This window comes from Sesamum indicum, linkage group LG5 (genome assembly GCF_026168435.1).
Source record: "Sesamum indicum cultivar Baizhima isolate 11 linkage group LG5, ASM2616843v1, whole genome shotgun sequence".
Lineage (NCBI taxonomy): Eukaryota > Viridiplantae > Streptophyta > Magnoliopsida > Lamiales > Pedaliaceae > Sesamum > Sesamum indicum.
In genome coordinates, this window is record NC_142661.1 from 4,212,321 (window position 1) to 4,284,409 (window position 72,089).

At 33.8% G+C, this 72,089-nt stretch overlaps 2 long non-coding RNA genes across 2 annotated transcripts; both read left to right on the plus strand.

The window, feature by feature from the left end:
- The first annotated feature begins 19,547 nt into the window (after positions 1–19,547).
- LOC148788032 (uncharacterized) lies at positions 19,548–25,591 on the plus strand. The gene is made up of 3 exons (XR_016065643.1): positions 19,548–19,692; positions 19,823–19,966; positions 25,387–25,591. It is a non-coding gene; the product is annotated as an uncharacterized LOC148788032 (long non-coding RNA).
- A 36,750-nt stretch (positions 25,592–62,341) lies between these two features.
- LOC148788033 (uncharacterized) lies at positions 62,342–64,608 on the plus strand. The gene is made up of 2 exons (XR_016065574.1): positions 62,342–62,499; positions 62,630–64,608. It is a non-coding gene; the product is annotated as an uncharacterized LOC148788033 (long non-coding RNA).
- Positions 64,609–72,089: the final 7,481 nt, after the last annotated feature.

Here is a 72,089-nt window from a genome sequence, read left to right on the forward strand (position 1 = left end):
TCTACATTTAGGAACGATTTTATTTAATATCATATTAGCAACGGTCAAATATTAAATAACCATTCGTAGGTTTGATTTTTCTTCCAGTTTTCTTTTGGCGCGAAATTGAATTTGTTGGAACTTATTTTGAAACGATCAAAATAAATAGAGCGTTCCTATATTCTAATTTTTCCTATTTTTTATTTGGGACATTGTAATATATTGAACAATTTATTTTATTAATGTCGGTTCAAAGTTGGAACGGGCTTTGGATCGACTTCCTAATTTTTTGACTGTTCCTAAATAGAAAAAATAATGTGTTTTGTTTTTAAAAAAATTTTATTGGTATGAACAAATAGTTTGCAAGTTGTACGTCCAAATTAGCTGGTAAAATATTTTTATAAATTATTATCGTAATTTTTTAATTTATACTAATTTGTATTCGGCAAAAGACACAGACACTTCATATAGAAAACGCTAAATGTCAATCAGAATTATTGTCTTCTTCAGTTTGTAATCCTCATCAAAGCTATCGTCGTCAAATTCATCATAAGATTTACAGTTCCCTGACGGGATGTACCTGCTCCTTGTTGATTAGCAACAGAAAGCTCAACAACTAATTGTATACCATTTAGGTCATGCAGGTTATAATTATGGTTGTCCGTCTCAACCTCTTGAAACGCAATGTCGGCCCAAAATGAGTCAGGGAATATATGGCTTTGGGCATCACGTTCAGCCTTCTTTTGTCCAACTCAAGCTTCAGTCAATTACATATGATCTTCAGGTCCTTCCGTGTATTCAGAGTAACCATCATTATTCCTTTTATATCCATTACAGTATTGAATATATTGTCAAACATGTTCTTCTCAATGTGAATGACATCAATATTGTGTCATATTAGATGCATCAATCAGTACTCAAGCTCCCTAAAGATGCTTTTCTTTGTCCGCTTATGCTCGCTACCATACCCGTCCGCGAGTGACAACAACACTTCAACCATAGGGCTAAACTCTTCAACCCATTTGCGGATCTGTTCTCCCATCAATCTTGGCCGTGCAACATTCTTTCTACTTGGTTGTTAATGAATGCTTTCTTGATCCAACATTTCAGATGGTCCAGCGGGAGGAACTGCCTGTGGCAATCAACATAGCAAGCCTTTCTACCGTTCTGCGCGTAGAATGAACGTGTGTCTTCCATACAAACTGGACACTGCAATAGCTCCAATGGAACTCCATCTAGACGTGCATTATCCTCCAATAGCTCCCTCTCTCTCTCTCTCTCTCTCTCTCTATCTCGTTCATTGTCCAAATCAACACGGCGTGCATTATCTCTTTTCTCAATGTCACACATTAGTACACCAACATGACGCAAATTCTGCAACTCATCGATCAATGGCTCTAGGTAAACATCGATGAGACGTTTTGGATTGGAAGGATCGAGGATCACCATCATCGAACATATACTCATCACTCATGCATATTACTAGTGGGAGATTGTACGGTGTAAGTATAACGAGCCAACACGAGTACGTACGAGCGTACTGCAGTGTGGTGCAAACCCATCCTTGCACAAACCCAGCCTAACATTATAGGGCTCTATTGCAAAATGAGGATACGTCCGGTCAAATGCCTCCATGCATCTGCATCAGATGGATTGAACATGGATGCCTCTTTCGTTTGATTGTTGACATGCCACGTCATTTCTTCGGCAGTCGCTTCTGAAGCATACAACCTTTGCAGGCGAGGGATAATCGGCAGGTACATAAGAATGGCATGCGGTGTCTTTTTTACGACTAAGATTTCGCTTCCTGGTTGACTTGTACCTAGCTTCTCCAAAAAACGTGTAGTAGTCAAAGATCAATGTCGTTCTTCCAGTACAACATGCAACCATTTTTACACACGTCAATCTTCTCAATAGGTAAACCCAAGTTTCTTATCAATTTCTTCGTAGTATACTAATCCTGTGCAGGGTGGTTGTGGGGCACTATATGATCAGCCCATTGAGATATTTGGTCATATATATGTTTGAGAAAATGGTTGCCAACCTTAATATTCACCAACTCAGTAACAACCCTCAATTGAGATGGTTGCTCGACTTCATGCACTACATCATGAAATCGATCTGCCAGCCCAAACACATAATTAGGACCCCCTACCGTAATATGAACTAGGCCCTGCATTAGTAGGACATGACCTCGGTTATCAGGCACAGTATCCTGGTTTTACTTAGAAGACCAGACAGCCGGCCTGGCCGCATAAAAAACTATCCTCTGTGCCGAATCCATCTACACTGCATCACCCCAAGGCATATTGGTAGCCTCCATAACATTAGAAATGGGAGTTTGCTCCTCCTACAATGGGGCCACGGTGACGGCCTCAAAATACTCCTACACCCTTTTCTCACCATGATAAGTCCAATTATAATACTCGAGTATAAAACTTTTTATAAATAAATCAAAATTTACCTCGTCCGTGGTTTTGAAAACTTCATTTTTGTACTTCCGAGAAGGACACTTAATTTTCTCACCATCCATATATGCATGTTGAGACTTGGGTTATTCTATAAATGTAGCAACACCATCCTCAACGGAGTAAAACCCGCCCTATTTCGAAGGTTCATCTCATACATCCATCTCCTCAACTGTTTTAACATGACGATGAGTCCTACACAAACACACACACACACACACATATATATATTAGTATAACATTAAAGTTAATTGACAAAATTACAAAAAACATTCAATAGATAAATAAAGGATTAAAGTTGTTACCTAATCAAAATGACTCCAAATATCAACATAAATTTGAGACATAACGAACAAGAGTAGAAAAATATTTGTGGATAGTGAGAGATCAAAAAAATTCGAGAGGGATTGATGAAATAGAGAGAAAATAAGAAGGAAAGAAGATAGTGACATTAAACGAAGAGAGCACACATATTTAGCTGTTAAGAAATAGCCGTTGATTTAGATTTTGAAACATTTTTTTTACCGTTGAAATACAACCATTGTATTTTATTTGGAACAGTCTCAGTTATAATAAAGAAATAATACAAAAAAATAGTTCCAATTTTATTGAATTTCAGAATGATTTTTGAAACATATTACTCTTAAATAAAACTAATAATTTGGAATGATTTTTCGCGTTATTGATTAAGGGTGTTCCAAAATCATTCCAAATTGTACCTCATTTTGGAATACATTTTCGAACTGTCATCTTTTGGACATCCTTTGTCACACATATAGGAATGGTCAACTCAAGACCCTCCCTAATTCTAATATTATGTTCCAAATAGAGTTTCAACCATTTACCATTACTATTTTGTAACGGTATTTGGATCGAATCTTGTAACTGTTTGTTTGGAACTCATGCTAGATGATTTGCCCATTCCAAAATTATAACAAAGAAATTGTAGATCATAACATCTTCTTTCAATATCCATTCATTATGTGTTACAAAGACCGTTCGAAGATGGAATGGGTTTAGAACGGTTGCCCTGACCGTGCCAAATCCTGTCTTTTTTTATATTGTGGTGATGTGCTGTAGCCAAATCCCATCCATAAAGGTGGTTGGTGGAGCACAAGATCTAGGATCCGATCATAGCACAAGAGATGGGATCCCTAAGATCTCTAGTTTTACAAGCTAGCTTAAGGAACTATGACTATAAAAAAAGGCCGACTTGGAGCGGGTTTAGGAACGATTTTTTTTCGGTTTGTAATGGTTTGTAGGACCCCGAACTTCTTTTGGATCATTTTTGGAACGGTTTGAAATCTGTCCTTAAAAAATGGCATTACAAAATTTTAGGAACGGATAAGGCAAGACCATTCATTTGGGACGTCAACTGTTACAAACTATGAAAATCGTTCCTAATATTAAATTTGTCAAGAAAAATTTATTTTTTAATTGGAATGGTCAGTCTTATTTAGGAACACGTATATAAAATTATTTTAGTAATGGTATTAGCAATCGTTTTCTGAGTTTGGGACACGAACTTAAAACTGAAATAGCAATGGTAATAGGAACGGTCGGCCACTATTTAGGAACACTTATTTGAAATGGTTTTAACAATGGTATTTGTAACAGTTAATGCAATTTAGGAACACGCGTTTAGAACTATTTTAGTAATGGTATTTGGATCGGTCATTAATTTAGATTTATAACATTTCTTTACCATTACTAACGTCGTTCCTAATTTTTTAATTTTATAATTTATTTATATTTTTTAATTTATTCATATATTTAATAAATTGTAATAGATAAATAAAATATATTTAAATTAATTGAATAAATTTTTAATTAATTATAATTATGAATTTAATTAAGTAATTTAATATGAAATAATGGAATGTAATAAACATTATGGAACATGAATAATTAAGAAAATGTATTATATTAATATGAAAAATAATCTAATTACAAAAATGAAAAAAGAAAATTAAAACGTAATATAACCCCTCCTCTTCAATGACATCAATATCATCCTGGTTTGAGGCTTGTCGAAGGTGGTTCGGGTACGTCTCCTGCAAAACAAACAAAATTATTATTACTTTTAATCAATAATTATTTTTTTTAGAAAAAAAATATTAAAAATCTACTTACGCTACCTCAGCCGCCCTCAACCCACTCCAGTTGTCGTCCTCCTTTTTGTTGTAGCACCTTTGAAATAACTTAAATCCGCTTGTGCGGCTGATCGAGCTCTACCTTTTGTAAAAGAAAAAAACAGTTAGCATTGTATTTATCAACATTATCTTTTGTTGAAAATAAAGAAGGATAAACCTAGCCGGTTCTACTGACAAAATTTACTTGATAGGTTAACCAAGCTTATAGCCATGTGTGATCTGTTTGTACGTGGTGAAAGCAATTGTATATTTTCAAATAATTATTAATTGTTAATTGTATTTTAATTTAAAATATTACCTTAATATTGTTATTGTTGATATTATTTTCTAAATAATATTATTATTGGGATTATTGATCTAATTTATAATTATTGACATTATTATGTAAAAATATTTTTATATGGGAATATTTTCTAATTTTGTGATTATTGACATTATTATGTATATAATGTTATTATTGGAAATATTATCCTAATTGTTGGTAATGTTATTATTATGTAAAAATTTATTAATGGGAATATTCATACAATTTTTGTGATTATTTACATTTATCATGTAAAAATGTTAATATTGGGGAAATTGGTCAAAACAATTTTATTAGTGTGATTATTATGTAAATTTTACAAATTGGAGTAAATTTCAATTTTTTTTAATTATTTACATTTATTATGTAAAAATATTACACATAAATTGCATAAATTACACAATGAAATAAACATAAATTGCATAAATTACTCAATAAATTATACATAAATTTGCATAAATTATTCAATTAAATTGAACATAAATTGCATAAATTACACATAAATTGTAGAAATGACCAGAAACCAGAAAAAATTGACAATAAAATTTTTAAAAGTATCAAAACTTTTCTGTCAATTTTTTAAAAATTTAAAAAAAAAAATTTTTTAAAAAAAATTTAAAAAAAATTAAAAATGTTTTTAAAAAATATAAAAAATTTACAGAAAAAGTTTATAAATTACCTAAAATTTACAAAACAAATTAGAAAATTACAAAAAACATTACAGAAAATTAGGAAAATGAAAAAAATTTACAAAAGAACCAGACAATTTTTGAAAAACCGAAATTAGTTTTTTCAAAATAATTTCAGAAAATTATTTCAAAAACTGGCCAAAATATTTCAATAAAATTGTTGTTTATTTATATCAATGTGGGGGAAAATAGAAGAAAAGTGTGGTAAAAAAAAAGAAGAAAAATGGGTGGGGGGGGGGGGGGGAGGGTAAAAAAAAAAAAGAAAACTGAGCCATTTGATTCCACTTACCTCTAGACAGCGGCGGTGGAGCTGAGTACCCAGTGAGGGAGGTAGTCGGTGGAGGAGAGTGAGGGAGGGAGAGTGAAGGCAGAAGAGGGAGGGAGAAATGAAAAAATTTTTGGAGTGGGCTTTGGATTGGGCAATTTTTAAAAAATCGTTCCCTAAGACTATTCCTAGCAAAAAAAAGACGTCGTTTCTGTTGACGAGCATTATTTAAAAAATCGTTCCTATTATTTAACCATTCCAACAAAAACAAAACATTGTTGCTTTTTTCCGAAATGAAATTATTTTGGTATAATATTAATACGACCATTCGCAATGATTGCAAACAGTTCCTAATTGTGTCTCAAAATTATTTTCCTAAAAAATTTAGAAAAGTAAAAAATATAGGAAAAAAATCATCGTAGACATGTTAATGATCAGAATAAAGTAGATCATTAATTTTTTAAGGTCATTGAAAACATATCATGCATTGAATTAAATTGATATATGTTCGAAGATCAAGTGCATTTGTATATATAAGATTGTTACTCTTACCTAAATGTAAGTAGTATCTTATCTGTTGTATTGAATCGCCTAATCAGACAGTTAGAATTTTAATCAGATCGTTTGATATTATTAAATCGACATTCGATTAAATTTTGGACATTTTTGTTATACGAATACTGAGATATCGTATCTGATACACAATTAATGATGTTAAAAACAACACAACTGTCCATCAAACCATTTAATTTTAGATCAGACCGCTAAATATGTTCACGTATAGAAAGTATTGGTATGCGTTTAAATATGTTCACGTATAGAAAGTATTGGTATGCATTTAATTTTTAAAAACCATTTAATTTTAGGCAAACCATTACTATTTTTTAGCAGTCTTTGGAAGGATTTTGTAACGGTTAGTTTGGAACACATATTGGAACGATTTTGCCGTTTGAAAATTATAACCCAAAATAAAGTGGATCATGACGTCATCTAGCAATATCCGTTCCTCATGTGTTCCAAAGCCCGTTCCAATATGGAATGGGTTTTGGAACGGTTCTCTTACCCTTGCCAAATCCCGCATTTTTTTGTATATATAGGGCCTTTTCTAATTTCTTCCCATTTGTTATGATTTTCTCATATTGTATCCCATTAGATGAAAATATTATTTAATTTTTGTCCTCCCATCTATTTTCCATCCAATAATGAATTTAGCCTTTGGCAATCTCACGTGCAATTTTTTTTTTATTTTTTGTCAATTATTAGACAAAAAATGCACTAGAGGACTATAGTTGAGAAACTTATCAACTCGTGAGATGCAATGTGAGAAAATTGAAATAAATGGACCTAAGTCGAAAAGTGCTCTTACGGTACAAAAAGTGCAATTTTTTCGGTAGAGTTACATTACTTTGTGTGCTTGTTAGATGGATACATCCAACCATTTTTTGTTTCAATTCATTTTAATCCAACATAGTGTGCCGCCCAATTCAGTACAATAGAGTCACTAATTGTTAACCTATATTAAAGTACCTTTAGTTTACCATAAAAGATAAATAATAGTTGTAGTTATTAAACGAGTTTATCCAAAGACTGATAAGTTATATTAAACGAATTTTTGGAACAAAAGTATTATTCCAAAAGCTTCTCTATTTCAACTTTGACCCCTTCAGTCTGATTAGATATTATGACAAATAATATAGGACGCACCATTTGGTTAAATCTAACTTCATGATATTTGCTATTGCTAGGACACAATAATCAATTAATATGCATTCTTTTTCTTTTTTTTTTTCTTGGATACGAAAATCATAACATAAATTTGCCACCAATAATAACAATGATCAGCACTATAGTGAGCATTTCTTGCCAATTAATGTGCAAGACTGTTCGCTTGTTGATGAACATGCACAAAAGTGATGGAATGAAAAGCCACTGCTAATGTTTTGATATCTTCATAAATTGGTCTTAGTGGTAAGGAGACCAATTCAACAACCTTAAGTTTATTGATGATGGATAAGCAATCACCTTCAATAAGAACACTCCTTTGCTTCCAGGATGGTCTGGTGTAGTAGAAAAAGAGAAATATATCATCTGCTAAGCAGATGTCTTTAGAGTTTCTTGCAATAACCCCTATACCCATAGATGATTGTTCTTGAGAATTCGCACCATCAAAATAAACTTTTACTGAATCAGTAGGTGGAGGATACCACTAATTTGTTTGAGCTTGATTCTCTATTGTACTAAGACTCTAATAACAATTCATGCAGTCAGGAAGATGGATTGTTGACTGATGTATTATCTCCATAGGGTGAGAACTTGATGACTCCATCAAACACTTGTTGCGGTGATTTAGATATACCAATAGATAGTAACAAATAAATCACCTTTTGAGCGCCGAAGTGACATACAAGAATTTGATACTAGCCGGCACAGTTTAGATAAGGGCCTAAAATAATTCGATTTGGAAGAAGTGACAATAGCCATATTCGCCTGAAAAATGTGTACTTTAAGAGATCATAGTTGAGTGTTTCGTCCTCCGCTTTACACAGGGCAAACGTTACAGACTTCAACCTTATGCTTTACCAGATTACTCAATGTGGGTAATGCATTATCGCAAAATTTACCAGCTAAAAAACATGGTGTTTAAAACCCATACCAAAATATTCGAAATTCTATTAATCAGGTTGCAGGATGATGATGGGATTGCATTCACGAATTTGTACTAAGTGATGTGCACTTGTAATCAAAAACTTGCATTTGGTGTTGAAAAGTCAAATTATACGAACTATGGAGTGTTTAACTAACAAAATGGCCAATTTGCACTTAATTTTGGAAGGAGAAAATAAGGCTTGGAGGTTACGCTCCTTCCACTCGGCAGTATCATGACTGGCCACCTAGTTTTTCGCTAAACAAATTCGTATTTTGGAAATTATTTTGCTTTAAACATGCGCCCAACAAAAGATGTCGTCAAAAGGGCATCATTGAAGCCCTCAAGTGTTTAAAACCTAAACCATAGTCCTTTCTTTCTTTCTATTCACGCTGCTATTCACCTAGTTTCTAGTACCATAGACCATTGCTACACGAGAACTCATAGTAACGAGCTATTTCAGATTATGGGATAATCCAAAATAATTAATTAAATTAGATTTAATTAATTTTCTTGGTCACACACGCCCAAGTCTAGCTGACGGTGAACCTAAAGAGTCACACCCTACCACTATAATTGGATGCAATTAATTTGGAATTAATTACAAAAGACTCGGATTAATTTAATTGAATTAAATTAAATATTGAAGAGAATAAATGATTGCACCATTTATTTAGACCAATCTACTTAACGGATGACTTGAGTTTAATTAATTGGATTAATTAGAATTTCAAGTTAGCTATTAAAATTAATTAGATTAATTTTACTTGGCATCGTCCGATTTATGAATTGGATTTATAAGTTAAAAGAGATATAATAAAAGGCTGGGATCCTTTAATTGGATTAAAGTATATTTTATTATTGGACTTATAAATTAAATTAGATTTTATTTAAAGTCCATTAGACGTGCCTTGATTTAATTTTAATTAATCGAGCTCGATCCATTAAAATGCAAGCCCAAGTTCTTTGTTAGACTATGGCTAGGTTAAGGAGTCAAAACTCCTCCTTGGGTGTGGTGTGGCAGAGAGGTGTTAGATGGTTGAAGGAGTCTTGCTAGGTTAAGGCTCCTTGGTATCTTGTGACTAGGCCACATATAAAGCCTCTAAAAATTACTCACAGCCAACCAACAGCTGTTGCAAAACCATAGCAATGAAATTTCTCTTATATTTTCTCTCCAAAAACCCTCTTAAGATATTAGAGATCAAAAGAGGAACAAAGGATCAAATGTTAAACAATAACGTTGTTGATTCTTTACACATTTGTGGAGTTTTTGCTAGCACAAAATCTCCACATCCTTCAGTGGTGGTGTGGTAGTTTTGGAGGGTCTCTAGACCGAATCTCACTGTGAACGATACAGAATGAGGAATTAACGCTTGTAGTCAAACAAAAAAAAAAGGGTAAAAATCTCATTTTGTATTTTCGTCCGTCTTATTTATTTTTTTCCTACTTCTTGGCCTTCTTTGTTTTATTTTTACACCGAAGGTCTGAGAAAAGATTAAGGGTACACCCATTGATCAAGATTAAATTGTATGTTAAATCGTTATTATCAATTTTTTGAGCTTCCGCCACGCTTCCTGGGCCGATCCATTTCCCGCAAGTGTTATTAGTGCCCAGTTTGGTGTATAGGCCTTCAATCTAACATGTTTAATGTGGATTTACATGATAACATGTTTTAATCGACTTTGAAAGCATGATTTTTATTTTAATTGCATATCTAAATCTAGGGTTTTAGATATTTTAATATTGCATTTAATTTTGGGCTTGAGAATTTTTTTTTGAAGTTTGGAATATCTAAAATATAATTCATTCTTCAAAATGCAAAAAAAAAAACAAAAAGTTTCAAAAAAAAAAATGGCAGTAGACATGCCGACAAGCGCACGGCCTGACGCGCATGCTTGCAAGGGCGAATGCACGTCTGCGCTGGCACACGTGGGCTTGCACAGCGAGCAGATCTATCAGCGGGGTGCACGCATTGTTTGCTGATGTCTGCTTTCTATTTTATCAGAATTTTTATTTTTTCTGAATTTTTTGCATATTTTTCTAAAATAGTAAATTCTGGGGAATTTAATTTTTTGTTGTGATGTGTTATTTTCAAAAATTAAATAACTGAAATTAATTTGAATGGGTTCTCAAACAAGAATTAATGGGTACACGAAAGTGACGAAGTTGCTTTGACTACAGAACCATGCCTGTCTCTTAGAGCGAATTGGATGATCGGGCCGAGGGCTGCCCCCTCTTCCCCTCACTCTCCTTTCCCTAATATGAACCTTGAGTCATCAAAGCCTTTCTGACTCGGCCTGGCCCGGTCGCCCTACGCGACTGGCCCTTCACAAGGCGAAACTCTCGTAAGTTGCGTTGGAATTGATAAAGTTCCGTGGAGTTCACAATTGCATAAAAGAAGTCAAAGTAGTGGCTGCGGCGCGTTGAGGCACTTCTTCGACGGTCCCCGTACGCCCGGCCTTCCGCCCCGCTCTGAAAAATTCATGGGTCGGCAGGCGGGCTAATTCGTGGACTGCTGTGCAGCACTTGGACTGCTTGACGTCCCCACAACGGGTTGCTATTACACATGGTATTCCGATAACGAAAGCAACCCCGTGTGGTGTAAACTTGATCGGGTCCTTCACAACAACGAATGGCTTGAGGCCGGTTTACATTGCGGCGCCCACTTCAACCCATCGGGATGCCTATCCGACCACTCCCCGGGTATTGTCACTATCTTTGATCATACTCCCACAAAACCAAAACCGTTCCGGTTTTTCAATATGTGAGCAGAACACCCGGAATTCTTATCCACTGTGGAGCAACGATGGAACTCGCATGTGGAGGGAACGCCACAATTCATTCTTTGCAAGAGGCTGAAAGAACTTAAAGCTGAACTGAGGGCTTTCAACATGCAGCACTACAGCCACATTTCCACTAGGGCCAAAGAGGCTAACCTCGCACTGCAAGATGCTCAGAACCAGCTTGAAAACAACCCAGGAAATGTAAGGCTTCGGGAATCTTTGGGAGATCTTAGGAGGAAGACCGTTTTCCTTGCTGAGGCTGAACGGAACTTCTTCTACCAAAAAGCCAAGATTCACTACCTCAAAGAGGGGGACCGAAACACGAAATTCTTCCACGATATGGTGAAAAGGAATGCTGCTAGAAACTCCATCACGGCAGTTACTAGAGCTGACGGGACGATCATTACGTCTGCCGATGCAATTGCCCAAGAGTTCGTTGATTACTATACAACACTCTTGGGCACCGAGTCTCACACCATCCCAGTTGATGATGGAGTGTTCGATTATGGCCCCAAACTTTCCTCCGAGCTTACTGATGAACTTTGCAGGGAAGTCACAACAATGGAGGTCAAGGACGCAATATTCAACATAAACGACAACAAGGCACCCGGGCCCGATGGATATTCCTCATGCTTTTTCAAGAAAGCATGGAATGTGGTGGGTGACCAAGTATGCAGGGCCGTTATGGATTTCTTTAGGAATGGACGGATGCTACGGCAACTGAACCACACCGTCATTGCTCTCGTGCCCAAATCAGAGCATTCCTCTTCCGTTGCTGACTACCGACTGATTTCGTGCTGCAATGTCATATACAAAGCCATCACGAAAATTATATCGGACAGACTTGCACCTGCATTGGAGCACCTAATCGACCATTGCCAATCTGCGTTTATTGGAGGTCGCAACATCACCGACAATATCTTCTTGGCGCAAGAAATGGTGCAGCAGTACTCGAGGAAACGGATTTCACCTCGATGTACTATCAACATCGATCTTCGCAAGGCATATGACTCGGTCTCGTGGACATTTCTCTCCCGAGTACTTCACGGGTATGGTTTTCCCCCTATGTTTATCGCCTGGATAATGGAGTGCGTCTGCACCTCATCATTTTCTGTATCTTTAAATGGTTCCCTACACGGATTCTTCCCGGGGAAGAAAGGCCTACAGCAAGGGGACCCGATGTCGCCGGCCCTCTTCCTACTTAGCATGGAATACCTGTCCCGCATGATCAAGAGTAAGACTTCCAACTCAGACTTCAACTATCACCCGAAATGTGAAAAGTTGAAAATCACTCACCTCCTCTTTGCTGACGACTTGATGCTTTTCTCTCGAGGAGACCTTCCATCTATCCACATCCTGATGGAATGCCTGAAAGTTTTTAGGGACGTATCCGGCCTTTCCGTTAACACCTCCAATCGTGCATTTTTACGGCAGGCATTCGGAATGAAGAACTTGATGAAATCCTTGCTAGGACAGCGTTTGTGAGAGGTGAGATGCCAATCCGATACCTTGGCATTCCATTTGCGGCACAACGACTTTCAGTCAACAACTACTCACCGCTTGTGGACCAAATTGCCAAATGCATTTCGAAGTGGAAGTCGAAATCATTATCTTACGCAGGCCGACTGGAACTCGTCCGTTCGGTTATTCAGGGCGTGGAGTGTTTCTGGCTCCAAGTTTTTCCTCTTCCAGCGGTGGTCATCGAGAAAATTCACCGTCTTTGTAGGAATTTCCTATGGAATTCTAGGAGGGCGCCGGTCGCTTGGGAGGAAATCTGCCATCCCAAGGAAGAAGGGGGACTCGGTATTCGGCACATACAGTCTTAGAACGTGGCTCTACTTGCTCGTGTATTATGGAACATTCACCGTAAGGCAGACACGTCGTGGGTACAGTGGGTCAACGGTGTCTACCTCAGAGATGCATCAATTTGGGACTGGCAATCGAAGAAGGGGGATTCTCCACTCCTTCAACGGCTTGCCGAAATCCGCAACAGGATGATCACCGAATTTGGGTCTTCAGAGGCAGCGATTGAGCAGATGACGAGATGGTCCACCCTAAAGGGACTCCAGACGTCGAAAGCCTATGAGTACTTCAGGCCAAAACTTACGAGGTAGCCTTGGAAAGCAGCTATTTGGAAGGCTTTCATCCCGCCAAAGTACTCGTTCATCATGTGGCTTGGTCTGCGCAACAGATTGGCTACACGGGACAGACTCGAGTTCCTCCATGAGGAGGACTTATGTTCACTTTGCATCAACACCAAGGAATCGGCCAAACACCTTTTCTTTGAGTGCCCGTTTAGCAACTACGTTTGGTCACATATCCGAGTATGGCTTGGGATCAACCGACGTATGTCCACCTTGCACAGCGCGGTGAAATGGCTCAAGAAGGAGAAAACCGGATCCTCCGTTCATACCAAAGCACGACACCTAGCTTTGTCATGCACAGTCTACACCCTTTGGCGGCATCGTAACGAATTCATATTTGAGGGTGCAGTACCCAACCCCGAGGGCCTTATTATTTCCGTGAAGATCACTGTCTATAGGCTACTCTTGTCACTTTTCCCGCACGGTTTAATTGCTCTTTAAACTTTAGTGTGGGTCCTTTTGTATCTCTCCGGGTATGCCCGGAGTACCTTATAAATATTACTGGATGAATGAAAACTTACAATTCACCCAAAAAAAAAAAAAGAAGCTCTCTTCCTCCGATGAAGGGATTGACCATGAGATTCTCATGAACCTAAGGAAACTCTAGCCCCGCAGGTGGTCGCTGGGAGTGGGGGCTAAATGGAATTGAAATTAGACATTGCGCCTTTCGGTGACTGAGGAAGGAAAATTCTATGGAATTAGCTATAAATCAAGCTTGTCGTCTATCAAAGGCCGGTTCGAATGATTTCGATAGGCCAAAAAAAAGCTTCTATAGCTAGAGGGTGGGTCTAGCGAAAAGCGCATGAGCTTGAGCTATCTCAAAAATTTTGCAATGCTTTCGCTCAGCTATTTCGTTATGTTCGGAAGGCAAGAATGTCGATGAAGAATGCGCCGAGAAGAGACACAAGACCTTAGGAGGTGTACTCTTCTCCCCCTGGAGAAGTGGAGAACTTTGATCTAGTCAAAAAATTCTTTATCTACTTAGACAGATTATATCTCAGATCACTTTTTCATAAATTTTCATAAAGTATAAGCTCTCTAGTTGATGAAGGTCAGGCGCCACCCTTTGACAACAAGGAGAACTCCAGGGGTTTGAAAGAGCACCCCCCGTACCCCTCCCTCGAAAGCTAGAGCATTTGGGCCATGACGCTTTTAGCAAGGTTCCATACATATGGTCTAGAAATCGTGGCAGGCAATGAAGTTGGCTTGCAGTTTCGTCATAGATGGGGTGGAAGGCGGAAAGGGGCTTGGCTTTATTTTACAGAAATCGCTCTTTGCTGAGCTAGCATGGACTCTGTCCCTTACCCTTAGGCCTCTCCGCGCAATTCACATTTCGTTTTTGGCAATGCCCTCTTGATCTTCAGCCCTAGTTCTGATCGCATAGGCATCTAAACCAAGGAGACATGTCCAAATCACTCTTGATGAAGAGTCTGCGGACTCTCTTCTTTTGACAGCACAGGGAAGAGAAGAGAGAAGCCACTTTCCCCACCATCTTTTTGGGTATTTTTTGTACTGTAGTTATGTCCATAATTAAGTTGTATTATTTTTAACATAAGAACCCTTTGATTGGATATGTGATTAATATATGATATTGGATATCATTATTATAATGCATGGTTTCTATTATATTTTTTCTGCATGTTTCTTTTGAAAATAAATGTGTTGTTTTGTTAATTGAATTAATATGGATGATCACAAAACCCATTAGATGGTTTATTTTCTATTGGGTTGTGGCATGCGTTCCACTTATATTCTTATCTCTCTGTTTTAGCCTAATTGTTTAAGGCTTTCTTTCTCCCTATTTATGTACTTCCCGCAACTTTTGTTTCGTGTTTCTTTTTAGTTGTAATAAGTGTAATAGGTTAGGGAGGTTTAGTTTTATTTTTTGTAACAATTGAAAGAACTACCACAGACGATGGAGGCCTATGGATGAGCCCATGGGTTGGCCCATGGAGAACAGGCCCAAAGGACGGAGCCCACGAAGGAGATGAAGAAATAAAGAGAGATTACAAAGCCCATACTATGTTAATGGGCCTATCTTATACTAACCATAGATTTATTATGAGCTCAGTAGATTGCATAGGCTATTGGGCTTGTGATTATCCAATAGTGGCATGCTAGACTTTTATTTTTGCATGCCTTGCGTTTAATTAGTACTTTTAATATTCAGAATATTATGCATGAAAAATATTAAATATGATGAGGTCTCGGTCATATAAATAACAAATAACCCTCACTTGGTTGGACCAAGTTAAATTATTAGACCCAAAATTGGAAATAAACAAAGGATTGTTATTAAACGTCTTCCATCCACTATAATGTAGTGAGGAAGTTGATTTCACCCATATATGGTCTCACGAGTCGTGGCACGTTTGGATTGAAATGAAGCTGCACTATTATTGTGAACGAAGTGAATACACACCTATTTCTCTATCTCATTAGTCGTGGGGCAGTGGTAGTCTGCCCTATGATTTAGTTGATGGATCGGGTCTAACACCAAGCAAATGATTCGCTTGGAGTTCTCGAAATCACGTGAAAAAAGTGATTAACAATATCTTAGGGATCTAGTAGGTCGAGAATGGTATTTGATACCTCCCACAAGCCCACAAGCCCACTAGTTCCATGTGAATCGCAAAAGCTCGACATCAAGAATTTCGCTTGTCGACCCTAAGCCCACTAAGAAAAGTGTTTCGGAAACCCATTTGAGAGTGATGGTTTTTGTAGAAATATTGGGAGGGTTAATGACTGAAGTCCAAGTCCTTAACTTGAACATAATTTTATGATAATCTACAAATTTTTCTATTTATTGTAGATGTCTAAGAATCCACTTAACACCATACTTGAGGATAATAAATTTGATGGAACAAACTATTCAAATTTGCTTAGAAATCTAAGGATAATCTAAGATTTCGAGAACTAAATTTATGTTCTGGGTAAGTCTCTATCTGGCACTTTGGCAGAAGGGTTCCTGCTAGGAGAACATCTGACGTTCGAGAAATGTACTTAGTAGCACGAGGACAACTGGATAGTACGCAGTATTGTACTGGGCATGATGAGTAACAAGATCAAGAAACAGTACGGGAGGTACAAAGATGTATGGTCAATAATGCACCGCATGAAAGAACTTTATGTGATACCGTACTGGCATATCAGAATGCTGTGACGAAGGAATTATTAGGTGCTAGAATAGTTGAGGGATTGTCCGTACGAGAGCATCGATTGATGATGCTATCCCTAATAGAAAAGCTGAAAGACCTCCAGGCTGACTACCGCCATTTTTTGATCAATTTATTAACAATTATAACATGAATGGGATTGAGAAAAATCTTCATGAGTTGATTAATATGTTGGTCCAGTACGAGGCAATGATTGAAAAATCTATATCTGGGAGTACTGGTGGGAGAGGCTTCGACCTCTAAAGCAAAGGGCAAGGGTGCCAAATGGGAGAAGAGGAAGAGTGATGAGACTTCTTTGACTGCTTCTAGCACTTCAAGTCATCCTATTACGCTGTGAGGCGGGGGTAAAGGAAAAATGATGATAGTTCGTCAGTCAAGGATACCAAATGATGTTTGAATTTATTGCTGGCCAATGGAAGAGGGAGTATCCTGAGCTCCTCTCCGATGAAGGTAAAATCTTTAATTGAGTATTAACATAATCTCTATTCTACTGATGGTATTGGATACCACTGAATTCATAATCTGTGAATGGTTTGCAGGTGATGATGAGGAATATAAAAGTTGAAACAAGAAGGTCCTAAGCCTTGGCGACAGAAGGGCTGTTGTTGTAAGACTAGGGACATAGTTAGGCTTAGTGGTGATCATGTTAGAATACTATTTATGTTACCTAGCATGATCGAAATAGTGATTTCAATTATTGTTGGAAAATTTTGATTTCGTATTTTGGTCAATAACTCTTTAATGTAACATTAAATGGGAGATGTCTACTGGGTGAAATATAAAATTTATATTATCTCATAATTGGATTATGCATAATCATGAATGAAACATACCGTTCTGGTTGGACAATCTCGTCTAGCTGAGGATGAGAAAGAGTGATGGACTCAAAGAGCATTAGAAATAGGCGATTTGGATCCATTAGCTTTCAAAACCTTTTCTGAGAAAAAAAAAGAGCACAAAAGCATTTTGTAGGTCAAAATGAGCTTATCAGTTGCACATTGGATTGGATCTATTGTGATATTTGTAAACCGTCCCCGGCCCTGCAGACTCCAGATGATACTGGAGCATCTGGAGCTGCACCAACAACTGATGAGACGATACAACAGTCTGCCACCCTGGCGGCTGCTCCACCACTACTATCAGTCCCCCCACCATCAGCGCGCCCAGTACATCAGCCTCGATGTTTATCAATTCTTTTAGTATTATTTCATATTCAAAATGTCTAATGTAACATGTCATTTTAGATCTGACCGCCGCTTTCACGAGCACATCAACGGAGTCGTGATGGGGACTCTTTCCCCACCCGTCGCCATGTCTAAGGTAGGTGCCGGAAGAGTACCAACATTTGTGGTTTGAGAGCATGAAGGTAACCAATTTTAAATTAATTATGTTGTATCTAATAATCTATTGATTTAATGAAATTTACTAACATTTTGTTTAATTTTATAATTGTAGATGACCTACTGGTGGGACTGTTACGATGAGTCCATGTTCTAGGTGTTCCACATGTTGGCCGATAAGTAAATCCGGAAGATACTTTCCGTCGCCTTGTCCATCTTGGTCAGGCCACTCTGGCTGGCCAACAAGGTTTGGCTCCGGCTCCAGCTCGAGACGTATTGGACCAGATTCGACTTTCAGCGGGAGTCCTTATAGAATTAGGCGAACCGGGCGGCAAACTCCGTGGTGTCCTCAACTGTATATCCGGGAGGGGCTTCCTCTATCGACATGCACAAGAGGAAGTTGGTAAGTATATAATAGTATTGGACGAAAGAAGTGGACGGCGGTTGGAGCGGGCCGAGGGCGTTGGTGGTGGAGGTTAGTAGCTACAGTATTAATATTATTTTTTTAAAAAAAATAATTCTTGCTTAAAAGTGTTAATAATTTTGTTTGTTTTGCAGGAAATGTTGTAGAAACTGCTAGAGGACGGTCACCCTTAGAGGGTTGGATATTCCAGAAGGTGCTTTATTTTTGTAATATCCAACCCTCTAGTCTTTGTTATTGTTTTTGTTTTTTTGTTACTGTCTATTATATATATGTATATATATATATATATATTGGGATTAATAGATTCAAAAGTGTCAATTGATTTTTCCTTTCAAAATATTTGAAAGTGATATGTTCTATGGTGGCAAAGAATCAAATAAATTGGTGCAAAAAATTCTTACGCACATTAGTATATCTGTATAACTTTAATATAATTGCAATTCAATTCCAAACTTAAATTACTAGAGGACAGTTCATCAATGAAATCCAATCCTCAAAGTGTAATAATCACTAAAATTATGAATCAAGTAAGTAACATTTATCTGTACCTATCTTTATATACCAAATCATTAATTACATTTTTCAGATTAAAACACACCCACCATACATATTTCTTTCAAAATATCCGAATTTGAATAGATCCTTCGGTAAAAATATAGTCAAATTTCAAGAAATTTAAAATGATTGAACTTGCAAGAAAGGTATACTTCATTTTTGAGTGTCAACTTTTGAGTGTCAATTTTAACTTCATCACTACTTTAAGTTTTTCAATTTTACTCAAAAACTGGAGTTGTGTATAACGAATTTGTAAAGTCAAATGTTTGATTACAATATAACAATACGTACATATTGATGAACTCTTTAATCAATTTTCCTAAATATTAGCTCTTTTTTTTTTCCCTACTATGGAGGAATCTAATATAGAAAATAATTTATTGTATTGTATTCATAGATAGCATTAATATATACATTTGTTTCTAAAAACGCTTTCTGTCTAATTATTACATAATATTAAGTAATGACAAACTAAAAAAGAAGAAATTAATAGGAAAAAATTATCAGAAAAAGACAGAACGTAACTTCCGAGGCTTCTGCTACCTCCTGTCGAGCTTTGTTTTTTGAAACACTCACACATATGGAAACAACATTTACGCACACTTTCTCAGTCAACCACTCACACTTCACATTTGCTCACGCTTTTCTCCCTCAAACACCCTCACTACAGAATACTGTTCAAGTCCATAAAGTACTACGCTTAGAGAGCCCTAGGAACGTTACATTTGAATCCTTCGGTAGCCAAAAATGGAAGAATACTCCAGAAATGTAAGATGAATTTTGTGTAGGCAACTCCATTATTCCTTTGCTCAATCATTTGATTCTTTCTTTTTCCTTCTTTAATTCTTTTTACTGAATCGATTTGTTAATTCGTCATTGCCATATAATTTTCCAACAGAATTCTTCAAGAACATACACTAACGATTTTGGCCGGATTATTTCATCCGACCCAAATCCAAATTCATCTTGTGAAGATTCCGGTGATGTGCTATCGCCGGATCCCATCTCTTGTGCTCTGCCGGCAAGATTAATGGAGCCTCAGGTACATAGTTAATTATTTTTCTTTTTGTTTCTCCAATTTGTTTCTATTTAATTTCCTTTCCTGTCAAAGTTTAAAAAATAAATATTTAATTTTTTAATATATTAAGAATTTTTTTTCCATAATTAAGGTTAAACAAGAAATGTGGAACCCATTCTTGAGGCTATAGAAATCATGCTTAATAAAACCTGTCTTTTCTTTTTTCCTTATTTTTTAATATATTTTCTTATCATGACCAGTACCTGCAGTGACTCATATTTGAAAATAGTAATTTTTATTTCACTAATTTTACCTTAAATTAAGCACAAAATGGGGGATGAAGAGAAAGTGCAAAAGCAGTGGTGATGACCTGACCTAGGCTCAAACCAAACCTGATTGTGCCTGTTTTATTTTTCTTTTTTTTTTAATCAAGATGAGATACTTTTTTAACAAACTTAAATAATTTATGCTTTTATTTTAAATAAATAAATTATAAATTAAACCAAACAATCAAAACTACAAATAGAAGTAGCTAAGACCACATAAAGACCAAAAAAGATTTAAAATAAATTTTTAAAAAAATAACAATGAATTTTAGTGAATTGTTGTACTAATATAGAAGTAGAAGAATAAAGGTAAAATTTTTAGAGTTTCAAAAGTATAAAAAATATAGAATAGCTAAGCTAAAAAAATAAAATAAAACTTATATGTCATGTATTATTTAAAAAAAGAAGTGGCTCGATTAAGTCGGTCCGCTAACTTGACCCAGGGTTAAGAGCTCCTAGGTCATTGGGTTGGGCCTATCCGAAGTTTTGGTACTTGGAATTAGCTCAGGATTGGCCTAGATTCAACCAACCAACTTTTGTTTATTGGGTCAATCACATCCTAGGTTGAGTCCCTCTTGAGCCCGACTCTTTAGGCATCTTGATCAGCGACTAGCAACCATGTGTTTAGTCCATGACCATTGAATTAACATTAATTTGGTGGAAGTTTCTCAATTACAAGATATAATGTGAGATCCCTATGACCAACAAAACAAAATTATTAGTAATTTTTATTTTGGGAAGCACGAATATGAATTCTCTATGCACAATGAATAAAAATAGAGGAAAAAAAATAGTTGAGCACATTTCTTACATCAACAACCATTATAATTGATTGTTGAATGATGATAATATGATTAAGGAACCAAATGATTATTGCATCTCTTTGACTCGAAATCTGAAGATTTAATTAATTAAATAATTCAAAATTAAAACTTGGGGAGAACATCCCAAATTTGGATATCTACTTGACCAACTTTCATTTTGAGAAAATATAAACGTTTGAGGGTATTATGGAGAAAATAGAATATCACAAATGCCGAAATATTTTGTGGTAATGATAAGAGTACGAAAGGAGGAAAAAGAATAGTAAATAAATAAATAAAATTAAAATTGAAAAGAAAATAAAACCACAAGAAAAGATTGCGACCTCAACTTAGAGTACTAACTAGCATGCTCATGGTATAATATCTTTAAATTACATTAATGGAGAAGAGAAGACATTAATTAGGGTATCTTCCATAATTATTTACAGTTTTTCTTATTTACTATGATTTGTTGATAAAAAACTTTCTCATTCTGTCATGTTTGGAAGTCCCATAAGTTATTAATTGTTGCCACTATTGTATATTCTCTCTTCATCACCATACATATATTATTTTTTTTGTAATAAGTCTTTTAGTTCACAACATTGGTTTTCCATACAATGATTTAGAAGGCGTTAATTCCCTTACATTATCCTACTTGGCACAAAATTGGATCTCTTGGTATGTCGTTTTTCATACTTTGGACAATAAATGTTACTTTTAGTATTTCTGGTCTCGGCTCTCTGATCCATCTGTCTATTTAGTGTTCTATACATCTTTATCAATTTGCCAACTTTTTTCATATCCAAAGTATATTTTCTTTAAAAACTCCCAATCAGGATATCTTACTTATAATTACATTTTTGAACCTCTCAACGTAACCAATTTTTGTTGATATATAGATCCAAATTCCTCTATACAAATAATATAATCCAACAACGGAAATTTGATCAATGTAACTTATTTTCCTTTCAAATTTGCTCATGTAGATAAGCTAGTAATACTTTACACTAAGCATGAGATAAAGTAGCATCTCAGCACGCTTGATTTTTAATCACTTCATAACAAGTTGAAGAGAAATTCAAACTTTTACAAAGGTTTAGTTAGCACTGAAGTCTGTCAATAAAGAAATAACCCATGACCAAGATTGGAGCTGTTGCAAGTAGCACTGAAGTCTGTCAATAAACAAATAACCCATGACCAAGATTGGAGCTGTTGCAAGTTGAAAGAGCCATTTATAATACTAGGTAGAGGACCGCTATCATGAAGTATTTCATGTGGATTTGGAATGAAAGATATCGCGTAAGAAAGGCGGCAATGCATCAATCACTACCTGCAGATACAAATGGTGGTGCAACATGTCATTATACGTCAAGAACAATGCTATATCCATGTAGCATGGTGATGATGCAATTTGTGATGAAGGTGTTAGTGACCAAAATCTAAAAAGTGGCCAACTTAGAGAGTGGCAATATTGAAACAACTCTATTTGGGCATGCACATAGGGTGGTAAAGATGCTAGAAAAGTGGTTGTGGGGAAGCTAAGACGATTAAATGACCACAAAAAAATTCATATTGATGGTGGTGGGTTCCATGATATACCAAATACGGGCAGATTTTGGATAGGGCTATGCAGTACAGTGGTTTTTGAATCAGGGTGATGTCATCTATGTCAATTTTAATAGTTATAACCATTGGTGAGATGATGGTATGAATACAAAAATGACATACTGGTAACCCATGTAAACTCTTTTCTAAAACAAACATTTTATGTCGCGGTAATGCTAAATGAGAATTCTATAGACAAGTGGTTTAGCGGCCCTCATATGATTGGCAGTTGGTTTCATGACCGCCATCCAACGCGCAACCCAACTGGACGATTGTCAATTGATGTGTAGGCTTTGTTGTGATGTTCAAGTAAATGTAAATATACAAAATGAGCATAACAAAGTAGAGGTAAGAGAATACTCATTTTATTCACTTCAAAATAATATTACATGACATCTATTAATTATTAGAATAAAATACCTCTCGACAAATCTAATTGGTTTTTTGATCATTTATTCTAATAAAAAGGTTGTAGGTCATTGGGTTGGGCCTATCCCAAGTATTGATAGTTGGGATTAGCCTAGGATTGGCTTGGATTGGACCAATGCACTTTTATTTATTGGGTCAATCAGACCTAGGTTGGGTCCTCTTGAGCCCGACTTTTTAGGCATCTTGATCATCGACTAGCAACCATGTGTGTAGTCCATGATAGTTGAATTAACATTAGTTCGGTGAAAGTTTTTCAATTACAAGATATAATGTGAGATCCCTATGACCAATAAAACTAAAATAGTACTAATTCTTAATTTTTGGGTGCAAGAATATGAATTATCTAGGCGTAATGAATAAAAATAGAGGAAAAAATAGTCGAACACATGGCATACATCAATATCCAATATAATTGATTGTTGAATGATGATAATATCATCAAGAAACCAAATGATTATTGCATCTCTTTGACTCGAAACCTGAAGATTTGATTAGTTAAAGAATTCATATTTAAAACATAGGGAGAACATCCCAAATTTGGGTATCTACTTGACCAACTTTATTTTCTGCAAAATATAATTGTTTGAGGGTATTGTGGAGAAAATAGAATATCAAAGAGGTGGAAATATTTTGTGGTAAAGATATGAGTAAGAAATTAGGACAAAGAACAGTAAATATATAAATAAAATTAATATTACAAAAAAAATAAAATCAAAAGAAAGGATTGTGACCGCAACTTAGAGTACTAACTACCCTGGCTCACGATTTAATATCCTTAACTATATTAATGGAGAAGAGAAGACATTAATGACGGTATCTTCCATAATTATATACATTTTTTCTTATTTACTATGATTTGTTGATAAAAAAGTTTCTCTGTTTTTCATGTTTGGAAGCCCCACAAGGTACTAATTGTTGTAACTATTATATATTCTCTCTTCATCACCATAAATATGTATACATTTTTTTTTCTTGTAATAAGTCTTAGTGCACAACATTGGTTTGTCATGCAATGATTTTGAATGCGTTAATTCCCTTATATTATCCTACAAGCCACAAAATTGTATCTCTTAGTATTTTATTTTTCATACTTGGGACAATATATGTTACATTTTGTGTTTCTGGTCTTGGCTCTCTGATCCATCTATCTATTTAGTATATTCTCTACATCTTTCTCAACTTGCCAACTTTTTTCATATCCAGTGTATATTTCCATTTAAAACTCCCATTCACGATTATCTTACATAAAATTACTTTTTCCAGCCTTCAAACCAATCCAATTTTCGTTTATATAATTGAAGGTCCACTGCTTACTAAAATATTTAGATTAAAAGTACTCTATACAAATTATATAATCCAACAACAGAAATTCGATGAATGTAACTTCTTTTCCTTTCAAATTTGCTCTTGTGGAGAAGCTAGCAATACTTACACCAAGTATGACATAAAGTAGCATCTCAATACGCTTGATAATTAATCTCTTCATAACAAGTTGAAGAGAAAATCAATCTTTTACTAAGGTTTAGTTATCACTGAAGACTGTCAACAAAGAAATCACCCATGACCAAGATTGGAGGTGGTGCAAGTTGAAAGAGCCATTTATAATACTAGGGAGAGGACCTTTATTATGAAGTATTTCATGTGTATTTAGAACGAAAGATATCGGGTAAGAAAGGAGGCAATGCATCCATCACAGGATGCAAATACAAATGGTGGTGCAGCGTGTCATTATTCATCAAGGTGCCCAAAATCTGAAGTGGCCAAATTGGAGAGTGACAATGTTGAAACAGCTAAATTTGGGCATGCACATAGGGTGGTAAAGATACTACAAAAGTGGTTGTGGGGAAGTTAAGATGATTAAATGACTATCAAAAAAATTCATATTGATGGTGGTAGGTTCCATGGTATACCAAATACATGCAAATTTTGCATAGGCTATGCAATACTATGGCTTTTATCAGGGTGATGTCATCTATGTCAATTGTAATAGTTATAACCATTAGTGAGATGATGGTACAAGTACAATGATGACATAATGGTAACCCATGTAAATTCTTTTCTAAAACAAACATTTTATGTGCAGTAACTAATACTAAATGGGAAGTCTATAGACAAGTGGTTTAGCAGCCCTCATATGATAGGGATCTTTTAATTAAGACCATTTGGAATTCAGTTTGTGAAGCAACGATTCTTCAACATTTTTTATGGTTTCTAGTAGCCTACAATTAAACCTTTAATATCAATATGATCGTCGGAATTGATGAATAACTGGTTGCAGGTCAACAAACGATTGCAATAGCATTTAAATGCAAGTGGTGTTCCCATATTAAGAAGATTATACAAGTGTTCCTTCGGAGTTTTAAGGTGCGAAGTGTTGCAATTATTTGTTAGTTTCTTCCAGTGTAGTTTTTAATACCGGATTTGGTGATAATGATAGTTGACCATTAATGGAGGCGAACAACAGCCTTCTTGATTGAGGGACATATATGTATCCTTGTATAGTTTCTTGTTCTATGGTTTTCTGGGACAAGTTGAAACAAGCCAAACACTTGGGTCATTGTTTTTAAACTTAAACGATCATCTTGAGGGTGCATCACCGATTATAGTTGTTGCTAAAGCAAGTGTACTTAAAAGACAAAAAAGGATAGGTGATTTAAATATTGATGACACATGGATTCACTTTCCACAACAACTTCATACCATGGTGCATCTTAAGAGAATCCTAAGAGTTGGGAGCATGCAAGGTTGTGCAAAGTGACCAAGGAGATGTGGTAATTGTGGTTGTGAGTATTTACATTATCAAATGATCATTTTATCAAAGTTTCAAATTGGGTGAAGAATATGATTTTTAAAGTATCTAGATCGAAATGAATGCTAAAAATATTTCAGCACTGATGAAGCCACAACATAGAGGCAACTAGTGGTTGCAGCATATTTTGGCAAAAATTCATTCAATCAAAAGAAGTTTAAGATGTAATTCTTTTTCCACTTTCTGAGAAGGGGATAATATGGTGGACCACCTAACAAATGAAGCATGTGATAGGAAGATAAATTACATATGTAATGGGAGTGGGATATCCATGCCAATCGAAAGATCTATCCACTCAAAAATATATTCATATATATACACACACATATACATAAATATATATAAAAAAAAGCCATGATTTAACAATGATTTGATAATGAATAGTAATTTTTGTCTCCCAAAACACAACATTAGACATACAATATTTATTTTGACTTATCTCCAAAAATAAACCCAATCATACATACTATCTCTAACACACTTATTTATCTTTATTATTCTCTCTGTATCTCCACAAAACAGAACAACACACTCAGGGAATGAATCTAAACACTATGGTAAGATTTTTTCTTCTGAAATAATGAAAAGTTTCAACATCTTCTGTTCATGTATTTGTTGTATTATGACCTCCGCAAAACATCTTTCCTGTTTTTGAGAACATCATTTCCAATTTGTTGAACAGAATGATTAAACAATTCAGTGGAACATGTCACGCCCTAGCCCGTTGAGCCAATTGGATGTAAGAATTGCCTCTAAAGTCACCATGTGAATCCTAATATTCTATTATGGCAACAAGCTGAAAAGAGATAACAAATGGATACACTTGAATTCTTTGCCCAATGCTTATATGTTGCTATCTTATTAGTTTCTAATTTATATGGAATGGGACATCACAATCATTGGTTTAGCTTCCGACGCTACTTAGTGATTCACATTGATACCGTTTGTCATGCCCTAGGCCCACCAGCCCGTCGGCTGTTAGAATTGCCTCAAACCCACCAAGTGAATCTTGAAATTTGATTATGACAACAAACTAAAAAGGGATATCCAATGGATGCACTTGAGTTATTTGGCTAATACTTATATATTGCTTATCTTTTAATTCATAATCTATGTAGGACGGGGTACCGTAAAACACACAATCAGGGTGATGTCATTCATATCAATTCTAATACTTATAACCATTGATGAGATAATGGTACAAATACAAAAATGACATACAGGTAACCTATGTAAACTCTTTTCTAAGACAAACATTTTATGTCGCGGTAATTAATGCTAAATGAGAATTCTACAGATAAGTGGTTTAGCGGCCCTCATACGATAGGGATCATTCGATTAATGTCACATAGCATTTAGTTTGTGAAGCAACGGTTATTCAACCTTTATTATGGTTTCCAACAGCCAACTATTGTACCTTCAATATCAACCTTCTCATGACAATTGCTGAATCACTGGTTGTAGGTCAACAAACGATTGCAGTGGCATTTAAGTGCTACTGTTGTTCCCATATTAAGACCATTGCACATATGTTCTTTCGAAGTATATATGTTCTTTCGAAGTATTAAAGTACGAAGGTGTTGGAATTCCTTCCTAGTTTTTTCCGATTCTGGTTCTAATAGCGGATTTGGCGATAATGATAGTTCATCATTAATTGAAGCCGTTAACAGCCTCCTTGATTCAGGGACATATACATATCCTTGTATCGTAGCTTGTTCTATGATTTGCTGAGACGACATGAAACAATCCAAACACCTCAGTCAATGTTTTTGAGCTTGAACGATCGTCTTGAGGGTGCATCACCAGTTATAGTTGTTACCAAAGCAAGTGTATTTAAAAGACAACAAAGGATAGGTGATTCAAATGTTGATAACACATGGATTCACTTTCCACACCAACTTCCTGCCATAGTGCGGCTTAAGAGAACCCTGAGAGGTGGTAGCATGCAAAGTTCTGCATAATAAAGAAGGAGATGTAGTATTTGTAGTTTTGAGTATTTACTTATCAAATGATCATTTTATTAAGGTTTTAAATTGGTTGAAGAATTTGCTTTCGATAGAATCTAGATAGAAATCGATGCTAAAAGTATTTCAGTACTGACAAAGTCGCAACATAGAGGCAACTAGTGGTTGCGGCATATTTTTGCATAAATTCATGCTATCAAAAGAAGTTTGATATGTAATTTTGTGTACACTTTCAGAGAAAGGGATAATGTGGTGGACCTCCTAACAAATGAAGTGTGTGACAGAAAGATAAATTACATATTTCATGGGAGTGAGATATCCATGCCACTCAAAAGTTTTGATATCTTTTTTCCAATCATCAATAAATGGGAACTGATCTTGCCTAATCCCCTGCCTAAATAGAAGTGGCCTAGTCACTAATAACTAATGTTGAGTGTTTAGTCATTTCTCTGTAAATAAAGGTTGTTACTATTACCTTATAAATACAATAAAATATTAGAGTCTTTAGAATCTTTACTCACAAAAATCCTCACAGATCTTCCAACAGTATCACCAATTTGCAAGCATATCTAGGAGATATCAAGAAAATTAAGATTTTTTCCTCTACAGTGAATCTTCTCTTGGTGATTTATATTTCAATTACAATTGAGATTAAGGAAATGACTTTCAAAATGAAAATAAGCTACATACAATATATTTGGCTGGCTTTAGAATTATAAACTTCATGAGGCAAAAATAGTATTTTGCATCATTCACAACAAAATCAATTTATTTTCCACTTGAATACATTTTTCTTTTATGCCATCTCTTATGGTCAAATGAATAATGAAAAGTTTCAATATCTTATGTTCATGTATTTGTTGTATTATGACCTTTGCAAAACATCTTCCGTATTTCTGAAAGGATCATTTCCAATTTGTTAAATACAATGATAAAAAATTTCTATGGAACACGTGACGCCCTGGGCCCGTGAGCCCGTTGGATTTAAGAGATGCCTCCAAACTCACCATGTGTATCCTAAAATTCGGTGGCAATATGCCAAAAAGGGATTGCAAATGGATACACTATAATTTTTCTTTGCCCAATGCTTATATGTTGCTTATCTTATTAGTTTCTAATGTATATGGAATGTGATATTACAATCACGGTTCATAAAAATGTGACATTCTGAACGTGGAGTGACTTATCCCATGATCAGTCATTATGTATCAAGATTCTAGAGGTGATTCCCATGTATGTAGCATTTTGTCCCGCATGTTCAAGAGGTCGTTCCCCACGCACATTCCACTTTGTTTCCCATATACTTAGCTTCCGACTTAGCTTGGTGATTGACTTTCATTCCTATTTGGTCATGCCCTGGGCCCACAAGCATGTTGGGTCCTAGAATTGCCTCAAATCCACCGAGTGCATTTTGAAATTTGATTATGACAACAAACTCGAGTTATTTCGCCAATGCTTATATGTTGCTTATCTTTTTAATTCATAGTCCATGTCGGACGGGGTAGAATAAAACACATTTACTCTTTTCAACGTTACGCATTGTTGTCCTCTAAATTCTCAATATTAAGACAACATATTTTCTACATATTTTCATGCCTTTTATTTTGCATATTATACTTATCTTATTTAATTTTCATATGCACATTTAATGTTGGATATGTAACTACCATTGAACAAAATGATAAGGCTTCTTACTATGTTCGATAAAGTAAATAAAATTGTAATTGAATTCATTACTAATTTTCATTTTTTGTACCTTGAAACATTTGTTGATATTGTCTCAAGACTTAAGTTACGGTACTGAATTTTCACTCATAATGATAAAAACAATTTTAACACTATAAGTGCACAAATTTCTTTTGTTTCAAGAGAACTAAAAAATATATGATAAGAGAAAGTAAGAAAAAGACTAACAAATTAAAAACCAAAGCTATTGTATAATTGATTATATATCCTATAAAGACTCCATGGTATTGTAACATAATTATACAATAATGTAATCTTCAAAGCATCTGGCTATTTTAATTGGATGTGTAGTATAAGCTAGGCACCCATATCTTATATTTTAAGTTGGTTTATATATCCAAATCATTTGAAGATTAGAAATTCGTTTACTGTTATGATTTACTGATTTCGAGTACTAAAGTAATCCTTATCTTATTACTTTTTGTTCTAAAAATTAATTATTTTCTTGGTAATTATTTAGTTGTTCTTTAATCTACATGTAACACTTTGTTTGTAGAAAGCTTATGCAATCACTTTACTTACTCATCCACTAAAAAAATGGAAACAAGATTAGATATTAGTGTGCAATAACGTGCATTTTTGCTATTATGCACTTGTAGGTTTCTTTATCTAAAAAATGTGATATTATAATTTATAAAATAAACTCGTCTATTCTGCTAACATACATATGTATGGCAGGTTGAGATAGGGGAAAGGGACATGTATCACATAATTGTACAAGATAATGAAGGCAAGTTGGACGTAAGAGTGAAAAAAGTCCCTCTCCAACAAGATGTGAACCCTCTACCGGAAATTATTGAGATAATAAAAATTCAACCAAGATATAAGTTATCCCTACAGGAACGTCTAGAGAGTTGGATATTACAAAAGAGAAAGTGCAACGCCTCGAATGCAAGTGATAAGGTACTAATTTTTTTGATACTTTACATAAATAATCTGTAAATATTTGAGTTATGCAAAACTAATGTAATATAACTAACATTCTTCAACCACATTTTCATGCAATAGTACTATATTCATGATAGAATCTCTCAATACTTCCGCTCTTTAAAGGAGGTTGCAAGTTTTATACTCTATAGCTGTCGGAGGAATGATATACTGCTGGAACAGGTAAATTCAAAATCCATAAACCCAATTTATCTTTGACCAAAATTTATGTGGATATGTTTTATTTTCTAACTTTTCCACTATAGAAGATTATAGAAAATGAATGAACTTATGTCATTTTTTCATGAAGCATATTAAAACTTGCACAACATTCAAGTTTGGGATGGAAGTGGAAGTCGTACAAGAAATATTACTAAGATAGAAAAGAAAATAAATAGTTGTGGAATGGTTTACTTTAAATCATATTTATTTCTTACCAACGTAAATGGTTTTGGTTTAGTTGAATTTTAACTCTTATGTTTGTTATATGCTCTTATCTTTCTTACCAACGTTATTCTTTTCCTATTATCTTTGTTAATCAGTTTTAACTCTTATCTTTGTTATCTTTGATATGGTTTTGGTTTGGGTTATATGCTTGAATTTTAACTCTTATCTTTGTTATATGCTCTTCACCATCCATTTTATCTTTGTTCCAAGCAATGAAAATCCAAATAAAATGGACTGGAGATCTTTGCTTGCGCTTTAAACAACCCAATAATTGATTTATGGCCAGTCAATTTTCTCGTTATTCTTTTCCTATTATTTTGTCAACATTTATAATTAAAAAGAAAATTTTAAATTCGAACATCTTTTCCTTTCTAAAAGCTTTTGATATGGTTGTCCAATGAAAAATTTGATTAGGCTCGTACAAATCAGTAAAACTATTTTAATATCAATCAAATGATTAACTACTTTTTATTTTGGTTAAGTCAATGAAAAGTATGATCAACTTTTTTTCTTTTGTTATATTAAAATTATGATTCAATATTCTAAAATTAATTGATTAATTATTAAATAATTGTGATTCACGAAAACCTAAATATAAGTGATTTGTTTTTATTGAAAATAGTGTATTAAATTATCGATATATAGATAGATAATTTCAAATTAAAGCATACATTAAATAAAAATTTAGTAGCGCGAGAAACTACTATAAAAGTAGACCAAATAACCATATTTAAACTGGTGACCTTTTGGTTGGACAAATTTATCAATCTATATCTATATCTACATATATATAAAATTACGAATCACCTAAAAAGCTTTTTCTTTTTGTGGTTGGACTAAATTAACCTTGCAAATATTATTTTTCAAGGATAAAAATGTAAAATAATATATTTATTATTTTTTATTAACTACTTTTGCAATTACACATATACTCTTATTAATTACTTTTTACATTATTCAGATTTATTCCTACTAATTACTTTTCACATTATACTTAATTAATCATATAATTTTTTTGTATATTATATTCATAATATATTGCATTTATAATGGTTTCCCTCAATCATACAACACCTACAAAGAATTACATAAATTAAAATGATTTAATGTTGAAATTTTTATTAGCATACATATAATTGAGAATTAGTTAAATGACTTAACAAATCAGAATAGGTTAGATGACGATTGAAAATCAATTAAATGAATTGTCATGTAAGATAATAATTTGAAGTGTAAAATACAAATGCTAAAAGAATTAATGAGGATAAATTAAATTACTTATTATGTAAATTGAACACTTTTTGTTGTAAGATAGATTAAAATGTAAATTGAGATTTGACATGTAATTACTATATATGTTATAGAACATTTTTATTATCTCTAATATAATAGAATAAAATATAAGCGTAAAAGTTTTGATCTTTTCAATAATGCACGATAGAAATTATCGATCCTTGTAAAAAAATATAAAAATGTGTAAATGCTACTCCTAAACCATCACAACACGTATCCATTTCCCAAAAGAATAAGTCGTAAAAATGGCATGAAATAATAGATAAACACTGTCTATACTATTATAGTTATCTATGATGCATGGCTACGGACACGGTGACAAACACAAGATACGAACAGACATGGCCACATGGAAAATTTAAAAATATTAGAATAGGAAATGGCACTCACACTGCTATAAACTATATAATTATTATTATATGTGTTCTCAGTTTCTCATAAAATTAAAATATGACATATGAAAAATATCAAATAAAACCTAAAATAACCATGTCTTGTATCTAAACATTTAACCAAAGGGTTAATCGCAAATCCTGACCCGTAATTTAAGGGGGTAGCATTTTAAGGACTATAATTTAGACCCTGGCAAAATATGCGCCGTAGCTTTAAAAAATATTGCGATTCCTACCCTCCGACTAGATCTGATCAAATTTTAGACAATTTTACTCCTCAATAGCTTTAAAATGAGCAGTTTAGTCTACTTTCAATTATTTTTCATTCTAATGCATATTTTTGTACATGCTCCCCTAGAATGGTATCAGAGCTTAGGTTTATTGAACAAATATATTATATATTATATTTTGATATTATAAATCCATTAATGGAAGAGACTCTCTTGAGAGAAAATGGAACCGGACGAAAGTTCAAGTTCCGATGAAAATAGTGAATATTTCCATATTGTTGAAATATAGATAAGGGAATTTTTCATGGAAATTGTTGACAAGTGTTACAACAGTCTCAAAAGAATTGATCCAAAACTTCTCACTCCAGAAGAAAAACAAAATGGTTGAGAAATTTTGAGGTTCGATAGGTACTACCAAAAAATGCAGTGAGGCGTCTATACTCCACTGAAGTCTATGGTAGAATCCCAGCTAGAAGAAGCGGAACGGGTAAATTCTGCATAATTGCAGTTCTAAAAATTATGATTAAAGAAACTGACTGGAAAGAACTCGAGCCTGATACATCAAAGATCTCCCAACATCTGAGGGAGATACAAAAGACAGTTCAAGACTACGGACATAGGTAAATCCATATACCTAAAAAAATAGAATTTTGAGCCAGAAGGTGGAGGAGGTCCTTAAGATCCTTCCCGATCTGCACAAGGATCTTACTTATCTGAAAGCAGACATTGTAGATATGAAGATATACCAAAGGGAGAACCCTGAGACATCTAAATCCAAACAAGAGAGAATTAGGGACGCCCTTGGAACAGTACCTCTTCTACACTAGAAGGGGACGGCTATGGAGATTCCAAAGCCAAAATTTAGAGAAGATCTGATTATCCCATCTATCAAATTTATAAAATAATGGAAGTAACAAGAGCACAGATCTATAAGAATTGGCTGAATCCTTTTCCCAACTGGAAATTGTGGATTTAGTCAATATCCAAACAAATGAAATCACTCCAGCACGACCATCGCCGTAGGGGAGTACATGCTCTAATGATCCTTCGCAGGATCAATCAATAAGAGAAAGTGCGGATTTTCACACTAATGTCAGTCCAAAGTTTATGGGAACCCGACTAAAGAAAAATCTAGGAAGAAATCGAAAGAGAGTGCTTGAAAATACACCTTGGACAAGGACCATTCTCCATCCTTCACATCCATATGGCGCTATACTTAACCTTCAGGGATGACTCACGAGTTGAGGGAGCATGACCCTAAACATGCCTTTAGAGTACAGAGCACTAGACCTGTAGCGTCGGATTCAAGTACCGATTGCACAAGGTCATCACCAGACTCTGGTGAAACGACAACAATTGAGTTATAGTAGGTGCAAATTCCTATTGATTCAAGTCAACCCAGCACCTCTGGGGTCAAAAAGGGAGAAATAGCCTTAGACCAATGACAGGCACTTCTAAGTTTAATACTAACCAATTGATGTGTGATAAATAAAGCACACCAACTTCTTTTTTTCGAACACCAAAGAAATCTCCTACCTGTGTTGTCGTCAGTCCATAGGGTTCTCAAACTTGCAATCCTTCCACGGTGACAAAGAGCTTCTCCCTTTGCAGCCGTGTTTTAAAACTTATTTCCTACTAAATGGAAGAGAGAAGAAAACAAAATAGCTATTTATATGACGAAGAAGAATAAATAAACCTTTTCCACCAAATTTTCATATCAGTACATTTTTCCTCAAAATTTGCACCCACTTAACAGAAAAATCAAAAGTCGTAAGCTACTTAATGGTTGCCCCTCTTATGTCGTGAAATTGGAAAAACAAATGCATATATGGCCTGTAATGTGCCAATCATCTATAGTATGGGACAAAAATTAAAATTAGGTCGATTTATGGAGACAACCTAATTAGTATCGGGTAATTAGTAGACATCTCTTTGCCGTACCAACCTAAACTTTTGTGAGCATAATTAGTAGACATCTCTTAACTATCCTCGAGATCTTGATCGTTATATTTAGAGTCTTTAGATAAATCGGTTCAACAATTTTATCCTTAGAGACATTACATGTGGTCACATTAGCGTTGTGATTAATTGAGATGACATGCTCCGTTCTCTTTCAAGGATTTGCTTCTTTAACCAAGTATTCTACCACGCTTTGTGATTTACTAGAATATAATGTGTAACCTTGTTACAGAGCATTCAATAAGATTACTAACTTATAAAACAGTATTCACTATTTTTCTTGTCATTAACAAGTTTGAGAAAAACTCTTGTTTCTTAGAATGGTTTGTGTAGTGGCACATAAACAAGACAATGCTCCTTGCCATTGAGAATTTCATGGCTTGATCCATTCTATATAAATGAAATAGACATATAATAAGGAAGCAAAAACTTCATTCATAAAAATATAAAAGACATTACAATATTTTAAAAAAAGTACCTTATTGATTAAAGTAAACATACCTTAATAATGGAAACATTCTAATAACATATGAGATAATACATAATAAACAAGCTTTGTTGAAATCCTCAGGAATGTCACCAAACTTTAAGGGAAGCTCAGGGAGACCTTTTTCATCATTTTCAATGGACTAAAAAAATCTGAGATTCCAGCCTCAACAAAATTAGTCTCAACTTCTTTAACATTTTCTTTATATTGGTAGGCTCATTACTTCAACTAGTCCATGTGTTCTTCGAATGGATCTCTTAGTTGTTGAGAATGTTGGCCAAAAGCGGTATATAATGATTGACGCCTGCCTAGTGCCAGAAGGCCAAGGAAGTTGGTGACCTAATGACTGGGGAGCCGGCAACCGAAGCCCGGTGAACGGCGGTTGTAACTATAGCGGTACTAAGGTAGCAAAATTCCTTGTCGGGCAAGTTCCGACCCACACAAAAGGCGTAACGATATGGGCACTGTCTGGAAGAGAAGATCGGTGAAATAGACATCTGTTGAGATGCGGACTACCTGCACCTGGACAGAAAGACCCTATGGAGCTTGACTGTTCCCTGGGATTGGGTTTGGACCTTTCCTGCACAGCTTAGGTAGAAGGCGAAGAAGGATTCGTTCTGTGGGGGCCCAAGCCATCAGTGAGATACCACTCTGGAAGAGCTAGAATTCTAACCTTGTGTCAGGACCTACGGGCCAAGGGACAGTCTCAGGTAGACAGTTTCTATGAGGCGTAGGCCTCCCAAACGGTAACGGAGGCGTGCAAAGGTTTCCTCGGGCCGGACGAAGATTGGCCTTCGAGTGCAACGGCAGAAGGGAGCTTGACTTAATGTTGTGCCATACTACAGGTACGGGACCAATGTTTAGACATTCCACATCTATGGCAAAGCTCTCCATTTATAGTTTTCTCTTGTTGATTCTTTGCCTTGTTCCCATTATTCTTCTGAATGTTGGAATTAATCCAAACATTACGATGATGTCCACGACTATTACCACGATCACGACTATGACCTCCATGGCTAAGACCACATCTATGAGAATGCCGCGTGGTGAGCCATGGTATCGACCATGCCCCTTTTATGAAGAAGTAGCATTTACTTCAAGAAATGTTGCTGAACTTTTAGGAAGTAGTTTGGAACCAATGGGTCATGTGTGATTATCATTCAACAAAAAACTGATTATTTTTTGTCTCAACAAGTAGGCATCAAATCAACTCTAAATAGGTTTTGAACCCACGTTCGCTTTATTACTGCTAGAGTACAATGTTAGATACATCAAAAGTAGAAAATATTTTTTCTAACATTTGTTCATTGTCACATCATCTCCACGTAATCTCAGTTTTGATACAATTTGAAACATATCAAAATTATATTCAGCAATTGACTTGAAATCTTTCAATCGCAATTGTATCCACTCATATCTCACACGTGGTAATATTATAGTTTTTTTTGTGCTTAAAATCGATCCTTTTAACTCTTCTAGAGTTAAAAAGGACTTTTCACGGTTAAATATTGACACTTCAGTCTTCATGGAGATGATGACAAATAAAAATTATCTCTTTAGCAAAGTCTTGCTTGAAAGCATTAGTATTTTATTTTATTATTTCCTCCAAATGTAGTACGGCATCAAGGACCCACAATAGATAGTTTGTTTCAGAAACATCAAGAGTACTGAGCTCTAATTTTATGAGATTGGCCATTAAGCTACAACAAGTTAACATGCACTTTTAGCATAACATTCAACATATACATTTAAGTAGAATCAAATGTATTACACATGAATGTAAAGTAAAAGTGACATAAAAATATTACTAGCAATAAGGAACATATAAGTTACCATGTAATTAAATTGAATTGTTATGACATGCATACATGAAATTAAATGTATTTAAGTTTGGCTTAAATCTTAAAATGTTACAAATAGAAATTAAATGGTATTCATGTCAATTTCTTTTGTCACTAATTAAATTTTATTGCATGTAAATATGCTAGCAAACATTCAAAATACTACATAGGCATATGAAAGAAAACTATGTAGGTAAAGTAAATTAATTAAATTGACTTCAAGTTAGTAATATTTTAATCACAATATCTAAACTATGATATCAAAGAAATTATTATGGATCAATTAAATAAATGAAGAAGCTTTAGGCTTCTTGATCAAGCCATTATCTCAAAATACTTCAGGTGGTGAGAAAATCAAATATTCTACTTATCATCGTTTCAGGGATAATATCAAAAATAATTGGTATAAAATAGTTTTCCTACTACTGGAGGTCATGTAAACTTCATGGGATGAAATCAAGAATTGTGTGCCTACTTCTGGAGACAATATCAATTATAATAGATCTTTTTATTTATATATGTTCACTTTAGGAGACATTGAAATGTATAAAACAAGATTATTAGTATGTCATTATTAAATAATCAAGAATAAAAGTAACTAAGATATTATAGAGGTATATCAATAAAGAATAAATATTAGGGAAAAGTATTATTTTAGTCCGCTAAGTATGCCTAATTTTAACTTTAGTCCGATAACAATGTCCATTTTTGTTTAGGTCCAGTAACTTATGAAATTGCTTACTTTTAGTCCTCTGCCAGATTTTCGGATAATTTTACCCCTTTGAGTGCATATGGACTAAAACAGTCTTTCAAAAGTTACATAGGACAAAAATTGTCAGATGACTAAAACTAAATAAAAATGGACATAATTATTTGACTAAAATTAAAATTAAGCATACTTAGCGGACTAAAATAATTCTTTTCCCTAAATATTATAGGGCAAAATCATGTTTTGGTAACTTTAAAAAATATCAGTTTTGTTTTTGGTACCACAAATTTTGCAAGTTCGAGTTTTGGTACCATTAAACCAAAAAATAAACAATTTTGGTACCAACTTAACGACAAAGCCCATGTGCCATGCACATGGACCTTAACAGCCGTCAATCCCACAATTTTGGCAGGAAAAGTCACGTGAGTTTGAGAAAAAGGAGGAAAAATTGGTCTTTCAACATTCCATAGTGTTTTGGTACCATTAAACCTAAAAAATAAGCCTTTTTGGTTCCATAAAGTCATGTGCGGCGTAGAATAAGTAATACAACACATTCAAAAATAAAAGATAGAATTTATAAACATGAAACAAAATATATTGGTTATAAATACACGATTTGAGCTAATTGAAACCTGGTGTGATAAAAATTTGACAAAACCTACTTGACAAAATATATGCATTGCAATGCACAATTTTTCGCTAATTGAAACCTGCCAAAAGACTTCAACCTATATATTTAGTATATGGCTTTGAAAATTTTAAATAAAGTGATAAAAGGTATTGATTAACATACATAAAAATATAGCAGATAAAATTTAGTTGAACAAATAGGTGTAAGAATTTGCAAAATCAAGTTGAAGAGTAACTATAATACAGACTCACAGTTTACTTGGATGGATTTTTAAAATTCGGCCGTCCATAGAAAATTCTTAGAAAATTTTTTGTTACTCAAGACTCATATTAGTTAATACAGAAAATAATAAATCGTTATAGAACTATTTAAAATTATCATATAATTTTAGAAAGAGTACGGTTCTTCGGAGAAGGGCACTACCGTATAGCATAATTCAAGGAATATTACAAATTTACCCAAATTTCCAAACATTCTAAAAATTAACAAGTATTGTATATATCATGTAATAAAAGTTTATAAAAAGTTTCATAACGAAAAGACATCTAGAAATAGGTTAAATACTTATATAGGTTGAAGTCTATTGGCAGGTTTCAATTAGTGAAAAATTGTTGCATTGCAATGCATATATTTTGTCAAGTGGGTTTTGTCAAAGATTTCAGTTTGTTCAACTTGTGTATTCATAACCAATATATTTCGCTTCATGCTTATGGATTCTATCTTTTATTTTGCACCATACATGACTTTATGGGACTAAAAAGGCTTATTTTTAGGTTTAATGGTACCAAAACGCTATGGAATGTTGGAAGACCAATTTTTCCTCCTTTTCCTCAGACTCACGTGACTTTTCCTACCAAAATTTTGGGGTTGACGGCTGTTAAGGTCCATGTGCGTGGCACATGGGCTCTGCCGTTAAGTTGGTACAAAAAATGCTTCTTTTTTTATTTAATGGTACCAAAACCTGAACTTACAAAATTTGTGATACCTAAAACAAAACCTACCTTTTTTAATGGTACTAAAACACGATTTCAAAATTTATTAATATTGAGTACCAACTTTATGAATTCAAAATTTCAAACAATTTATGTGCATTTCATATACGTATATAGAAAATATGCATACATTATAACGTATTTATAGTACCTTTTTTTTAAATAAGAAGTTGAGAATTTTTTAAAATAGTTGAACAAATCGAATTATTAGTTAAAAATTCAATAAATTAATTTATTCAAAATCTCAATGATCGAACATAAAAATATAAAAAAATTAATTTCAATTTGCCCTTCTTTTAACATCTTCAATAAAAGAAGAAAAGTGTAGAATGTCTATATTTTCAAAGTATATCAATTTTATTACAATCATGAATCAGTAAAGTTTAATTGTTCCTTACTGGAAATAAAAAGAATCTAGAAAAGCTAACGAAGAATGATGATATATGCATCTTTCTCTCTACTTTGTTATGTCTTTTAATTTCTTTCTTATCGAAGACTGGTCAACTGTGGCCCTTTTAGGAAGAATTTTATTGAGTGGAGAATCATATTCTCATTTTTCGATATTCAAGAACTTCCACTAAATACATACCTTCTCGATCCAATCAAAAGGTGATCAGTTTGGTTCACCACTTTAAGTCTAATTCTTTGAACCCATCAAACGGAATTAGACTTGTGAACCCTATACTGAATTTGTGTGTTTTGGTGATTTACAAATATCACACTAGATCCAATCCAATGTGCAACTGATAAACTCATTTTGACCTACAAAATAGCTTTTGTGGTCTTTCTCATTCTCAGAAAAGGTTTTGAAAGCTAATGGATCCAAATCGCCAATTTCTAATGTTCTTTGAGCCCACCACTCTTTCTTATCCTCAACTAGAAGAGATTGTACAACCAGAACAGTAAGTTTCATTCTTGATTATGCATAATCCAATTATGAGATAATATAAATTTTATATTTCACTCAATAGACATCTCCCATTTAATGTTACCTAAAAGACATTATTGACCAATATACGTAATCAAAATTGTCCAATAATACCTGAAATCACTATTTCGATCATGCTAGGTTACATAAAAGCTATACTAACATGATCACCACTAAGCCTAACTAAGTCCCTAGTCGTTACAATAATAGCCCCTCCATCGCTAAGCCTCAGGACACTCCCTCTTCCAATGGTCCTTCTCTCTACAATAAATGCAAACATCATTCGGAATCCTTGATTGATGAACAATGTTCCTTTCTCCTTTACCCCCACCTAACAGCGTAACAGGATCACTTGATGTGCTAGAAGTAGTAGAAGAAGTCTCATCACTCTTTCTCTCCCCCATTTGGCACCCTTGCCTTTCGCTTTAGAGATTGAAGCCTCTCCCACTAGTACTTGCTGATGCAGATTTTTCGACCGTTGTCGTGTACTGGACCAACATATTAATCAACTCATGAAGGTTTTTCTCAATCCCATTCCTATTATAGTTGATAATAAATTGATCGAAAAAGGGTGGTAGTGATTGTAAGATCATGTTCATTCTCGAAATCAGCCTGGAGGTCTTTCAGCTTTTTTACTAGGGATAGTATCATCACTCGATGCTCTCATACGGACAATCCCTCAACTATTCTAGCACTTAAGAATTCCTTCATACGGTATCGCATAAAGTTAATTCATGCGGTGCATTATTGACCATACATATTTGTACCTCTCGTACTGTTTCTGGATCTTGTTATGCATCATTCCCAGTACGATACTGCGTACTGTCCAGTTGTCCTCATGCCACTGAGTAAATTTATTGAGCAGAACATTTTCCTAGCAAGAACCCTTCTGGCAAAGTACGAGGTAGACTTATCCAGAACATAAATTTAGTTATCGAAATCTTGGATTATCCTCAGAATTCTCAGCCAATTTGAATAGTTTGTTCCATCAAATTTATTATCCTCAAGTATGCTATTAAGTGGATTCTTAGACATCTATAATAAATACAAAAATTACTAGATTACTACAAAATTATGTTCAAGTTAAGGATTTGGACTTCAGTAATTAACCCTCTCACTATTTCAATAAAAACCATCACTCTCAAATGGGTTTTCGAAAAACCTTTACTTAGTGGGCTTAGGGTCCACAAGTAAAATTCTCGATGTTTATTTTCATTTTAGGGGCTAATAATTTAACTTGGTCCAACCAAGTGATAGGTTATTTGTTATTTATATGACCGAGACCTCATCACATTTAATATTTTTCATGCATAATATTCTAAATATTAAAAACATTAATTAAAATGCATGGAACGCAAAAATAAAAGTCTAGCACGCCACTATTGGATAATCAAAAGCCGCCTATGCGATCTACTGTACTCATAGTAGATCTATGGTCAGTCTAGGGTAGGCCCATTAACATACTATGGGTTTTGTAATCTCTCTTTATTTCTTCATCTCCTTCATGGGCTCCGTCCTTTGGACCTATTCTCCATGAGCCAACCCATGGCTCCTCCATAGGCCTCTATTGTCTGAGATAGTTTTTTCAATTGCTACAAAAATTAAAACTAAATCTCCCTAACCTACTACACTTATTACGACTAAAAAGAAACCCCAAACAAAAGTAGCAAGAAGTACATAAATAGGGAGAAAACATGCCTTAAATAATTAGGCTAAAAACAGAGAGATAAGAAAATAAGTGGCACGCATGCCACAACCCAACTGAAAATAAACCATCCAATGGATTTTGTGATCATCCATGTCAATCAAACTAATAGAAAAACACATTTATTTCAAAATAAACATGCAGAAAAAATATAACACAAACCATGCATTATAATAATAATATCCAATGTCATATATTAATCACATATCCAATCCAAGGGTTTTTCTATTAAAAACAATAAAACCTATTTATGGACATAAGTGCAACCGATACAAAAAATTAATTCTTGTTTGAGCACCCATTCAAACTAATTTTAGTAATATAATTTTAGAAAATACCACATCTCAACCAAAAATTAAATTCCCCAAAATTTACTGTTTCAGAAAAATATGCAGAAAATTCAGAAAAAATAAAAATTTTGAAAAAACATAAAGCAGACATGAGCAAACAATGCGCGCACCCCGCTCATGGATCTGCTTCCAGTGCACGCCCGCGCGTGCCAGCGTAGACCTGCATGCGCCCTTAGTAGCACGCATGCGCGCAGGAGTGCGCGCCCGGCAGTGCGCTTGTCGACACATCTACTGCCATTTTTTTTATTTTTTTTGAAACTTTTTTGTTCTTTTTTTCTACATTTCCAAGAATCAATTATATTTTAGATATTCTAAAATTTAGAAAAAATTCTCAACCCCAAAATTAAATGCAAAATTAAATCTTGACCAATGGGTGTACCCTTAATCCTTTCCCCGACCTTTGGTGTCAAAATGAAATAAAGAAGGCAAATAATTAGGAGAAAAAATAAATAAGAGGGACAAAAATCCACATTATGTTTGACTACAAGCGTTGATTCCTCATTCTGTATCGTTCACAGTGAGATCTCGAGTTAGAGACCCTCCAAAGACTAGCACACCACCACTAAAGGATGTGGAGATTTTGTACTAGCAAAATCTCATCAAATGTGCATAGAATCAACAACGTTATTGTTTAACATTTAATCATTTGTTCCTCTTTGGATCTCTAAGATCTTAAGAGGGTTTTTGGAAAGAAAATAAGAGTGAAATTTCATGGGTATGTTTTTGCTGCAGCTGCTGGTCGGCTGTGAGCATTTTAGAAACTTTATATGTGACCTAGTCACAAGATACCAAGGAGCTTTAACCTACAAAGATTTCTTCAACCATCTAACACCTATATGCCACACCACACTCAAGGAGGAGTTTTGACTCCTTAACCCAGCCATGGTCTAATAAAGGACATGGGCTTGCATTTTAATGGACCGAGCTTGATTAATTAAAATTAAATGAAGCCCACGTCTAATGGACTTTAAATCAAACCTAATTTAATTTATAAGTCCAATATTAAAATATACTTTGATCCAATTAAAGGATCCAAGCCTTCTATTTTCTCGCTTTTAACTTATAAATCCAAGTCATAAATCAAACCAAGCCCAATAAAATTAATCCAATTAATTTTACTAGCTAACTTGAAATTCTAATTAATTCAATTAATTAAACTAAAGTCATCCATCGAATGATTTGGTCTAAATAAATGATCCAATCATTCATTCTCTCCACGATTTAATTTACTTCAATTAAATTAATCCGACTCACTGGAATTAATTCCAAATTAATTTCATCCCATTATAGTGGTAGGGTGTGACTCTTTAAGTTCACTCTCAGCTAGAGTTGGGCATGTGCGACCAACAAAATTAATTAAATCTAATTTAATTAATTACTTTGAATTATCCCATAATCAGAAATAGCTCGTTACCATAGGTGCTCGTGTAACAATGGTCCATGGTACTAGAAACTAGGTGAATAACAATGTGAACATGTAGGCTCCGAATTTGTACAAGTACGGTCCTACTGTCAACCATCTCTTGATATTAGAATTGGGCATGGAATTGGGTGTCGGTTCCCATCCTTGACTAGGCAACAATGCTTAATACTCGAGACGTATTTACTCTACTGATCTAATCTTAAAACTATCGCTAATCGATCAATAATTTTGGGTAAATACTTTTACAGTCTAAACTCTCTTAGAGCGTATAGGAGAACTCACTGACATATACTGACAGGGGATAGATCCTCTGTTGGAATCCACCGTCCTTGCTACATACTCAAAATGCACTGGATAAGGCTTATGACGATCATGCCTCATGACACAATCACCGCTCGCCATATCCAAGATACAGTCTTCATATGCACGTCACTAGCATGATTACTCAAGTTCGAGGACTAATCTCATACTATCCGAATCAAAAAATCCAAGTCATACTGATCAAGCCTTAATAGTTTCTATATGATGACTCATGCAAGTCAGTTCAGTCAGTCGAAGACCTACGTCTCCTGCCGACAAAACACGGTTCCAATACTTAGTGCAAGACTCTATAGGACCTTTGATGCCCTATTTCCATGTTCTCGACTTGGAACGCATCAGGCCGAGACCCTCATGAGTTGGTTTAATAGCTGCCAAATCTATTCACCTTTTGATCTGTGGGCATTTGGTTGTGATGTTGAAAACCCCGTTCAATACCAGTGGTAAACAAAATAAAACACACTGCCAACTTGATGAACTCTTACCGTATTCATTAATCTAATATTATTCGTTAAAGATTGGAGAATGATTAATAACCAATCTAATTGGCTTTTTGTCATTTATTCCAACAATGTCATGGCTCATTTGGATGCTACATGTGCAAACTCGAGGTGGTCTACCTGATCAAATGCAAAAGTAGACGTTATCCTGATTCTATTGTGTGACCATGCTCCTTTAATTATAAGTATGACTCTAAATCAGCAATTTTCACGAAAACTGCTCTAAGGTGTAGCGCTTTGGGGCAATGTGGTTGAAGCTAGACGAGTGTGTGAAGATCATTTTTGATAGTGGGAAGGTTTGTACCTGTTTTAATATTAAACATCTACTTAGCGAGTCTAAAGCTGTAGGATGTAACAGGCTAGATAGAGCAAGTGCTCATTTGGACACTTGAAATGGATGATTAAAGAGCTTAAAGAAAGGATTAAATTTCTAGAGTTTTGACCATTGATTGAAAATTCTGAAAAAATGTCAAGAGGAAATTGAGAGATGTTTTATGGAAGATGAGATCATCTAAAACAAAGAGGCAAAGAAGATTGGTTAAAAGAGGATGATTGAGACTCAAGGCCATTTCATTCGAAAGCATCTCATAGGCATCAGCTGAACAAAATTGATGGACTGCAAAATGATGAGTGTACTTGGTGTCAAGAAAAAGAGTAGATTGTGAGCATCATTATCAATTTTTTTGATGAATTATTCACCTTGGCATACCCCTCTCCAACGATCAGTGAGTAGGTAGTAAACACAGGTGAACGTAAGGTATCAAAGTAGATGAAATGACCGTTCAAAGAACCCTACAAAGAGAAGGAGATTGTAGAAGCTATCTCAAAAATGTCTCCTTTGAAATCACCCAGACCCAATGGTATGCCCCAAATCTTTTGTAACAAATTTTAGCATATCATAAGAAAAAAATTTCTCTTTTGTCATTCTTAATTTGTTGCATAATCAATGGTTTGATCCTTTGTTGAATCTTACTCATATACTTCGAATTCCAAAATGTGATAAGCTTGGTTCAGTTTAATGTTTTCGACCTATTAGCTTTTGCAATGTCATTTATAGAGTGCATAAAAAACCATAGCTAGATTAAACCATTTCGTTTTTAATTATCTCATAATCACAATTGGCCTTTATTCCAGGTCGATTAATATCTGTAAATATTTTTCTTACTTATGATGCTAATTACTTCTTGAAATCTAAGACCGGAGGAAGGAAAGTCTATTTAGTAATGAAGCTTGACATGAGCAACGTCTAGGACCTGATTGATTGGCTCTTCTTGGAGTCTATCTTATTAGACTAGGGTTTAAGTACTCTTTTGTCCATCTCCTTTTGATGCTTGTTTTGTGCTGTTAGTTATTCTTTTATTCTTAATAGTGAGAATTTTGGACTAGTAAAGCTATCTAGGGGAATCGAACAAGGAGACCCCCTATCGCCTTACCTATTCTTATTTTGTGGAGAAGTTCTCAGTGGAATGTTAAAAGCGGCTAAATCACTGGGTTTGATCCAGGGTGTTTGAATGGCAACCGTGGCACCCCAAATATCTCACCTATTCTTGGTTGAAGATACCCTTGTGTTTTTTACAAGGCCACATCGTCATCTTTCCATGGTACCATACTCTACCGATACACACAAGCATCGGGGTAGATTATTAATCTTAAAAAATCAAGCACGGGGTTTAGTAGGAACATATGCAATGAACACCACTTGGCCGTTGATAACTCTGCAATTGTTATGATTTTATAGTGATTTAATCTTCTTTTTTAAGCCAAAACATTCCTAATCATGTGATTCTATTGCATATTCAGCCAAAAGGGAAGATATGAGGCAAAGATGGTAAAAATGAAGCTAAAATCGAAATTGAAGGCATCAAAAAATAAAAAGGAGATTACAAGGCAATTTCTGCAGCACTAACTAAACGTGCCCACGCTTAGTGGAGTGTTCAATTCGGGTGAAGGAAGGAAAATGAGTGATTTCTAGAAGAAAAAAAGGAATGATGTGCTTAGATTTGGAAATGATTCTTTCAAACATGTTATTTGTGATTTATTTACTTTTTTAGAATTAATTATGTACTTACCCCACCTCCCATGTCTAGATTCGTAGGAGACATTTATTATAAATAGGAGGGGGTCTCTTCATTTGAAGGGGGTTTGTTATTCGTTGGAGTATAGAATACTTTATTCTAGCTTATTTCATCCTCTCTCCTTATTTTTAATTTATACCCGGAGTTAATGGAATTTCACTTTTTAGTGTGTTCTTCCATTAACATGTCCGTCTAAATTCCTTATTTTCTGGTTAAGGTATGGTGATTGCTTGATTCGTAATACGTTGTGAGATCTAATTTTCTCTTTACACTTGTTAAATGAATATTCATGCTATTCTCTATGCTTTTATTACAAACGTCTAATTTTTGACTAGTATGGCCAATTGTTCATTATCAAGAAGGTTTCCTTAGCTAATTGGACTTTATAAATCTGTTGTAATTGTTCATTTAGTTCAATGCTTAGTAGCAACATAGCATGATTAATTATGTCATAGTAATTAGTTGTGTTATGGGGAATGCATGATCTAGTTTTAACGAATTATCCTCGTTGGAATTTGTCGATTAGAATCAGGCCTTTCTAATTCTTAATGCTGTTAATAAATTAAATCTTGTAGACATTTTCAGGGTTGTCTGCTAATTAGGGATCTAACCAACGGTTGTATATTGGCTGACGAAAAAGTAAGAAAGGGTAAGGTGTTAGGTCGTACCAACACTATAACTGATTTATTTGTTTATACATGTGTATTTTTGCATCAATGATCAACTCGGAAGAATCAAGCATGATCCTAGCTTTAACCGAAAAATCTCTCTCTCCTATCTTCGCCAGGTAATTTCAATTATTTTCTAGCTTATTTAGTTTTTAATTATTTCTTTTTATCATCAATATCCGCCCATTATTTTCTTTTTCTTCAAAAAATCAACTTATACTAGTCCCTGTGGAATCGACCCTACTCCCACTTTCACAAGAGTTGTACGAATTATTTTGGTGATCTCGACAACCACCAAATTTTGGCGTTGTTGCCGGGGACTGGTGTTTTTCAGATGATTTCTTTTCTTGTTACTTGATTTTTTTTTTTTGTTACTTGGTTTAATACTATAATCTTCTCGTACATGTGAACTTGAATCTGATTCAAGTTTGAGAAGACTGGATGGAGATTTTGAAAGGAAACCAAGCAACAAGTTGAAAGGATACCCACTTCTTACGAGCCATAGTTAGCACAAGAGATATTGGACACTTGGATGAACTATAACACACAACCCAATTGCAATCATGTGGGCCAATACTCCATAGTTTGGGACTAGATACGGCAATCCCTTGGTGAATGATGTAAATGTATCTTCCATTTATGATCGTTTTGATAAAGTTTTTCCCTTGTTGAAAGAGTTGTCAAAGAAGAATTCCAATGAATGAAGGCTTGTGCAATATGTAATTCTATGGCACATCCCATCGATTTGTGCCCTATGTTTCAAGAAGAAAACATCGAGCATGTCAATGTTGTTGGAGGACTTTTTGGGACACCACAAAGAGGATATGATCCTCATTTCAACATGTAAAATCCAGGAAGGACAGATTACCCCATTCTTATCTACGTTTCGCATTCTCAAAACTGGCCACCACCATCTCCGCCTAATCCCACACCTGGTCCATCTCTCGAAAACATTATAAAAGCACTAGTGACCAATACATAGCAATTCCAACAACCAACACAACAGTTCCAACAACAAACACAGCTATTCCAACAGCAGACTCAGACGAGCATTCAAAATCTGGAATCTCAAACGAGTCAACTGGCGTCATCTATTTGTAAATTGGAATCCCAATGTAAATTGCCTTCCCAGTCTGTTGTTGACCCCAAACAAAATGTTGGTGTTTTTGTCCTTCACAGTGAAAAAGAGTTGCAACCATACATGGACGAAAATGACACTAAGCATGCGCATGAACAGCAAGGTGTACCAGACCCAAAGATGGAGATTTCTCAAAAACAGACCAACAAACCCAAAACTACCGATAGTGAACATCACAAGGTGTTGATGGTCAAACCTCCATTACCGAAAGGATTTGCTGAAAAGGAAGAAAGGAAAATGAAGGGAACACTTGAAACTGTTAGCAAAGTGGTGGTAAACATTCCATTGATCGACGCAATCAAAAGAGTACCTCACTATGCAATGTTCGTCAAGGTCTCTGGTTCGAGAACCTATAAGAACAAAGCATTTCACGACAAAATAAGTTCGAGGAAGAATTCTCTTACGAACCTCAATGTTTTCCTCGGTCCACACCATCTCTAGGTGCACTACGACGAAAAAGGAGTGGATTTAAAGTGCCCAACATATTCAAGTTGAGGCGCAACAATGTCTAGCCAAAGACATTAAAGAAAGGCGGTACATGAGAGGCAACCCATGAATTTCTATCCCTTCTCCTCTTTTCATTTCATTTCATTTCAGTATTAGTGTTTTTATTGAGTTTTACGAAGTGTGCCCAAGTTCAATGAAGCATTCTAATCTTTCTGGAATCCCAAATCGAACAGATTTGTTGATTTCATTAAGCACGCCCACGCTTACTGAAACTTAGTAGGCTGTCAAAAACACTTCCACACACCCACTTTTATTTATTTATCTTTATATTTTAATTAATCAAAAAATAAATTGAAAAAAAAAATTGAAATAAATAAAAAGGGAAATTACGCATATTCTTTCTAACTTAATTTTCCACATTCAGGAGACTACTTTGACAAAGTCCTCCAAAAAGCTCAAGGTCTTCCTTCCCACCACTCCACCGCCAGCGAGACGCAATGACAATCCACCAACTCCTTGACCGCTTGACAGCATGCACACAGGGACATTTTCTTAACCCTCTCAATTTTAATGTCATATATCCTTGAGTTGCACGTTAATGTCCACATTGAGGATAATGTGAATTTTAAGTGTGGGGGTATAGTTGTTGAGCATGCTTGTTGAATTTGGTTGTTGTTGGTCTTGTTGGTTGTTGAATATACTTGAAAAGATGTTTTGTGCTAGATGCTTGGTGGAAATGCTTCATCAAAACTTTTGAGGAATGAATCTTGTGAAAAAAATTTCTTTTCTTTTTGACGTGAAATGAGGAATTCTTTGACTAATTTTTGTGGAAAATTTTGGCATGATGAAAACCCCTTTAAATTTTGGACCACTCTTGGCTTAATAACGTTATGTACAAAAGAATCCATGTTTTATATTTAAGGATAATTCACAAGTTGAAAACTTGTTTTTACCAAAATGACTTGAGTTAGAATCTTTTGATATAGGATTAGTTGACTAAAACATACCTCGTCAGATTTTGAGCTTGATATATTCATTCATGTTGAATTTCATTCTTTTGTGAGAGAAAAACACTTCTATAACTTTGTCTTCCTAGAACTTGCCTTGAACCTCATCGAGGCTACACAAATATGCATTTATTTGGATATGATAAAGGCATTAGAAACCACTTTCGATCTTCAATACCAACCACAATACATTTTAACTTTAGAGAACCCCTTTGAGCCTTTTTGACTTATTTTGTTGATATAACCCGTCATATACGAACCTATCCAGTCATTTGTTTAATCCCTTGATTTTGACACTTCAAGAATTATTAGAGCATCAAGGGAGATGAGTTTATATTCAAAAGAATAAGTTCTCAAATTGGGGGATTGACCTTTGTGATTTATGTGCTGAAAAGATATATCTCGAAATGGGTGTGGGGGTTCCAAAATTGTGGCCTTCTTTACTTTGTGGGAGCTGACATCAATTTTCTTGTTCTATGCTTATCACAAAAAGAAAAAAAGAATAGAGAGGAGAAAAAGAAAAGAAAAAAAAAAAGTCGGAAAACCCAAGTGGCAAAAAAGACAAAAAAAAGAGAGCAATTTCTTGCCACCAAAAATAAAGAGAGAAAAAAGAAAAGAAAAAGAGAATAAAAGAAGAAAAAAATATGAACTTTCCAAAAGAAATAAGAAAGGCATAGTTCAAGGTTTTGTAAAAAAATGTTGAAGGTAGATAAGTAAACTTTGAGAGCTTCGAATTATTGTTTACTCAAATTTTTTGGTGCTCTAATTAGTTTCTTGAAATTTAACCTTGTTATCTTTTTATCCTACCCCAAACCGAAGCCCCATTACAACCAAAATCCAAAGACCTTTTGATCCATGTATGTGCATATTTCAAAGTGGTGGAGATATGGTGTATAGGCAAGCCTATGGTGAAGCGTTGTCGTAATAAGTGTCGAGAGATACACTTGAGCCATATATACACTTGAGAGAGTGGAAAGCGGAGAGAAAAATAGTCCACTAGTTTTATACGATCGGTTTTGATGATAGTCATTACGTGAAAACTTGTTTGATACATGTTGAATTATCTTTTTCATAAAGTATGTTATTTACTTTGCACATGATTACAATTTGCCTTGAGTATACTCGAAATTTGGAGGGAGTTTTTTAATGCATAATTCATGTTGATTTTGTTTGAGGACAAGCAAAAAGCTAAGTGTGGGGGTATTTGATAACTATGCAATTGTTACGATTTTATAGCAATTTAATCTTCCTTTTTAAGCTAAAACATTCCTAATCATGTGATTTTATTGCATATTCAGCCAAAGGGGAAGATATGGGACAAAAACAGCAAAAATCAAGCTAAAATCAGAATTGAAAGCATCAAAATGGAAAAAAGAGATTACAAGGTAATTTTTGCAACATTGACTAAATGTGCCCACGCTCAGTGGAGTGTTCAATTCGGGTGAATGAAGGAAAATGAGTGATTTCCGCAAGAGAAAAAGGAACGATGTGCTTAGATTTGGAAATGATTCTTTAAAACATGTGATTTGTGATTTATTTACCTTTTTAGAATTAAATATGTACTTACCCCCCCTATGTCTAGATTCGTAAGAGACGTTTATTATAAATAGAAGGGGGTCTCTTCATTTGAAGGGGGTTCGTTAGTCGTTGGAGTTCAATAGAATACTTTATTCTAGCTTATTTCATCCTCTCTCCTTATTCTTAATTTATAATCGGAGTTAATAGAATTCCACCTTTTAGTGTGTTCTTCCATTAACATGTCCGGCTAAATTCCTTATTTTCTGATTAAGGTATGGTGAGTGCTTGATTCGTAATATGTTGTGATACCTAATCTAGTCTTTACTCTTGTTAAATAAATATTCATGCTATTCTCTATGCTTTTATTACATACGTCTTATTTTTAAATAATATGACCAATTGTTCATTATCAAGAGGGTTTGCTTAGCTAATTGGACTTTATAAATCTGTGTAATTGTTTATTTAGTTCAATGCTTAGTACCAACGTAGCATGATTAATTATGTCATAGTAACTAGTTGTGTTATGCGGAATGCATGATCTAGTTTAAACGAATTATCCTCATACGAATTTGTTGATTAGAATCAGGCCTTTCTAATTCTTAATGCTGTTAATAGATTAGATCTTGTGGACATTCCCAGGGTTGTCTATTAATTAGGGATCAAGCCAACGGTCGTACCTTAGCTGACGAAAAGGTAAGATGTTAGGTCGTACCAACACTATAACTGATTTATTTGTTTATACATGTGTATTTTTGCATCAATGATCAACTCGTAGGAATCAAGCATGATCCTAGCCTTAACCGTAAAATCTCTCTCTCGTATCTTCGCCAGGTAACTTCAATTTTTTTTCTAGCTTATCTAGTTTTTAATTATTTCTTTTTATCGTCAAATCTCCCCCATTATTTTTTTTTCTTATAGAAATCAACTTATACCAGTCCCTGTGGAATCGACCCTACTCCCACTTTCACAAGTTTTGTACGAATTATTTTTGGTGATCTCGACACCCACCAAATTTCGGCACCGTTGCCGGGGACAGGTGTTTTTAAGAATATTTCTTTTCTTGTTACTTGATTTTTTTTTTGGTTACTTGGTTTAATACTATAATCTTCTCGTATATGTGACTTGAATCTGATTCAAGATTGAGAAGACTGAACGGATATTTTGAAAGCAAACCAAGCAACAAGTTGAAAGGATATCCACTTCTTTTCAGCCATAGTTAGCACAACCTAATTGCAATCATGTGGGCCAATACTCAATAGTTTGGGACTAGATACGGCAATCCTCCGGTGAATGAGGTAAATGTATCTTCCATTTATGATCGTTTTGATAAACTTTTGTCCCTTGTTGAAAGAGTTGTCGAAGAAGAATTCCAACGAATGAAAGCTTGTCGAATATGTAATTCTATGGCACATCCCACCATTTGTGCCCTATGCTTCAAGAAGAAATCATCGAGCATGCCAATGTTGTTGGAGGACTTTTTGGAACACCACAAAGAGGATATGATCCTCATTTCAACATGTATAATCCAGGAAGGACAACTTACCCTAGTCTTAGCTACGTTTCGCAATCTCAAAACCGGCCACCACCTCCTCCGCCTAATCCCACACCTGGTCCATCTCTCGAAGAATAACAACACTAGTGACCAATACATAGTAATTCCAACAACAAACACAACAGTTCCAACAACAAACACAGCAGTTCCAACAGCAGACCCAGACGAGCATTCAAAATCTAGAATCTCAAATCAGTCAACTGGCGTCATCTATTAGTAAATTGGAATCCCAAGGTAAATTACCTTCCCAGTCTCTTGTTGACCCCAAACAAAATGTTGTTGTTTTTGTCCTTCGTAGTGAAAAAGAGTTGCAACCAAACAAGGACGAAAATGACACTATGCATGCGCATGACCAGCACGGTAAAATGACACTTTAGGAGTGTTCTTATTGAAGGTGATTGCTTATCCATCATCCATAATTTTAAGGTTGTTGAATTGGGCTCCTTATCACTAGGACCAATTTCGGAAGATATCAAGACATTAGCAGTGGCTTTTCATTCCATCAACAGGCGAACAGTCTTGCACATCGATTAGCAAGAAATGCTCACTACAGCACCGAGGGGGTTGAATTATTACTTACATGTATATATAGCTCTTCGTGGCAAACGTATGATATGATTTTCGTATCCAAGAAAAAAATCAAAAGAAAAAAAATGCATATTAGTCAATTATTTTGTCCTAGCAATAGCTAATATCATGAAGTTAGATTTAACCAAATGGTGGGTCCTAGGGGTTACCTATAATATTTTTGATAATATCTAATCAGACTGAATGGGTCAAAGTTGAAATAGTGAAGCTTTTGGAATAATAATTTTTTTCCAAAAACTTGTTTATATAACTTATCTGTTTCTGGATAAACTTATATCCCAATAGTGTGATTCTGCCTAGTTTATTTAATAACTATAACGAATATTTATCATTTATGGTAAACTAAAGGTACTTTAAGATTGGTTTACAAGTAGTGTCTCTATGTACTAAATTGGGCGGCACACAAAGTAATGTAACACTAAAGGAAAAAATTTCACATTTTGTCCCGTAAGGGCCCTTTTCAATTTAATTCCATTTATTGCAACTTTCTCACATTGCATCTCATGAGTTGATAAGTTTCTCAACTATAGTCCTAATATAATTGAAAATGCACGTGAGATTGCTAAAGGCTAAATTCATTATTGTATGGCATATAGATGTGAGGATAAAAATTAAATAATATTTTCATCTAATGAGATACAATATGAGAAAACTGTAAGAAATAGGAAGAAATTGGAAAAAGCCCTATATACACTACAAAACTGTTCAAAAAAATAAATTTTCCTGTTTACTAACTGTTCAGAAACCAACAAACTATTCCAAAGGTCATTCCAACTTGAACGGATTTTAAGAAAATCGTTCCTAAATACATTACAATACCCTAATTAAAATAGGAGGGAAAATAAAAATTTAGGAACGGCCAATTTATTTTGATCGTTCCAAAATCAGTTCGAAAATTTTAATTTCGCGCCAAATGAAAAGTGGTGGGAAAATCAAACTTAGGAACGATTTTCAAATATTTGACCATTCATAAAAAGAATTTAAATAAAATCGTGCCTAAATTTATAAACTATCAATTCCCAAATATGTCCACAGATTCCTAATTCACTTCCCGGTTACGATATTGCAATCCGTGACCCTAATTAATCCCAAATTTAAACGCATACCAATACTTTCCATAGGTGAACAAACCTAGTGGTCTGACTAAAATTACATGGTCTGATGGCCAGTTGCGTCGTTTCTATATCAGTATCTGTATAACAAAAATACCCAAAACTTCAATGAATGCAGTATTTGTCGATTTAATAATATCCAATGGTCTAATTAGGTGATCCAATACAACAGTATAAGATGTTATTTGCATTTATGTATGACTAACAATCTTATATATACAAATACACTTAATGTTCGAACATATTTCAATTTAATTTAATGCATTATATGTTTCCAATGGCCTTAATTAATTTATGGTCTACTTTTTTCTGATCATTAACATGTCTAGGATAGTTTTTCTTTTATTTTTTACTTTTCTAATTTTTTTGGGAAAATAATTTTGAGACACAATTAGGAACTGTTAGTAAGCATTAGGAGTGGTCGTATTAATTTTATACCAAAATGACGTCATTTCGAAACAAATGACATTATTTTTTTGGGAACGGTTATTTAGAATGGCTAAACAATAGGAACGACTTTTTAAATATTGCTTGTCAACAGAAACGATGGTTTTTTGTTGTTCTAGGAGAGGTCTTAGGAATGGTTTTTTAAAAATTGCCAGTTCCAAAGCCCTCTTTAAAAATCGGTATACATACAAAACTTAGAAAATTATTTCATTTCTCCCTCCTTCTTCCTCCTTCACTCTCCCTCCCTCACTCTGCTCGACCGACTGCCTCCATCACCTGGTACTTAGCTCCACTACCGTCAGCCGCCCGCCACCGTCCAGAGGTAAGTGGAATCAAATGGTTGAGTTTCCTTTTTTTTTTTTGGACCCCCCAACTTTTTTCTTTGATACCTCCCCCCCCCCCCATTTTTTTTCTTTTTTTTCACCACACTTTTCTTCCTTTTTTCCCTCACTTTCGTATAAAATAAAACATCAACTTTTTTAAAACATTTTGGCTAGTTTTTGAAAAAAATAATTCGGCCATTTAACTATATAAAATTTCTGTTTTTTGAAAGCATTTTCTAAATTTTTTTGAAAAAACTAATTTCGGTTTTCTGAAAATTTTCTGATTTTTCTGTATTTTTTTTAATTTTTCTGATTTTCTATAATATTTTTGTAATTTTTCTAATTTTTTGTAAAATTTTTAGGTAATTTTAAAAATTTTCTGTAAATTTTTGGTACTTTTCTTAAATTTTTTAAAAATTGACAGAAAACTTTTGTTAATTTTAAATTTTTTTTGATATTTTTTTCTAATTTTTGGTCATTTCTACAATTTGTGTAATTTATGAAATTTATGTGTAATTTATTGTGTAATTTATGCAATTTATGTATAATTTTTTGAGTAATTTATGCAATTTATGTTTATTTCATTGTGTAATTTACGCAATTTATATTTAATTTATACAAAATATTTGACCAATTTCACCAATATTACATTTTTACATAATAAATATAAATAATTAAAAAAATTAAGAATTTATTCCAATTATTAAATTTTTACATAATAATCATATTAAGAAATTTTTTTTGACCAATTTCCCCCATACTAACATTTTTACATAGTAAATAATAATCACAAAAATTGGACCAATATTTTCATTAATAATTTTTTACATAATAATCACATTAACATAAATTAGGCTAATATTCCCAATAATATTATTATTTACATAACAATGTCAACAATCCAAAATTAGAAAATATTCCTAATAATAATATTATTTAGAAAATAATATAAACAATAACAATATTGAGGTAATATTTCAAATTAAAATACAACTAACAATTAATTATTATTTAAAAAAACAATTAATAAAGTATTTAAAAATTTAATAATTATTTAAAAAAACAATTAATAATTATTTAAAAATATATAGTTTCTTTGTAACCATGTACAAACATATCACACATGCCTTTAAGTTTATTTAGCCCATCAAGTGAATTTTGTCAGTAGAACTATTTAGGTTTATCCATCATCATTTATCAACGGAAGACAATGTTGATAAATAAGATGTTAACTATTGTTTTCTTTTACGAGAGGCAGAGCTCGATCAGCTGCCTAAACGGATGGAGTTATTTGAAAGGTGCTACACGAAAAAGGAGGACGGTGGCTGGAGTGGGCTGAGAGCGGCTGAGGTGCCGGTAAGTAGATTATTGACATTCTTTGTTTTAGAAAAAATAATTCTTGGTTAGAAGTACTAATAGTTTTGTATGTTTTGCAGGAGACGTTCCAGAATTGCCTTCAACAGACCCCCCAGCCTCAAACCAGGACGATATTGATGTCGCTCAAGAGGAGGGCTTAGATTTGGTATTATTTTTTTTTCATTTTTTTAATTAGATAATTTTTCATATTAATATAATATTTTTTCTTAATTATTCATGTTTCATAATATTTATTGAATTTCATTATTTCAATTTTAGTTAATTAAGTAAATTCGTAAATATAATAAATTAAAATTTTATTAAATTAATTTAATTATATATTAAAATATATAAATTTATTTATTTTTTACAATTTATTAAATATATGAATAAATTATAAAATATAAATAAATTATAGAATTAAAAAATTAGGAACGGTTTTACTAATGGTAAAGAAATATTATAAATCTAAATAAATGACCGTTCCAAATACTATTACTAAAATAGTTCCAAACCCCTGTTCCTAAACTGCATTGACTGTTTCAAATACCATTGCTAAAATCATTTCTAATTAGTGTTCCTAAATAGTGGCTTACCATTCCTAATACTATTGCTATTTCAATTCTAAGTATGTGTTCTCCGAAAGATTGTTGCTAATACCATTACTAAAATGGTTATATATATGTGTTCCTAAATACGACTGACAATTCCTAAAACCGTTCCAATTCCTAAAAAAGTTTTCAAAACCACGGACAAAGTAAATTTTTATTTATTTATGAAATGTTTTATGCCGGCGTATTCTAATACGACTTCTCATGGCGAGGAGAGAGTGTAGGAGTATTTTGAGGCTATTACCGCGGCTCAATTGTTGGAGGAGCAAACTCCCATTTCTAATGTTATGGAGGGCACCAGTACGCCTTGTGGTGATTCGGTGGAGATGGATACGACAGAGAGAATGGTTTTTGATGCCGCCAGGCCTGCGATTATGTGTTTGGGCTGGTAGATCGGTTTCACAAAGTAGTGCATGGAGTTGAGCAGCCGTTGTGGAATGGTTGCATCCAATCTCAATTGAGGTTGTTGCTGAGTTGTTGAATATCAAGGTCGTTGGCCATTTTCTCAGCGCATATATGTGACCAAATATCATAATGGGCTAATCATATAATATCCGCAACCACACCCTGCCCCAAGATTACTATAGTATAAAGAAATTGTTAAGAAACTTGGGTTTACCTATTGAGAAGATTGATGTGCGTAAAAATGCTTGCATGTTGTACAAGAAGGACAACATTGATTTGGACTACTGCAAGTCAACATCGTATAGCATTCTTAGCTACCTGCTGGTTACCCCTCGCCTGCAAAGGTTGTATGCTTCAGAAGCGACTCCAAGCAAATAATGTGGCATGCCAACAATCGAACGGAAGAGAGATCCATGTGCCATCCGTTTGATTCAGATGCATCGAGGCATTTTTACCAAACATATCCTCGTTTTGCAGTAGAACTCCGTAATGCTAGACTATGTTTGTGCACGGATGGGCTCGCAACGCACGGGCAGTACGGTCGTACGTACTCATGTTGGCTGACGAGTCTGATGAGGATAGCTTTAAGGAGGATTATGAGACTGAAGAAGACAATAATTATGATTGACATTTACCATTTTCTGTATAAATTAAAAAATTATCGATAATAATTTATAAAAATAGTTTACCAGCTAATTTAGAAGTACAATTTGCAAACTATTTGTCCATACCAATAATTATTTTTTAAAAAAAAAAATACATTTTTTTTGTATTTAGGAACGGTCAAACAATTAGGAAGTCGATCCAAAGCCCTTTCCAACTTTGAACTGACATTAATAAAATAAACCGTTCAATCTATTACAATGTCCTAAATAAGAAGGAGGAAAATTAAAATATAGGAACCGTTAATTTATTTTGACCGTTCCAAAATAAGTTCCAACAAATTGAGTTTCACACCAAAAGAAAACTGGAGGAAAAAACAAATCTAGGAACGGTTATTTAATATTTGACCGTTACGAAATATGAAATTTAAATAAAACCATTTGTAAATGTATAAAATATCTTTTTTCTGAAAGTATTAAAAAAATGTTTCCAATAACCCAAAAAAAATTAGACCAATATATAATCCCAATAGTAAAGTTATTTAAATAATAATGTAAATAATAAAAAATATTGGACCAATATTTCCAATAAAATAATTTTTACATCATAATGTAAACAATCACAAAAATTAGACCAATAGTTAATCCCAATAATAACATTATTTAAATAATAATGTAAACAATCAAAAAAATTAGATAATATTTCCAATAATAATATTTTCAAATAGTAATGTAAATAATCACAAAAATTACACCAATATTCCTGATAATAATAACATTTTTACATAGTCTACCGGAAAAAAATAACATTTTTACATAATAATATCAATAATAAAAAAAATTAGACCAATTTTTCTAATAATAACATTTTTACATAATAATGTCAATAATCACAAAAGATAGGCTGATATCCCCAGTAATAACATTATTTACATAACAATGTCAATTATCATAAAATTAGAAAATATTCCCAACATAACATATAATAAAGTCAATAATCACAAAATTAGAACAATAATCCCAATAATAATATTATTTACAAAATAATATCAACAATAACAATATTAAGGTAATATTTCAAATTAAAATACAATTACATAATCATTAGAAATAGATAACAAATTGAGAACAATATTTGCAATAATTGATAATTATTTAAAAATGTATATTTCTTTAGTAACAACATACAATAGTATTTTCAATATTTTCACGCATGCCTTTAATCTTGTTTAGCCCATCAATTGAATTTTTTCAGTAGAACTTGTTATGTTTATCCATTTTCATCTGTCAACAAAAGATAATGTTGATAGATTAAAATGGATAAATATAACGAACACTACAATAAAAAGTTTATGTGATAGGCTAAATAAGATTAAAGCAATACTTGGCCCGTTTGTATATGTGCACAAGAGAATTATACATTTTTAAATAATTAATGAGTACAATAATCATAACTTCATTATAATTTTTCCGATGTGTAAGAATTAGTATATTCTTTTTTATTCACATATTAATGTGAATAATCATAAAATTTAGACTAATACTTCTCAATAATTTGTTTAGGTCATGTTTAGTGGTACGCCTCCTATACCACGTGGTCGAGAACATAGTCATGGTTGTGGCCCGCCACTTCTACCAGTTTCATTGGATGCTTACCATGTTGGGGAAGCAGTTCTTCGACCACCCACACCACTTGACACGACCACACCGTCCCCCGCCCTGCAAACTCCAGATGATGCTGGAGCATCTGGAGCTGCACCGACAGCTGATGAGACGATACAACAGTCTGCCACCCTGGCGGCTGCTCCACCACTAATATCAGTCCCCCCACCATCAGCGCGCCCAGTACATCAGCCTCGATGATGCAAGGTAAATTTGTTTATCAATTTTTTTAGTATTATTTCATATTCAAAATGTCTAATGTAGCATGTCATTTTAGATCTGACCGCCGCTTTCACGAGCGCATCAACGGAGTCGTGACGGGGACTCTTTCCCCACCCGTCGCCATGTCTGAGGCAGGTGCCGGAAGAGTACCAGCATTTGTGGTTTGAGAGCATGAAGGTAACCAATTTTAAATTAATTTTGTTGTATCTAATAATCTATTTATTTAATGAAATTTACTAACATTTTGTTTAATTTTATTATTGTAGATGACCTACTGGTGGGACTGTAACGATGAGTCCATGTTCTGGGTGTTCCACATGTTGGCCGATAAGTAAATCCGGAAGATACTTTCCGTCGCCTTGTCCATCCTGGTCAGGGCACTCTGGCTGGCCAACAAGGTTTGGCTCTGGCTCCAGCTCCAGACGTACTGGGCCGGATTCGACTTTTAGCGGGAGTCCTTATAGAATAAGGAGAACCGGGCGGCAAACTACGTGGTGTCCTCAACTGTATATCCGGGGGGGGGGGGGTGGGGCTTCCTCTATCGACATGCACAAGAGGAAGTTGGTAAGTAAATGATAGTATTTTAAATGCTTTACCATTATTTTATAAATAAGATGCTAAATATTTTTTCTTCTACAGGAAGCAAAGCTCGGCCGGCCCCCCAAGCACATGGAATTATTGGAGAGGTGCTGCAAGAAAAAAGTGGACGGCGGCTGGAGTGGGCCGAGGGCGTTGGTGGTGGAGGTAAGTAGGTACAATTTTAATATTATTTTTAAAAAAAAATAAATCTTGCTTAAAAGTGTTAATAATTTTGTTTGTTTTGCAAGAAATGTTGCAGAAGCTGCTAGAGGATGGTCAGCCTTAGAGGGTTAGATACTCCAGAAGGTGCTTTATTTTTGTAATATCCAACCCTCCAGTCTTTGTTATTGTTTTTGTTTTTTTTAAGTGTCTATTATATATATGTGTATATATATATATATATTGGGATTAATAGATTCAAAAGTGTCAATCGATTTTTCCTTTCAAAATATTTGAAAGTGATATGTTATGTGGTGGCAAAGAACCAAATAAATTGGTGCAGAAAATTCTTACACACATTAGTATATCTGTATAACTTTAATATAATTTCAATTCAATTCCAAACTTAAATTACTAGACTACAGTTCATCAATGAAATCCAATCATCAAAGTGTAATAATCACTAAAATTATGAATCAAGTAAGTGACATTTATCTATACCTATCTTGATATACCAAATCATTAATTAAATTTTTTAGATTAAAAGACACCCACCATATATATTTCTTTCAAAATATCCGAATTTCAATAGATCCTTTGGTAAAAGTATTATCAAATTTCAAAAAATTCAAAATGATCGAACTTGCAAGAAAGGTATACCTCATTTTTGAGTGTCAACTTTTGAGTGTCAATTTTAACTTCATCATTACTTTAAGTTTTTCAATTTTACTCAAAATCTGGAGTTGTGTATAACGAATTTGTAAAGTCAAATGTTTGATTACAATATAAAAATACATACATATTGATGAACTCTTTAATCAATTTTCATAAATATTATCTCTTTTTTCTTTTTTGCCTATTATGGAGGAATCTAATATAGAAAATAATTTATTGTATTGTATTCATAGATAGCATCAATATATACATTTGTTTCTAAAAATGTTTTCTGTCTAATTATTACATAATATTAATAATGACAAACCAAAAAAGAAGAAATTAATAGGAAAAAATTATCAGAAAAAGAGAGAACGTAACTTCCGAGGCTTCTGCTACCTCCTGTCGAGCTTTGTGTTTTGACACATACGGAAACAACATTTACGCACACTTTCTCACTCAACCACTCACACTTCACATTTGCTCACGCTTTTCTCCCTCAACACTCTCACTACAGAACACTGTTCAAGTCCATAGAGTAATACGCTTAGAGAGCCCTAGGAACGTTACATCAGAATCCTTCGGTAGCCAAAAATGGAGGAAAACTCCAGAAATGTAAGATGAATTTTGTGCAGGCAACTCCATTATTCCTTTTCTCAATCATTTAATTCTTTCTTTTTCCTTCTTTAGTTCTTTTTACTGAATCGATTTGTTAATTCGTCATTGCCATATAATTTTCCAACAGAATTCTTCAAGAACATACACTAACGATTTTGGTCGGATTATTTCATCTGACCCAAATTCAAATTCATCTTGTCAAGATTCCGGTGATGTGCTATCGCCGGATCCCATCTCTTGTGCTCTGCCGGCAAGATTAATTGAGCCTCAGGTACATAGTTAATTATTTTTCTTTTTGTTTCTCCAATTTGTATCTATTTAATTTCCTTTCCTGTCAAAGTTTAAAAAATAAATATTTAATTTTTTTAATATATTAAGAAATTTTTTTCCATAATTAAGGTTAAACAAGAAATGTGGAACCCATTCTTGAGGATATAGAAATCATGCTTAATAAAACCTGTCTTTTCTTTTATCCTTATTTTTTGATATATTTTCTTACCATGACCAATAGCTGCAGTGACTAAACTCATATTTGAAAACAGTAATTTTTATTTCACTAATTTTACCTTAAATTAAGGACAAAACGGGGTATGAAGAGAAAGTGCAAAAGCAGTGGTGATGACCTGGCCTAGGCTCAAACCAAACCTGATTGTGCCTGTTTTTTTTTTCTTTTTTCTTTAATGAAGATGAGATACTTTTTTAAAAAACTTAAATAATTTATGTTTTTATTTTAAATAAATAAATTATAAATTAAACCAAACAATCAAAACTACAAATAGAAGTAGCTATGACCACATAAAGACCAAAAAAGATTTAAAATACATTTTTAAAAAAATTACAATGAATTTTAGTGAATTGTTGTACTAATATAGAAGTAGAAGAATAAGGTAAAATTTTTAGAGTTTCAAAAGTATAAAAAATATAGAATAGCTAAGCTAAAAAAATAAAATAAAACTTATATGTCATGTATTATTTAAAAAAAAGAAGTGGCTCGATTAGGGTGGCCCGCTAACTTGACCCAGGGTTAAGAGCTCATAGGTCATTAGGTTGGGCCTATCCCAAGTATTGATACTTGGAATTAGCCCAGGATTGGCCTAGATTCGACCAACCAACTTTTCTTTATTGGGTCAATCACATCCTAGGTTGAGTCCCTCTTGAGCCCAATTCTTTAGGCATCTTGATCAGCGACTAGCACCCATGTGTTTAGTCCATGACCATTGAATTAACATTAGTTTGGTGGAAGTTCTCAATTACAAGATATAATGTGAGATCCCTATGACCAACAAAACAAAATTATTAGTAATTTTTATTTTGGGAAGCATGAATTTGAATTCTCTATGCACAATGAACAAAAATAGAGGAAACAAATAGTTGAGCAGATTTCATACATCAATAACCATTATAATTGATTGTTGAATGATGATAATATGATTAAGTAACCAAATGATTATTGCATCTCTTTGACTCGAAACCTGAAAATTTGATTAATTAAATAATTCAAATTTAAAACTTTGGGAGAACATCCCAAATTTGGATATCTACTTGACCAACTTTCTTTTTGAGAAAATATAAACGTTTGAGGGTATTGTGGAGAAAATAGAATATCACAAATGCCGAAATATTTTGTGTAATGAAAAGAGTACGAAAGGAGGAAAAAGAATAGTAAATAAATAAATAAAATTAAAATTGAAAAAAAAAATAAAACCACAATAAAAGATTGCGACCTCAACTTAGAGTACTAACTACCATGGCTTACGATATAATATCTTTAATTACATTAATGGAGAGGAGAAGACATTAATTAGGGTATCTTCCATAATTATTTACAGATTTTCTTATTTACTATGATTTGTTGATAAAAAACTTTCTCATTCTGTCATGTTTGGAAGCCCCATAAGTTATTAATTGTTGCCATTATTATATATTCTCTCTTCATCACCGTACATATATTATTTTTTTTGTAATAAGTCTTTTAGTTCACAACATTGATTTTCTATGCAATGATTTAGAAGGCGTTAACTCCCTTACATTATCCTACTTGGCACAAAATTGGATCTCTTGATATGTCGTTTTTCATACTTTGGACAATAAATGTTGCTTTTAGTATTTCTGGTCTCGGCTCTTTGATCCATCTGTCTATTTAGTGTTCTATACATCTTTCTCAATTTGCCAACTTTTTCATATCCAAAGTATATTTTCTTTAAAAACTCCCAATCAGGATATCTTACTTATAATTACATTTTAGAAAACTCCCAATCAGGATATCTTACTTATAATTACATTTTTTAACCTTTCAACGTAACCAATTTTTGTTGATATATAGATCCAAATTACTCTATACAACTAATATAATCCAACAACGGAAATTTGATCAATGTAACTTAGTTTTCTTTCAAATTTGCTCATGCAGATAAGCTAGTAATACTTTACACTAAGCATGAGATAAAGTAGCATCTCAGCACGCTTGATTTTTAATCACTTCATAACAAGTTGAAGAGAAATTCAAACTTTTACAAAGGTTTAGTTAGCACTGAAGTCTGTCAATAAAGAAATAACCCATGACCAAGATTGGAGCTGTTGCAAGTAGCACTGAAGTCTATCAATAAAGAAATAACCCATGACCAAGATTGGAGTTGTTGCAAGTTGAAAGAGCCATTTATAATACTAGGTAGAGGACCGCTGTCATGAAGTATTTCATGTGGATTTGGAATGAAAGATATCGGGTAAGAAAGGCGGCAATGCATCGATCACTACCTGCAGATACAAATGGTGGTGCAACATGTCATTATGTGTCAAGAACAATGCTATATCCATGTAACATGGTGATGATGCAATTTGTGATGAAGGTGTTAGTGACCAAAATCTAAAGTGGCCAACTTAAAGAGTGACAATATTGAAACAACTCTATTTGGGCATGCACATAGGGTGGTAAAGATGCTATAAAAGTGGTTGTGGGGAAGCTAAGACGATTAAATGACCACAAAAAAAATTCATATTGATGGTGGTGGTTTCCATGATATACCAAATACGGGCAGATTTTCGATAGGGCTATGCAGTATAGTGGTTTTTGAATCAGGGTGATGTCATCTATGTCAATTTTAATAGTTATAACCATTGGTGAGATGATGGTATGAATACAAAAATGACATACTGGTAACCCATGTAAACTCTTTTCTAAAACAAACATTTTATGTCGCGGTAATGCTAAATGAGAATTCTACAGACAAGTGGTTTAGCGGCCCTCATATGATAGGGATCTTTTGATTAATGTCACTTTGCATTTAGTTTGTGATGCAATGGTTCTTCAACATTTATTATAGTTTTCAACAACCTACTATTATACCTTCAATATCAACATTTTCATGGCAATTGCTGAATGACTGATTACAGGTCAACAAACGATAGCAGTGGCATTTAATTCCTAGTGTTGTTCCCATATTAATACCATTGCACATATGTTCTTTCGAAGTTTTAAAGTGCGAAGGTGTTGGAATTCCTTGCTAGTTTTTTCCAGTTGTAGCTTCTAATAGCGGATTTGGCGATAATGAAAGTTCATCATTAATGGAAGCCGACAACATGCTCCTTAACTGAGGGACATATCCTTGTATCGTAGCTTGTTCTATGATTTGCTGGGACGACATGAAACAATCCAAACACCTCGGTCATTGTTTTTGAGCTTGAACGATCATCTTGAGAGTGCATCACCAGTTATAGTTGTTTCCAAAGCAAATGTATTTAAAAGACAACGAAGGATAAGTGATTCAAATGTTGATGACACATGGATTCACTTCCTACACGAACTTCCTGCCATAGTGCGGCTTAAGAGAATCCTAAGAGGTGGGAGCATGCAAGGTTGTGCATAATAACCAAGGAGATGCAGTATTTGTAGTTTTGAGTATTTACATGATCAAATGATCCTTTTATTAATGCTTTAAATAAGTTGAAGAATATGCTTTCGAAAGAATCTAGATAGAAATCAACGCTAAAAATATTTCTTTACTGACAATGTCACAACATAGAGGCAACTAGTGGTTGCGGCAATTTTAGCTTAAATTCATGCTTTGCAAGAGAAGTTTGAAATGTAATTTTGTGTACACTTTCAGAGAAAGGGATAATGTGGTGGACCTCCTAACAATTGAAGCGTGTGACAAAAAGATAAATTACATATTTCATGGGAGTGAGATATCCATGCCACTCAAAAGATCTATCCACTCAAAAGTTTTGATATCTTTTTCCCGATCATCAATAAATGGGAACCGATCTTGCCTAATCCCCTGCCTAGATAGAAGTGGCCCAGGCACTAATAATTAATGTTCAGTGTTCAATCACTTCTCAGTAAATAAAGCTTGTTACTATTACCTTATAAATATAATAAAATATTAGAGTCTTTAGAATCTTTACTCAAAAAAATCTTCACAAATCTTCCAACAGTATCACCAATTTGCATGCACAATCTAAGAGATATCAAGAAAATTAAGATTTTTTGCTCTATAATGATTCTTTTCCTGGTGATTTATATTTCAATTACCATTGAGATTACGGAAATGACTCTCACAATGTAAATAAGTTACAATATATTTGGCTAGCTTTAGAATTATAAACTTCATGAGGTTAAAATAGTGTTTGCATCATTCACAAAATCAATTTATTTTTCAATTGAATACATTTTTCTTTTATGCGACCTCTTATGGTCAAATAAATAATGAAAAGTTTCAATATCTTCTGTTCATGTATTTGTTGTATTATGACCTCTACAAAACATCTTCGGTAATTTTGAAAGCATCATTTCCAATTTGTTAAACACAATGATCAAAGATTTCTATGGAACATGTCTGGCCTTCGGCCCATGAGCCTGTTGGATGTAAGAATTGCCTCCAAACTCACCATGTGCATCCTAAAATTCGGTTATGGCAATATGCCGAAAAGGGATTGCAAATGGATACACTATAATTTTTCTTTGCCCAATGCATATATGTTGCTATATCTTATTAGTTTCTAATGTATATGGAATGTGATATTACAATCACCGTTCATAAAAATGTGACATCCTTAATGTGGAGTGACTTATCCCATGATTGGTCGTTATGTATCAAGACTCTAGAGGTGATTCGCACGTATGTAGCATTTTGTCCCGCATGTTGAAGAGGTGGCTGACCACGCGCATTACACTGTCTCCCATATACTCAGCTTTCGACTCAACTTGGTGATTGATTTTCATACTATTTGGTCATGCCCTGGGCCCTGGGCCCACAAGCCCGTTGGGCCCTAGAATTGCCTCAAACCCATCGAGTGCATTTTAGAATTTGATTATGACAGCAAACCGAAAAGGGATATCGAATGGATGCACTCGAGTTCTTTCGCCGATGTTTATATGTTGCTTATCTATTTAATTCATAGTCCATGTGGGATGGGCTAGCATAAAACACATCTACTCTTTTCAACTTTACGCATTGTTGTCCTGTAAATTCTAAGTATTAAGACAATATATTTTCTATATATTTTCATGCCTTTTATTTTGCATATTATACTTATCTTACTTAATTTTCACATGCACATATAATGGTGGACATGTAACTATCGTTGAACTAAATGATAAGGCTTCTTACTTCGCATATTTTTAGCGATCTTGTTTCCAAATTGGTTTTCCCTTAAATGTTTTGAAAAATATACAAATACATTCAATTATAAAACAATGTTTTGGTAGTTACTTAATCTCATTAATTCTACTTGAGAAAAGGGAGTTGTTCATTAATTTTGGTATTCTAATATAAAAAAAGCTCCTCTAATAGAAAAACATAACAATGCATCAAAAAAATTATTTATCCATTGAAACTTGGTGGTGAAGGTATTTACTTTGCAATATTAGGAAATATGTCTCACTTTAATTTTTTGTTAAAAGTTTCAGTTGAAGTTTATAAGCTTTCCTTCATACACGGCCACTTCTGACTGATTGGTTAATGGAGTTTGTTTATCTCTTTAATCTAATATGCTTAGACTTTTTACTTTATCTGTGGCTTAATTTATACTCTTTTTATTCTAATGTGCTTGTGTTTTAGTGCAGGATCAACCTGAATCAAACAATAGATATTTAACTAAAAAGAGAAGTCGAGACAGGTGTGTAGTTCAAGGCACTTGGAAGGTCTCTTTTGGACTTTTCCGACATCATCAAGGAGACCGCAACTATATTCTGGAAATGCATAAGGTATGTCCACTTGTCAATTTGAATTTATATCTCTACATATTTGAACCAAATACTCCACGTAATGCAAGCTAGGTTTATATATCCAAATCATATTAAGATTAGAAATCCGTTGCTATTATGATTTACTAATTTCGAGTACTGAAGTAATCCGTATCTTGTTACTTTTTATTCTAAAATTTAATTATTTTCTTGGTAATTATTTATTTGTTCTTCAATTTACATATAACATTTCGTTTATAGAAAGCTTATGCATTCACTTTCTCATCCACTAATAAAATGGTAACAAAATTAGATATTAGTGTGTATTTACGTGCATTTTTGTTATTATGCACCCTTATGTTTCTTTATCTAAAAAATGTGAAATTATAATTTATAAAATAAACTCATCTATTCTACTAACATACATATGTATGGCAGGTTGAAGTAGGGGAAAGGGACATGTATCACATAATTGTACAAGATAATGTAGGCAAGTTGGACGTAAGAGTGAAAAAAGTTCCTCTCGAACAAGATCTGGACCCTCTACCGAAAATTATTGAGACAATAAAAATCAAACCAAGGTATAAGTTATCCCTACAGGCACGACTAGTGGGTTGGATATTACAAAAAAGGAAGCGCAATGCCTCGAATTCAAGTGATAAGGTAATAATTTTTTAATACTTTACATAAATAATCTGTAAATTTTTGAGTTATGCAAAACTAATGTAATATAACTAACATTCTTCAACCAAATTTTCATGAAATAGTACTATATTCATGATAGAGTCTCTCAAAACTTCCGCTCTTTAAAGGAGGTTGCAACTTTTATACTCTATAGCTGTCGGAGGAGTGATCTAGTGCTGGAACAGGTAAACTCAAAATCCATATATCCGTTTTATCTTTGACCAAAATTATTGTGGATATGTTTTATTTTCTAACTTTTCAACTATAGAAGATTATAGAAAATGTATGAACTATTATGTCATTTGTTCATGACGCATATTAAAACTTCCACAACATTCAGGTTGGGGATGGAAGTGGAAGTCATACAAGAAATATTACTGAGATAGAAAAGAAAATAGAAGGTATGTAGAACGTTCTACTTTAAATTATATTAATTTCTTACCAACATAATTGGGTTTGGTTTGGTTGAATTTTAACTCTTATCTTTGTTATATGCTCTTATCTTAATAGGCATTCCATCAGATCCAGGCAATGAAAATCAAAATAAAATGGATGATCAAGAGTTGGAGATCTTTGCTTGCGCTTTAAACAATCCAATAATTGATTTATAGCCAATCGATTTACTCTTTATTATTTTCTTATTATTTTGTCAACATTTATAATTAAAAAGGAAATTCAAATTCGAACATCTTTTTCCTTTTCAAAAGCTTTTGATAGGGTTGTCCAATGAAAAATTCTAACATCTATTTTTTTTCTTTTGTTATGTTAAGGGGTATTTTTTTTTTTACTATATTAAAAGTATGATTCAATATTCACAAATTCATTCATTAATTATTAAATACTTGTGATTCATGAAAACCTAAATATGAGTGATTTTTTTTTTATTGAAAATAGTGTATTAAATTATCGATATATATAGATAAATAATTTTAAATTAAAGCATACATTAAATAAATATTGCTAAATGCAAGAAACTAATATTAAAGTAGACCAAATACCCATATTTATAAAATTAGACCTTTAGGTGGAAGACAAAACCATGCAATTTGAATAATATCTAAACCATGGGCTAAACCATTGAAACTTTTTTTTTTTTCTTATGGTAGTGATTGCTTTCAATATTTTTCCCAAAAAAGTTATATAAACAGTTAATTTAAATTGGATGGAGCAAACGAAAAAATTGAAAATTTATAAAGTTGAAAAATTAAATTTTGTAAAAGAGTTTTACAACAAATGAATGAGTATTATTAGAAATAACTAATCAATTCTATAATTGAATATCAATAAATATATGAACTCATAATGTAAAAAGATCAAAAGTAACTTTGTCCAATAAAATAAAAGTTAATAATTGAGTCTTTTTATATATATATTGCAATTAATGGATTCAAAAGTGTTGATTGATTTTTCTTTTCAAAATATTTGAAAATGATATGTTTTATGGTGGCAAAGAACCAAATACATTGGTGTAAATAACATCAATATAATTGCAATTAAATTTCTTGAATCAAGTTCATGAATGAAATCCAATCACTAACATTCTAAATTAGGTAAGTGACATTAATTTATACCTATCTTTTATATACCAAACCATTAATTTTTCAGATTCAGACACACCTACCACATATAATTCTAAAAATGATTCTTGTCTAATTTATTACAATAATATTAAATAAAGACAAACCAAAAAGAAGAAATTAGTAGGAAATATTATGAGAAAAAAACAGAACGTCAATTCCAAGGCTTCTACTACCCGCAATCGAGCTTTGTTATTTGAAACACTCACACAAACACACACAACATTTACTCACACTCTCTCACTCAACCACTCACACTTCACATTTGCTCACGCCTTTTCTCCCTCAACACACTCACCGCAAATCATTGTTCAAGTCCATAAAGTACTATAATCAAGCGACCTAGGAACGTTACATTTGATTCCTTCGGTATCCAAGAAATGGCAGAAAAATCCAGAAATCTAAGATGATTTCTATGCAGGCAACTCCATTATTCTTTTTCTCAAGCATTTTATTCTTTCTTTTTTCTTCTTTAATTCCTTTTTCTGAATCGATTTGTTAATTCGTCATCGTGTATAATTTACCAACAGAATTCGTCAAGAACATACAATAAATATTTTGGCCAGATTATTTCATCCGACCCAAATTCAAATTCATCTTATGAAGATTCCGGTGTGCTATCGCCGGATCCCATCTCTTGTGCTCTGCGGGCAAGTTTAATGGACCCTCAGGTACATATTTAATTATTTTTCTTTTTATTTCTCCAATTTGTTTTAAATTAATTTTCTTTCCTATCAAAGTTTTAAAAAATATATATTTAAATTTGAATATATTAAGAATTTTTTTTTCTGTAATTAGGGTTCAACAAGAGATCCAACTTTATTTATTTGATAAATGTTTTAAAATAAATTCATGTGGAAATCCTTGTTGAGGCAGTAGAAATCATGCTCATTAAAACTTGACTTTTTTTGTTTCACCTTTTGTTTTGATATATTGTCTTACCATGACCGTGCCATATCATATATAGCGTCAAGGGTACAGCTTTGGACAGCGCCATGTTGAGAAACTTGGTCGCTGTCTTAAGAGCATAACCCCAGAAGGACAGGGGCAATTCAGTAAAACTCTTCATAGATTGAACCATGTCCAACATGGTTCGACTTCTCCATTCCGCCATGCCGTTAAGTTTTGGCGTTCCAGGAGGAGTC